This window comes from Coptis chinensis, chromosome 3 (assembly GCF_015680905.1).
Source record: "Coptis chinensis isolate HL-2020 chromosome 3, ASM1568090v1, whole genome shotgun sequence".
In the NCBI taxonomy this organism is placed as follows: Eukaryota; Viridiplantae; Streptophyta; class Magnoliopsida; order Ranunculales; family Ranunculaceae; genus Coptis; species Coptis chinensis.
In genome coordinates this window covers 76905902-76977990 of record NC_141458.1, presented here as the reverse complement: position 1 = coordinate 76977990, position 72089 = coordinate 76905902, and the positions used below count along the sequence as shown (strand labels likewise).

The following is a 72089-nucleotide window of genomic DNA, read 5'->3' as shown; positions in this document are numbered from 1 at the left end:
GATGATTGTGAAAACTATATTTTAAAAATTAAAGAAGCATGCCGATACGATTATTGCTAGTTAGTGATTTAGTATATAGTCACGATATTTTGATTTGTATTATGACAAACCTGCATGTTTTAAATGTTTTGTTATAAGTAGTCTATTTATTGGTTATGTGCGTTTCTACTGGGCATAGTTGTTTGCTCATCCTACTTAACATTTCAGACGAGCCAGTTGCGGATGAGGCTTTTCCTAACCCTAGCGATGATGGTTATGGGGATTTGGGAGGATTCCCTTATGCTTGACGAGGACAGAGTCAAGTTCATATTTTGGGTTGTATAGAGATAGTCTAGTCATTTTGGTTGTATATATAAAGAGCTCCGCTCATTTTGATGTATTTATTTGATGTATTGGAGTGTAGTTCATCTTAAACATTTTGGATATGTATATGGGCATCACAGTTGTGTATAGGGTGAAGATTTTGTATATATATGGTTGTTGGAAGGGTATTATGAAATGTCCAGGTTTATTACAGGTGTTAGGGTTTACGAATGTCAATTAAACAAAGGAAACTTTATCGAAATTTCGGTAGAATTGGGATGGTGTCGGCCTCGAGATTCACTCATCGTCCTCGGGATGTGTGCTGGGGTCTCGGGGCGTGACAAAACTCATCCTTCAGATCAGCATAAAGCGACCTAGACCCCAACTCCTCAGCCATTGTCTCTGCTGAAGAAGACAATGAAGCCCTAACTCCACTATGAGCTATAACCTCATCATCCCTATCACTTACCATTCTCTCTCTCCACTGATCTACCTCCACTTTCCCACTCAAACTATCACTGGTCATAGACATTATGAAATCAAAAGGAAATAAAGATAAAGTTTTTCAAATAAATGCACCTGGAAAACAAAAGGACGAGAAATGTTGGTTTGTTTTTTCGATCCTTTTTTCTCTCTGCTTTTTCTTCGCGTGAATTGGTAGAATGAAAAACTGAAAGGCCTTTCCCACACGGAAAACAAATCTTTTCGTATTCCCACAAATGCAATGATAATTCTCCCACAAACCGCCGCGATTTTGGGCCCACGAATCCAGCCTAACAGTTCCCGCACATTTTTCAAAAGCCAATTAAACCAACCAGTTGTCCGACACGTGTTTTAAAACTTTATTTTACCCTTTCTTTTTTTCACACCACAGCTGTCTAAAGAACGGATAAAATAAAATGGGCTGTGTAAGTACCCTCCGTTCTGCACTACAATACACGTGTCCACACACCATGTTGTACCAATCCATCAACTTGTACTTATCCATCAGAACGTACCAACGACCCAACCCCAGGTCGTCCCTAGCATCAGTTACAACCATTTATGGAAGCAAATCAACTAGCGCAATTTTGGAGCTCAATCAACGCAACAATCAAGGAGACATTTACTTTGTAATATCAGAATAATGACGAATCATCAAGATAGCACATAAGGTGAATCTACACTTCATAACAGCCTGGAGTAAATAAGGAAAGTCAGCTTAAACATCTATAAGTAGAGAGAGATGAACTACGTAAGACTTGATTCAAGTTTACTCCAAGAAACTTGATATGTATGCAACTCTTATCCGAAGAAGAGTGCAGCCATTCCCTATCAAACAGATCATTAGGTCGTTGTCCCCTAGACACCAAACCTCTACTTGGACAAGTCTGTCCACAAATTCGTCATCATCCATATGCTAGAATTATTATAGATAAGCAAACACATTGGGTTGTGATGCATCAACAAATGCTTCAAATGAATATTGGTGTCTAAATGAAGGCGCATGTATGATAACAAAATATAAATCCCAGAGTAGCTAGTAAAAATTGACCGAATAAGAGAAAAAAATGGCAACACATTTCATCCTTAAAAACATTTCTACTTCACTCAAAAACTGTCTGACTATAAAAAGCAACCATTATTTGTATTGTGATAAAAAAAGAACGTTTTCGATCATGGCTGGAGCGAGTAGTAGTAGTAGTAGTGACGAGTTTGTGAAAGGAAGTCTACTTCCTAATGGCGTTGCTGTTATTACTCTTGATCGACCTAAAGCCCTCAACGCAATGAACTTAGGTTCTTTATCTATCGAATAATATAATTTTACCTTTTCATTTCAGTGTTTATTACTTTGTTTGATGATGATGATGCAGATATGGATATTAAATACAAAAGACATCTTGATGAGTGGGAAACTAATCCGAGTGTGAAATGTGTCCTGGTAGAGAGCAGTTCACCTCGGGCGTTTTCAGCAGGTACGATTATTTTTCGTCTCCAATTAATTTTATTTTAATTGTCAAATGAAGCTTTGTTTTCCAAATTTATAGAGTGAGGGATGTCATTTTGAATGGTGTTTTTTGTTGTTTACGGGTGGGTGAGATTGATGATGACTATTCTTGACCTGCAGGAATGGACATCAAGGGGGTTGTTGCTGAAATTCAGAAGGACAAAAATACACCTCTGGTGCCCAAGGTCTTTTCCCAATCCATGGTTATTACTATTTAGTTTTTAGTATGTATGCTTAATGTGCCAGTGGTGGTTGGAAGCAAAGTATGAAATTACTATATATTGGTTATACAACCTTATCCAGCTTTCTAATCTTGTGTGTGTGGATGGTGACGAATCATTTCAAAATCAGTATCTCCAACTGTTTTGTCAGTTGTGTAGTTTTACTCACCTGTATCCTTCAATCTTCATTAATGGAGGCTCTAACTGCTAGATACTCTCTCTGTCTCTAAACTCTCTGCTATTTTATATTATTTTTTTCTTATTTGATGGACTTTGAGACAGCAATACAATCAGCCTCCTTCCCTTCCTATGGAAAAAGTTGAGGGTTAGAATGTGCTAACCTTCAACCTCCCTTGACCACACAATTTTTCCGCAATGACTTCTACAAGCCTAGAGCTAAGGGTGGAATTTGAGCCGTGTGACTCGGACTCATTTAAGCTTGGCTTGAGCTCGTTCATTTAGCTAAATGAGCTGATCTTGAGCCTAAATTATAGCTTGTGTGACAAATGAGCTTGATGAAGCTCGCCTCGATTAGCTCAAATAGCATCTTCGCATTGTAAAATAACCAAGCTACTCAAGCTCGGCTCGCTAAAATCTCGGCTTGAGCTCGTTCATATATTAACCGAGCCGAGCTTGAGCATAGTAAAGCTCGGCTCGATTAGCTCGAATTCCACCCTTACCTAGAGCTTGTTCATTTGAGTTCGGGACCCAAAACGTATCGTTTTTTATTCAGAGCCCAAACTGCTTGAATTATATTGCCTTTTGAACTTTTTGTAATTCAACAGTCCTTTCATCAACTATTTTATTTTAAAACTTGATCCAGTGATCATTGTTAATTGGCCTTCTAAATCTTGGTATTCATATGTATTTTGCTATGTCAATGGCTAGTGTGGAGTTTCTTAGGATGATTGTATTGGTGCATATAGCATAATGAACAAGTTTTAAAGTATTTCTCTGGTGGTTTGATAAGGCCTTATTACACTCACTCTCTTTTTAGTTTGTTTGTTTTTGTTTGGGTTTTTCTTGTTTCCTCTTGTTTTTAGGTGTTTTTCTTTTTGGATTTTCTCATTGACAGATTCGTCCAAGGTTTAAAAATGGCCTATTTACTTTATGTGGTCTCTCAAGCAATAATTGAATAAGGATTATTGTCCATAGCTACTTCTTTATCATATTCATATTCTTTTCTTGTGGTCTATATTAGCTACTTACGATTGAGAAAAACCCAGTGCAGATGTTCATCAACAGATTATATATCATTATTTCTAATGTAGATTTAAAATTTTAAACTGGCGGAAGCAAACAATTTTATAAAAATCTACACGTTGAGTTGAATAAATTATCGAAGAATCCTAAAAGTCTCTCTTTTATTTCTTCTCAAAATTCAATGACATCAATTAAAGCTCCAAATACTGAAACCTAATTTTGCAAGCCCATTATTTATAACTAGGGTTTTCTTTGCTAACCAAAGAAACTTACTAAGATGCCCTTAGCAGCAAACAGCTAATATAAATCAAAGAAATACTATAAAGGGGATGCATATTGCTTGCACCCATGTGCTTGACCAAGACTTGACTACGATGTCTACATCACTAGGGGTTTCTGTGCTAACCCAAGAATTTCTGAATTTTACTATGATGCCCTTAGCAGCAAGCAACTAAAATAAATCAAACAATAAAATAAAGGGGATGCATATTGCATGCACCCGTGGGCTTGACCAAGACTTGACTATCTACATCAATTTCTTTTCCAGGTAGCTCAATGTGGTAGTCACTGGTTACATGTGTGTTATAATAGGTTTAGAAACATTTGTTATTCAATTCTGATCAGTCTCTTCAGTTTGTTTTACACTTGGATGCCTAGCGAATTAAGTTTGCTCTGTGGTTTCTAAGCTTACATGCGTGTCTTCTCATTTCGCCCCCTTTCTTAGCATTGAGAGGTTGAATTTGATCTTACTGTAGCATATCAAACACTGCAAATTGTTTTCTTATTTGTTGGCTGTGTGCATGTCTCATCACTAACAAGATGCAGAATTGCAGACCTTGTCCTGTCCAGTCCAGTTGTTTTGCATCTGCCTCTGTTTTAGTATGTGAACATTGGCTGTTATTGTACTCATATTGGTTGTTTTTGTACTCACTTACATATAAGATATATCTTTATTTGTAAGCTACCTACTAAGCTTGGGGTGACGAAGTTCCTAGTTGATATGTGGTGAACAGTGGTATATGCTGGCTTTCTATGAAAGTTTTAGTATTATTTGCTTAATTTTTTTTTGTTTTATATTTAGTTAGTTTGTTTGTTTGGTGGCTGTCGTATTTTTTTGTTTTTATAATTAAAAAAATGATAACACTTAAACTTCTTATGGATACATAGATCATATTATCCCCCTCCCCAAGCCGAAAGAAGGACAAAGAAACATTGCTGTATTAGTTGTTTGCATATGTTGTTACTGATGTTAATTGAAGTTAATGTTGTGAGTGCCCATATTTTCTGCAGGTGTTTGGTGCAGAATATAGTCTGATATGCAAGATTTTTGAGTACAAGAAGCCATATATTTGCTTCATGGATGGTATTACAATGGGTTTTGGAATTGGTCTATCTGGTCACGGTCGCTACCGTATCATTACAGAGGTCTTATTGCATTTGGTTTTAATATTTATAGAGATGCATCTTATGATGGTTATTTAAGTATTTTGACTTGTGTCCTAGATTCCTTCTAACTATTTATCTTATGTGGGCTTTGTTTTAGAGGACGGTTCTCGCCATGCCAGAAAATGGAATTGGCTTGTTCCCTGATGTTGGGTTTTCTTACATCGCTGCACAGAGTCCAGGAAAAGGTTCAGTTGGTATGCCCTTTCAACCTCTTAATATGCTCACATCATTTTCAGATACCTTGCACAGTTGTATTGGTGTCGGCGGCAATTTTCATGCCCAAGCCCGTATAATGTAGGTTTCCACTAGAATTTGTTTCTTGGTTTTGGGGCCACTAGGAATTTTAGTGCACCATATGGTTTTATTTGAGCTTTTATTCTTCTAAGAATGCATGCAACCAGAGATCTTTTCTTATTTACCAGTACGAAAATCCGCTAAGTTCGTGATTCGCAATATTTGCTGGCTTATTTAGAGTACCAAAATACAGCATGTTTGGGGCATGTCGCAAAATATCGCTTTTCAGGTTCTTCCTTTAGAAACTTTTGAAAAATATTGTTTTAAAGGTACAGGAATTTTTACCCCCGAACGACATTTTGTGCTGTGTTACTTTATCACTCCACATGCTTATTGGGTCTTCTGTAGTCCTTTTATGATCTTTAGCATGACCAGTGAAAACATCTTGGTAAAAACTTAAATTGTCAGTACTGCCATTGAGCCCTTTTCTTTAGTTTGGTGCTAGTTAACTGATTCTCTTCATCAGTCTGTCTCCAGGAATTCATCTCATGTTGTTTCCATTCCTTGATTATTCTTCTATCACTTGAATGATCCCCTTAGGTTCAAGAGAAAGATTAGATATACTTGGATATCTACACATTAAGATTACCATATTATCTAAATGTCCTTTTTTTTGGTGGTTCAATATTCTGCTCCATCAAAGAGTGCCACTCTTTTGCTTAGTTTACGTTGACTAAATCTACATTTGTTTGGACAGCTTTTATGCTTTCTACATCAGTTCCTGCTTTTATCTGTTTATACTATTATTTGGCTTAAATTACTAAGTTTGCTTAAGGTGCCTATCTTGGAATGACTGGGAAAAGGATTTCTTCACCTGCTGATGCTCTTTATATTGGTCTCGGGTCTCATTATGTGCCATCTGGGAAGCTGGCTTCGCTGAGGGAAGCCCTTCAATCTCTTACCTTGTACGTATTGAATCAACTTTCAGTTCATGACCTGATATTGGTTTTTGTAAGTTATACTTTAATTGGTAAAGAAACTAAGTTTTGTATTTATGTACGAGCCCTGTATACCTAAACTATTCATTATCTGTGACTTTTGCAAAGTATAGTTGATATGCATGCCAATTTTTTTCTGCCATGATGCTTGACTGATTCTTAATGTGTTTGTGAAATTGAACATGAAAATATTGGATTTTGGTCCTCTCCCTTCCCATGGGATTATGCAAATCTTTGCTAAATAAAAGTTTTTATGTTCCGACGAGTTTACTCAGTTGCATTAGTTTGGTCCTGTTGGGGGAGTTTTAATGGATTGCCTTCTAGGTCCTGATATTAGTTACATGTTCTGTCAATTGATACATGTGAAAGTTTACTTCACAATTTAAACATTTGAGAGTCTTTTCCTCTTCAAGCTTTTCAGTAAAATTATTGCCAGCCTCTTGAATGTGATTTTGGTTTATATATCCATTGTCGAAATAGTTCTGATGACCCGCACAACGACGTCGAGACACTACTCGGAGACCACAGCATCACGCCTGAATCAGAGTCCCAACTGAAGTTGTTATTGCCTCAGATAGTTTCATCATTCAGCCCGGATAAGTCTGTCGCTGAGATAATAGAAGAATTAAAGAAGCGTCAGCTGAGCACTGACAGTACAGGTATTTATTAATTTTTTTCTTGCCAATCCAACAAGCATCCATTGTTGCAAATAAATTTGGACATTTGACCTTGAAGTGATCAATAAGATCGTCTAGTTCAAGTAAATGCAGTCTTTTTTCTTTTCTTTTTTAATTCTGTCCTCTTGCCTCCATCCGTAGAGTCGTAGACTGGGCACTATTGTGAACCATTAGTGTTGATCAATTTGTAGGTAGCAGATAGCACTAGATATAAAAGTACAATTCATTTATACCATCAGTTCATAAGAGCTGATAAATAGAAAAGAATTGAGCTGACGAGGTAGAGACAAGAACAGTAATTGTTTCTTTTTTGGAGGTTGATAGTTACCTATAGGTGGGCCAAACATTCATGTATAAGTGGGCCTATGTAGAAAGTTGAGGACCGTAAGGTAGTCGGCGTGTACTGTTGAGGGCTTCCGCGTTAGCTTATTGTTATAATTTTTTTTAAGGAGAATCAGTTCCACTCCTTAAAAGAAACAGGCAAGACAAATCAAAAGGCTAAATGATATATTCATACTACAATCATAACAAAATAGAACTCCATACTTGATATTATTACTCTAAAATAAACAAAGAGACTCAAAAATAAACAAAGGACGGTTATGTGTTTGTTTCAGTACAAATTCATGTTTCAGGAGCAATTTTGTCAAGGGAGGCGGAGGCTCTAACCTGCCATGATTTATCATGTTACTGGTTGATTTTCATACATGATTACATGATCATCTTTTGTGCAGAGGCAGAATGGGCTAAAGATGCAGTTTCAGGTTTGGGAAAAGGCGCTCCTTTTTCCCTATGCTTAACACACAATCTATTCTCCAGAGTTGCATCTGCACGACAAAAAAGTGATGATAATTTAGGCAAAGTGAGTTTTTTTTTTATTTTGTTTTTTATTGCTCTTGTGCTTTTCATTAAAAGTTGATTCTAATGACTCAAACCCGCATATTGGACCTGTAATTGGCTGAATACAGTTGAGCGCTGTCATGAAAGCTGAGTATCGCATTGCAATAAGGTCGTCTCGTCGAAATGATTTTGCTGAAGGTGTCCGGGCAGTTTTGATTGACAAGGATCAGGTAATTCACTTGATCCAGTTTGATCTCTTTCTCACTCAATTTCAAAATCTGAACATGGAAACCTGTACTGATTCATATTTCACTGAGTAAGCACACATCGGTACCACTTGGCATATCCTTGACTAAAATTGAGATTTAATCTAGTAGGTCATAATCTTCTTTTCTACCATGTAGACTGGATGATCTACCTTTTTCCTTAGAACTTTTTACCTTATCTATTTTGTGCAAAGATTGTTTACTTGGTTCCTGCTCTACTATTTTGGTAGCATCATCGCCTTACATTTTGTGCAACAGTTAGTTTCAGAAACTACAACGAAAGGAATTTTCAAACTCCTTGAGCAGTTGTCTATGTTCAATAGCTTGAAATATCATTCTTCCACAGGTTTGACATGAAGGATGATAGAAACTAGTAAATGATTGACCGAACATTCATTTGTGGATATGCTGATGTGATCTATAGTCCCACTCATTAATTGAGTCTTTATACAGCGACCTTGCGTCTGTGTCTAAATATAGGTATATAGGTCTCAGTGGAAATCTTTGTGCTACATCTTTGATACGCTGAATGGATAACCTCAGCCCTCAATTGTAATTTTGCTCCCTAAACAAAGTAGTAAGGAGTCAAAGGCCATGAGCAATTGTGTCATGTTTGAAAAATAAAAGCAATAAGGATTGGTAACAACTCCTAATTATTGATCCAAATGTTTGGGTTGATATACAGAAATTAATAGATGCTGTCAAACAACGCTCAGTTCTTTGAAAGTTGATACGGACTTGGAACAAATTGGAGGCTATACTTCCATATGATTAAATCTCCATCTCCATCTACTTCTAGGCTGTGCAGTTTAAGTGTTAATAGGCAGCAAATCGCTCCAAGAGCTTATAACGATTAATCCTATTAATTGGAATTAATTGGGGATTAATTCTTAATTAGAATTAATCGCGAATTAGTTTTAATTTAAATTTAATTTATTTACTATAGTATTTGATTACCACTTGATTAAATAGTAAATTCAACAAACAATTTTTTGATATATATTAAATTTATAAACATGAATAATGAAAAATAAGAAGAAAAAAAGTAATGAACTTAAAAAAGATTACAAAGCGTGGAGAGGTGGTTTAACGCAATAATGCCTTAACGGTTTAACAGACTTGCTTTTGCACTGTTTATAAAAAGGTTATTGCGCACACACCATTTTAATAATTATTTCCTTTTTGCAAGAAAATTTAAAGGTATTTGACTTCGACAGTTTGACCCATCTTCCTCAACCTCTAGAATAGTAGAATCAGTACAGATCCGATTTTACTTGTCTCTATATTTGCTTTGATTTGTCTTCACCTCACGATTAGAAAGTTTTTCTACCAATCATACCAATCAAATGCATTGAAAAACCAAAACCAATAAGAAAAAAAGGATTCAACCAAAGAAGAAGAAGAAGCAGATGACTTAACAACATTTGAAGCTTGGTTCTATTGAGTATGCAGTTAATTGGACTAAATCAGTGCCTTTTCAAAGCCGATTTATCGGAAATCGGCCGATTAATCGGTCCAAATCGCCCAATTTAAACTTATAAATCTTTTGCTGATCGGATCAATCAAGTACCGCATAGCGATTACTCGCCGACTAATCACCGATTAATAGCTGCTTAAACTGCACAGCTTCTAGGACTGCATACCTGTACACTGTCAAGAAGTCAATATGCTACTGTCTTTAACCTGTTTGACCTATATTGTTTTGAAGATTCTAACAGTTTGCCTCAAACGTGTTGCAGAAACCAGTGTGGAATCCGTTGAGAGTAGAGGATACTGATGCAGGTGAAGTGGATGCTCTCTTTGAGCCATTGCAGTCAGAAGCCGAGGAATTAAGTGTCTAATCATATGTGCTTGTGTTGGTAATATCTTGAGTTGAAGTACTGGAGGAAGATTATGCATCAGTTGAAACTTGAAAGAAAATAGTATTGACATGAACTAGTCAGCACCATGTTGGTGCAACCTTTAGTTTTTTTAGTTTGAGACTTCTACCTCGAAACTAAACTTTCATCACCTCATAATGTCATCTAACATATTAGGTGGAAAAGGTTAGGTTTTCAACTAATCAGCTTTCCGGTCAGCCTCTAAACCTCCTACCTGCACATGCCATTGATGACACGTTGTATAGCCTTCTGACTAGTTTGCCTAGTATAATTTTCTGGTTAAAGAATAATAAAGTAGCTATCTTGAAGACAGTAACTAATCTCATCTCCCAATATTGAATATCATTGAGGCCAGGACTACAATTCCATGCCATTTCGTTCTAAACAACAGTACAGCTTTTAAGGATGATAAATTCTGATCGTATGAGGGGCATTGATTGTTTGGCAGATAAAAGTCCCTGTGCAGAAAGTCAGAAACCAGATGAAGTGATACTGTCCGAATTCTATTCAGCAAGGGAAATGGAATGAAATAAATGAGGTTACTCAAATTACTCTCTGTTTATATCTTGCAATTTGGTGCACAAATTACAAATGGCAAAAGAGATTCTGTAAGATGTAACTCTAGTTCTGTTTACTCTCTTTTGTTCTGTAGATAAACAGTTACATCTAACATTTTTGTCTGCAAGTATGTAACTAAAGAAAGCCATAAAGACATAATAATAATATCAATTCTCAATTGATAAGTTCCACTAAACTTTGGGTATTGGAAGAAATTGAAAATATATAGTCGAACTGAAACAAACAAAGTAACTTTTTGAATCTTTGTTTTGTTATAAATAACCAATGGTTGAATGGTTGGATATTTAGTTTTGTTCTGGAGGAAAATATAATTATGTTATGTGTTATCGAAGATGATGATTACACGGAAAATTGTTTATGGCTAATAACGACGGATATTTTGAAAAATTATTTGAAAAGTTGGAAACAACCAACTTCAATTTGGTCACCAAAAATCCCCCACAACTTCACTTTTTGTATGTTTGAACTCATCTTCTTCCAGGTAATTTTTACTGTCTCAAATGTTTATAACTTTATTCATTTCAGTAGTTAAGCGTTCATCTTTTTAAACTGTCATATCTAAATCCCCATCACTGATATACTGCTATCATATAATTCAACATCAGTAATTACAAGTGTTAGCTCATATATAACAACCCCATGTCGATTTCATCACGTTTCTTCAAATGCCCATTCGAATTATAGAGTACCCTTCATTTCATCTAAATCAGCCCCTTACTTTTCTTTGACCTCATTTTGCTTGGAAACGTTGAAACTATTATGGACAATTGTAGGCCTGAACAATGTATGGATAGGGCTCTTGACTTGGTTGGTCGACGAGGTTTCAAGGAAAAGATTGCGTTTAGATTTTTTACCATCAAGAAAACTCAGACATTTAATGAGATGATTGATATATTGTCCAGCACAAAGTATAAGGTAAAACAGTTTAGAATAGTTTGTGATTACTTGATTATATGAAGAGAAATGGCAAGAATACGGTGCCCGTTGATGTGCTTCTTGATATATTGAGGAAATATACGGAAAAACATTTGACCCATCTTCAGAAATTTACGCATAAGAAGTGAATAAGGGTAAAGACTCAGCCGGAGATCAATGCGTTTAATTTATTGTTAGATTCTTTGTGCAAATGTAGTTTAGTTGAAGAAGCAGGGTGAAGCCAGATGCAAATACATATAATATCTTATTCTTTGGGTGGTGTAGGGTTAGAAATCCTTCGAGAGGAATGCAAGTATTGGAAGAAATGATCAAATTAGGTTATACCCCTGAGAATTTTACATATACTACTGCCATAGACACATTCTGCAGTTGCTCTCTTTGAGTTCATGAGGACTCGAGGTTCAACAATGTCATCACCCGCTGCTAAGCCTTATGCAATCATAATTGTTGCTCTTGCTCAGTGTGATAGAATGGAGGAGTCCTTCAAACTTATAGCAGATACGAGCAGTAGCAGTTACCTTCCTGATGTTTCAACCTACAAAGAACTCATTGAAGGATTGTGTTTAGCAGGAAAGATTGAAGAGGCTTACAAATTTTTGGAAGATATGGGGAGCAACTGATATTGTCACTTATAACTGTTTCCTTAAGTTTCTTTGTGACCTCGAGAAGGCAGACGAAGCGCTTAAGCTTATCTGAGAATCTTTGAAATGGGTTGTGTGCCTAGTGGGCATACATTCAATATGCTGCTCACAATGTCTTTTGAGGTCGGCCAACCAGATGGGGCATTTGAAACTTGGGATGAGATGGATAGGAGGGGCTGTGCACGAGATACTCTAAATTAGACAAAGATACTCTAAAATAAACAAAGGGCAGTTATGTGTTTGTTTCAGTACAAATTCACGTTTCAGTAGCAATCTTGTCAAGGGAGACAGAGGCTCTAACCTGACATGCTTTATCATGTTACTGGTTGATTTTCATGCATGGTCATCTTTTGTGCAGAGGCAGAATGGGCTAAAGATGCAGTTTCAGGTTTGGGAAAAGGTGCTCCTTTTTCCTTATGCTTAACACACAATCTATTCTCCAGAGTTGCATCTGCACGACAAAAAGATGATAATAATTTAGGCAAAGTGAGTTTGTTTTGTTTTTGTTTTTGTTCTCGTGCTTTTCATTAAAAGTTTATTCCAAAGACTCAAAGCCACATATTGGACCTGTAATTGACTGAATACAGTTGAGCGCTGCCATGAAAGCTGAATATCGTATTGCAATAAGGTTGTCTCATCGAAATGATTTTGCTGAAGGTGTCCGTGCAGTTTTAATTGACAAGGATCAGGTAATTCACTTGATCCAGTTTGAACTCTTTCTCACTCTATTTTATCATCTGAACGTGGAAACCTGTACGAACCCTATTTATTGAGTAAGCACACACATTATAGTACCACTTGACATATCATTTTAGATTATCCAGTTGGTCATAATTTTCTTTTCTACCGTGTATATTGGATGATCTTTCTTTTTCCTAAGAACTTTCTACTTTATCTAGTTTGTGCAAAGGTTGTTTAAATGGTTCCTGCTCTACTATTCGGTAATATCATTGCCTTACATTTTGTGCAACAGTTAGTTACGGAAATTACATAAGAAATGAATTTTCAACCTTCTTGAGCAGTTGTTCATGTTGAATAGCTTGAAATATCATTCTTCCACAGTTATGACTTGAAGGACGATGGAAACTAGTAAATAATTCAACGAACATTCATTTGTGGATATGCTTATTAGAGGGAAATAGGAATGTTTAGTTCAGTCGACACAGTCTGAAGGAGAAATTCAGAATTAGTTAGTATATTAGAGGGACGGAGTCCAAGGGATATTTCTTCTCAAATGCAGAAAAATCTGAGTAGTTTTTCTGGGGTGGAATTTTAGAAAGGGGTTAAACTTAGAATGGAAAGAAGAAGACTTAGTGGGAGGATAGACGATTGAGTAGTTTCGTGAATAATTCTCAAGAGTCCTCCCTGTGGTCGGTGGTTCATTTCAGTTCAGAATTGAGAGGAACTCTAATGTAGAGTGTTTGTTGTTGCAAGAGTATATGTTTAGTTGGTTTATTGTGGATGTCTGTGGAGAAAGATTGTGATCTTCTTTGCAAAAGGTCTCTTCTCTTGTGATGGTCTGTTTTCAAGTGTCCAGTTTAAGCGTTGTTAGAGTGAATATTATTACATGTCCGTGAAAATTGTTGCAGAACTCTAGGGTGAAGTTAAAGTGGTGTATAATTTAATAGCTTTAAAAGGGAGACCGTGGTGTTAAGTAAGTAATTTTGATGTAATCAAACTCACATCTAAAAACAATGGAAGTAGGCTAGTTTACTTCCTTTCAGAGCTTTTTAGACATCAGATCAAGGTGTCATGAGCTGATTGATTGGTGTACCTTTTAAAAGCTGTGAAGAATACATGCACAAATATGTATATGATGCGTTTAAGAACATTTCTAAATTTTAGTAAAAAAATTCTTGTAGATTAATAGGAGGAACAACATCAGTATCTGGCTACCTAATATGTACTGTCTTTTTTCGCCACAAACGCATACTCTTCCCCCTGCAGTGTCCGTTCGTTTTGTCTTTTTCATTTCTTTTGTCGATATTGCATTTAGAGGATCACCAACCTTAAAGAAGGTTAAATGTATTCTTTCACTTAGTTTCTGTTTATACAGTGACTTTGCTTCTGTTTCTAAGTATAAGGTCGATTAATTAACAATCCAAATGTTTGGGTTGGCATACAGAAATTAGTGGATGTAATCAGACAACACTGAGTTCTTTGAAAGTTGCTGAGGATTGGGAACAAATTGGAGGCTATACTTCCATGATTAAATCTCTATCTCCAGCTACTTCTAGGGCTGCTATACCTGTACACTGTCAAGAAGTCAATATGCTATTGTCTTTTCTCCGCTCTGCTGCTCTAAGTTTACTGATAAGACTTGCCTAAGTTTAACCAGTTTGACCTATATTGTTTTAAAGATTCTCACTTTTTACATCGAACTTTTCGCAGAAACCAGTGTGGAATCCGTTGAGAGAGGGATATTGATTCAGATGTAGTGGATGCTCTCTTTGAACCATTGCAGTCAGAAGCTGAGGAATTAAGTGTCTAGTCGTACGTGCTTGTGTCGGTAACATCACATGGAGTTGAAATACTGCTGGAGCAAGATTATGCATCAGTTGAAAGTAATTAGTATTGACAAGAACTTATTCATCACCATGTTGGTGCAACCTTCAATTATTTTAGTTTGAGACTTCTGCCTCGAGACTCCTTTCGTTATCTCATAATCTCTCTACCTTAGTAGGTGCAAAAAGTTAGGTTTTCAACTAATCAGCTTTCCGGTCAGCCTCTAAGCTTCCTACCTTCACATGCTGTTGATGACACGTTGTATAGCCTTCTGACTAGCTTGCCTAGTCCTAATTTTATGATAAAAGAATAATAAGTTGCAATATTTATTTTGAGCACAGTATATAATCTCGCCTCCGTATATTAAATATTTATTTTCTTTTCTGATGAATATAGTAATATCTCGGTCACTGAATGCTCTGGACTCTGGTGTGCGAAGCACCATGCCATTTCTAAAGAACAATACAGCTTTAAAAGAATAATAAATTCTGATGAGATGAGGGACATTCATTGTTTGGCGAAAGCCAGATAAAAAAAGAGCAGAAACAAATATCCTTATATGTGTAGCTCTTTGATAATTTCTTGAACGGTGTAGAAGATTTCTGGTGTTTTTGTCTCGAGATTAAAGATACCTATACAGAAACCACATGAAGCTAAGGCATACTGTCCGAACTATGTTCATCTAAGCCGAACGGAACTAGGCTTACCAGGGTAGTCAGAAACTAGTAAGGAAAGTGCAGTACTACGACCTACAAAGTTTGTAAATCCGTAGTAACACGTACACTTTTCATATCTTATTACCATCTCGGTGCACAAATCCAATTTAAAGACATTCGGTCATCTTCATAGTGCCTAAAACTCGGTTCTACGTGATGAGTTTCAATTGGATCATCATCCTCTCGAGACAGTTTCGTGGTTGGAATATGTGGCTTGTGTGAGTCTTGGATGATGAAGAGTGGCGGGAGAGGAAAATGTGCATGGAAGATGTTGGATGCAACATGCAACAAGGGATTGATTATATATTATTGTTATTGGCCGGGATTTATGATCACCAACTGTAACGAACACCGTACCCTTCAACAAAGAGCTCCATCTGTAATGAAAACTTTATCCTATAACAAAGAGTTCCTGGAAAGTTAAGGACTTAAGATTGCAAATTTTTTCATTTACAATACGATCTGCCATGAAAGTGTTGTTGGCGACATTTACTATCAACTGATCAAACAATATACTGTAATAGCTCCACGCCTTCACCAAATCTTACATAGTCATCTATGGAAGTATTGTATATGCTATCACTCCAAGAATTGCTTCCATAGCTTTGGACGATTCCGCGAACGTAACATCTTCTAAAACAACTTGTTCTCTGAAACTAATATACCATGTAGCTACTCTCTGTAGGTTGTAAACCTGAACATATTTAAGGGCAAATCAATTTCAAATTTCCTTTTGTTTTTTTATGCAAGGATTCCGTTGCGCTCTTTTCTTTATACAAAAGGTTACATACATGATAATATGATACATAACGTGCCTCGTAACATTCCGATATAATTTTGTATTCTCATGTAACTACAAAATCCATAAGACATAAATCTAACTCAAATGAGATTATTCTTTTTGGATAATCATACATCAACATTTATTTTGTGCTTTGTTAGTCTGTCACGTATCACATACATGTTTTATTTATAGGTGTTTAAGTAAGATTTGTCAAAACACACCTGTTTGGTCGGATGAGATTGTGAAAAAGATGGTTGTTGGAGAGAGTTGAGATTGGATTTCAGTGTGAAGTTGCCTACGTACCCAAAAATGTATTATTTGGGATCAAGTCTGGATGCGTAGTTTATAAGTAGGATTGGTGATCAGTTACTTCCCTCGGTTCCAATATTCCAATCTGAAATGGACTTCAAGAAATGCCACAATGGAGGTTATTCTTGAATGTGGACTGGAAATTGTTTAACTTGCATAATTGATATAGATTTTACAAGTTGATAGGTATGTAGGTCATAAATTTGGGCAGTATGGACTTTACTGTAGGTAGGCTATAAATTGGGTTATGAGCATAGGTTTTATTGTAGTAGGCATTTATTGTGTTGTATTTGTAGGGGCCAGAAACTAGAAACATCGCCTCCTCTTTGTTATATGGACAAAGCCTGTGTGGCAAAGAAAGTGGATATATAAAAATGTATTATTTGGTAAAATTTGCAAAGCATGGGAATAGTGTTGCAGTGAGTGGGTCATTGAAAAAGAGTTTAAGCTAATGATTGGTAAAGAAGAGAGGATGATATCAACAGATAGTTAAGTGGCAAGTATGGTAATGAGACCATCTTGTTATCGAAGACACAACAAAGGGACCGAGCATGTATCCGTCCACTCTCTAGTCTTTGCCAATGCTTCTTGTTACTTTGCAGGGTCGTCGAGCAATATCATTTATTGTTTTGCGAAATGTTTATGCTTCTTAAACACAAGTCAAGAGAATTGAGAGACAAAATCATGACCAGCAATTTGTCAGATTCAATTCTCTAAAATATTTTTATTCTATAAACAATAATTCAAATCAACTCTTCTCTTACATGTAAACAGGTAAACCAACTGAAAAATAAATTGTTTCCCTGTATCAAAGAAAGGAAAGAGGTGAACAAGGTAAATGAAGCATCCAAATAGAGCTACTTGCCCTTGTTATTCAGAATGTAATAGGACCTAAAGCCGTCCTCAACACCTCAGTTCAAAATTTTCTGAGTAGTCTCAGCCATAGTACAAAATATCAGGATATGAGTATTTATCGATATTCAATTTCTGGATATGTATCGTAGATCTCTCTCTTTTTGGGGATATTTGATATTGTTTCACATGCAAATATCGTGGATATATCCAAAATATTGACAAATATCGTGGATATTGTGGATATTTGTTGATATATCATGATACATTATTAATATTTATTTGAAATATAATGGTAAATATTAAATAAAATTGTTATATACACAAAATATCTCCAAATATCCCCAAATATCACAAATATCGGCGATATCGCAAATATCGTCGAAATATCATTGATATTTGTAGTCGTATTTACTATCTATATACTAAAACAGAGACCTTTAAAGGAGGATTTTCTCTCTCCTATGTGTCACCTCTAATATGAGAGTTAGATTTTTCTCTATCCTATGTGGCACTATAATATGAAAGATAGTATTTTCTAATAGCCTACAATCCTACCTACATTGAACCTCTTTGGAGAGTTTGAGTGTATTTCTAATTCTTATATTTGGAGCTCTTTGGAGAGTTTGAGTGTATTTCTAATTCTTATATTTGAAGAGTTTGAATGTATTGTCAATTCTTATATATTTGATAAAATTAAAAAAAAAAAAAAAAAAAAAAAAAAGGTGATTTGTAGAATGTAATTTCATATTACTTAATCAAACACTTTTATTGTTCTAATTTTTATATATTTGATCAAATAAAAAATTGCTAAAAAATAAGTGATTTGTAGAAACTAATTCCATATTACAAATCATACAATTTTAGTGTCTATGAGACTATGATAAAACACCGACTTATTTTTCAATATATCTTTAACGCGAACAATTATACTAAAAATAACATCACAAAATATATAATATAAAATGAAAAAAAAAATAATAACGACAAAAAGCAATAATGACAAATATTTTAAAATATGTATAATATTGAATGAAACTAACGAAAAAAAAATTTAATGGGGAACCAAAAACTGGATGCAAATGTATCGAACTAACCTCAAATAATATTTAACGGAAAATCGAAACCGGATGCAAATACAAGCATTAAACTAATCTTAAAAATTAATTAATAGAAAATCGGAATATGGATACAACTACATTAAACTAACATCAAAGAATAATTAACAGAAAATCAAAACTTGGATGCAAATACATCAAACTAACATTAAAAAATAATTGTCATAAAATCGGAAACTGGATGCAAATACATTGAGCTAACCATCAAAGATTAAATTAACAGAAATCGGAAATTGAATACAACTGCATTGAACTAACCTCAAAGAAAAATTAATTATAAATTAGAAACATAATGCAAATGCGTGGAACTAATCTTAAAAAAATAATTAACGGAAATCGGAAACTATATGCAAATACAACTTTATCAAATAATAAACGAAAATCGAAACCGGATGCAAATACATTAAATTAATCTCACAGAATAATTAACGAGAAATCAAAAACTGGATGCAAATGCATCGAACTGACCTTGAAGAACAATTAACAGGAAATTGGAAATTGGATGCAAATGTATTAAACTAACAAAAAAAAATAATTAACGATAAATCAAAAACTGGATGCAACGGCATTGAATTGATCTCAAAAAATAAATAACGAGAATTGGAAATTGGATGCAACTGCATTAAACTAACCTCAAAATATAAATAACGGAAAATCATAAACTGGATGCAAATGCATTGAACTAACCTCAAAACATAGTTGGGTTATATGTTGTGGGAATGTCTCGATAAATATAGTTTTGTATTTAAAATGGTGTTTATCTTATCTCTTTTCATATTCAAGTAGCTTCAATATATATGAACTTCGCTTTATTAGGCAATCTCACAAAACATCAATCAAACTTCTATTATTAAACAACAAAATGAAGTTGAAGGATTTTATCAAATGCAAGTTTTTTTTTTAATGGAGAGTGAGGTTTTCACGTTATAAGAAATTTGGTTTAATGATAAATATAATATTAATATATAATAGTTCTCAGCATATTTGCAAATATTTTTCGAATAATTAATATAACAACAACACCGTTCAGAGATAATCTTTGAAGATCGATTCCATATAGTGAGTCATGCATAATTTAAAGAATAATTAACTGGAAATCGAAAACTGAATAATCTTCGATGATCCCACATAGTAAATTAAGCATAATTTACTTTTTATGTCATGTTTGCAATGACACTACATATGGATCGATGAGAACTTGGTATTACACACCACATTAGATAATTATAAGGAAATCGAAAACTGGATTCAAATACATAACTGAGCTCAAAGAGTAATTAACGGGAAATTAGAAACTTTATACAAATTGCATTAAACTAACGACAGAGAATAATTAATGGGAAATTAGAAATTGGATGCAAATCTTTGAAAAATATTTAACGAAAAAATCGAAATAGTATGCAAATACATCAAACAAATCTCAAATAATAATTAATGGGAAACCAAAAACTTGATGCAAATGCATTGAACTTAACTCAAAAAATAATAAACAAAAAATAAAAAACTAAATGCAACTGCATTGAACTAACCTCATAGAATAATTGGTGGGAAATTGGAAACTAAATGCAAATGCATTGAAATAACCTCAAAGAATAGTTAACGGGAAATCAGAAACCGGATATAATTGTATCGAACTAACCTCAAAGCATAAATAATCATAAACTAGATGCAGATGCATTGAACTAACCTTAAAGAGTTATTAACGGGAAATTGAAAACTGGATCCAAATGCAATGAAGTAATCTCAAAGACTAATTAACGAAACATTGAAAAATGGATGAAACCGCACTGAACTAACCTTAATGAATAATTAACGGGAAATTATAAATTTGATGTAACTGCATTGAACTAACCTCAAAAAATAATTAATGGGAAATCGAAAACTTGATGCAAATGCATTGAACTAATCTCAAAAAACAATTAACATAAAATCGGAAATCGGATGCAACTGCATTGAACTAACCTCAAAGAATAATTAACGGAAAACCAAAAACTGGATGCAATTGCATTAAACTAAAATCAAAGATTAACTAATGGAAAATAAAAAATTGGATGCAAATGCATTGAAATAACCTCAAAAAATAGTTAACTAGAAATCGAAGTCGGATGTAATCAGATCGCGACCTCAAAAGCATAAATGTCCACTTTTTAGCCTTCTCACATGAATAATTACGACGAGTAATTAGGAACCCAAAATGAAAGTGAATTTATAAAAACAGAGACTCTTACATATATGTAAATTGTATAGAAATTGTAAACTATCGAATTAACCTAGAAAAAAATAATTAATAGGAAATCAAACCGGATACGATATATTAAACTAACCTCAAAGAGTAATTAACGGAGATTGGAACATGGATGCAAATACAATGAACTAATCTCAAAGACTAATTAACTAAACATCGAAAATTGGATGCAACTGTCTTGAATTAACCTTAATGAATAACTAACTGAAATCATAAAGTGAATACAATTGCACCGAAACTAACCTCAAATAATAATTAATGAAAATTGGAAACTTGATGCAACCGCATTGAACTAGCCTTAAAGAATAATTAATGAAAAATTAGAAACCGGATGCAACGTGCTACATTAAACTAATCTCAAAGAATATATAATTAATGGAAAATCAAAAACTTGATGCAAATGCATTGAACTAATAACCCTAAAACATATTTATATTATATGTAGAGAGAATAAATGTCTCTACAAATATAGTTTTGCATTTTAAATAGTATTTATTATAATTTTTTTTTATTGTGATTGGGAATGTCTTGCTATTCAAGCAAACTTCAATATTATTTTGGCCACATTGGACATTCTCACAAAACTTTAATCAAACTTATATTATTAAACCTAACAATAAAAAGAAGTCGATGAGTTTTATCAAGGTTTGGTGCTTCCTTTTTATAGAGAATGGTGCAAGAAATTTAAATGAGTAATTAATATAATTTTTATTTTTTCATAGTTATGCATAGTTGCTAATATTTTTTAGAATAATTTAATATAATGACACCCGTTCATAGGACACGTTCATGTGATAAATCTTTTCAAATGAGAGTAGTGTATTTTTTGATGATATGAAAATAATCAATCTGTTTTAGTGATTTGTACACATTAGTACATAAGCTGAATGGTGATGATTTACAGCTAAATCACCATAAATCTAATAAAACTATTATACAAGCTAGATTAAGTTTAAGATAATTCTATTTGAAAATTATGGATTAATATTCTAAACCATAAAGTGAAAAGGTTATCTCAATTTAATTCCTTAGTTTCCAACTACTTATACACCATAATCGCTGCTCATTAACATATTTCGGTTTATTTTCAATAAAAATATATTCTGATTCGAAAATTTGCCGCTAAATCACTATAAATCTAAGAAAACTATTATACAAGCTAGACCGAGTTTAAGATAATTCTATTTAAAAATTACGGATTAATATCCTAAACCACAAAGTGAATATGCTATCTCAATTTGATCCCTTAGTTTCCAAGTACTTATGCACCATAATCGCTACTCATTAACGTATTTTGATTTATTTTTAATAAAAATATATTCTGATTCGAAAATTTGTGTGAGACATTTTGTAAAGCTTTTTCAGCACACAAAATATTTAATAGATCCCGGGCGTATGCCCGGGTCCAAAATCTAGTATATCTCTAAACATAATATTTATATATCTTTCTCTGAAATCTGGATAGATATCCCCAAATATCGCGATATATCGGGATATTTTGTACTATGGTCTCAGCAGCTGTGAGTTTATCTTCTACCAACTGCTTGTACTGTTCAAATTTCATTTCAAGGCTATGCCTTTGAGGCTTCCTGTTACAAAAACAAGTCAAAACTATCAATTATTGCTGAATTTAGCAAGTAAGTGGAAACATCTCCAAAATTCAGAAAACAACTACAGTGATTGTATCTAGTTTTACGAACAATATCCAAAAAAACATGTAAAAACAAAAATGAAATAATGGGTACACATCTCTTAATCATCAAAGTAAAATAGGGAAACACTTGGGAGATAATTCATCAACTTCGTTTCATAATTTCTGCTATCCTTTTCTTGGCTAAGTAATTAAGAGATTGTTTTGGATTTCACGTCGGAAATTTTCATCAATACACTATGGTTGTGTTTGGTTTGCAGAATTCTGTTTCAAGTAGTGGAAATCAAAAACCCTGAAATTGAATTCAAAGAATTTATCTAACAAAAATCTGTTTTCCGGTTGTTTGGTTGTTATTTGAAAAGTGGGGAAAGTCTATTTTAATTAAGTTATACTTAGACCATTGGATGAAGGCCTGCAAAACACCGGATCAAACCTTTGACAAAAACCCCAATCTCGTAAAAGTATCTCTCTCCTCAAAGTTGAAAACAACTTCCTCTTTTCGCGAAAAAGGATATTGAATTCCGTCGTCTTGACCTCTTTGAAGAATTCATTTTCCATTTTTCTATTTTCCGGAGTTAGCCAAACAGCAAGAGGATTGTACTTTCCATGAAAATGTTTTATTTTCACTCATTTTCCACGAACCAGATGTAGCCTATATGATGTAGAACATTAGTTGTTGTTGTCATGGGCACACCATGGGTCCTTAGTTGAGTCCAAACCCATGGTTTGAGTCTATTAGTTAGTTGTGACACATGTCGTGTTCCTATTGGTTTATCCTTTCTAAGATTAGTATAAATAAGGACTTATAGTTAGGGTTTCAGGGAGTTGTTTTAGTTGTGTTTATGTGTGTTATGAATTATTGAGTGATTTTTAGGGTTTTACAAAATATAGATTTTGATTAAGTATTGCTTTCACCATTTCAATTTACATTATTTGGTATCGGAGCGTGTTGATTTTTGAGGAGATTGGTGCAAAAACACTGTTCACGGTGCTGTTCACCCGGTTTCTGTTCATTGTGAATCCAATTTTATTATTGTAAATCAAGATATGTCTACAACGTTAGAGATGAAGAATTCATGGAGAAATCATGGATTCATATTAACCCCTAGAGTTCGGGTTGCTCGATTAGAAGAGTTGAAAGAAACGTTAATGCAAAACAGGTTTGATCGATTAGAAGAAGCGACTAGTCGAACCGAACGTTAATGCAAAACGTTAATGGTGGATAGGGTTGTTTATAAAAACCGAAGAACCGAAAAATCGAACCGAACCGCACCAAACCGGCCACTTTTTTCGGTTTTCAAATGTCTCGGTCCGGTTCTCAGTTCATAAAAGCAAAATCGAATCCAATCGGTTCGGCTCACGATTTGACCCTTCGGTTAACCAAGATAAACCGAACCGGACCGTTTATAAATATTTAAATGTACTAAATTTGCTGGGCACAGAAACAATTATTACCAAACGTCCAACACTTCTGTGATGAGACATAGGGGCTCCGACCACGTATAAGCACAAGGTAGCAAACAAGCCAACTTATAAAGACTTTGGTCTAATGATTTTTCATTTTCCTTGATGTGGGACTAAATTCTTGACTTTGCAATGAAAGATGAGTAACCCATTTTCTTTCGTGCAACCAATTCTTCCAGCAAGTCATCAGTTTTAAGTTTCTAACTCCTATACCCATAAACTTTACTACTTATCACCAAATTCAAAAGAACCCCATTATTTAACAAAACAAATTTAACACAATCGTTGCAATCAATCCAAAAAAAACCCATAAGTTTTACTAGTTATCATAACAATTTTGAGAGATACACATACATATGCACATTGAAACAACTAATAAGGATCCTTAACATGGATTTCTTTCTCCACATAGATCCCTACCTCTTGATTTTGATCGAATTAATTGAGAAGTAGTGTTTCCTTGATGTAGAAACAACTTAAAATGTTTCAATTGCAAACATAAAAATCATACATATTCACTTTTTTCAAAGTGATATCATAGAAAGTCTATTTTTATTCAGTATGTTTAGTCCCATATCATCTATGAGCAAGCCAAATTTCTTACAACAAAGTTATAGATAGTTTGAGCCAAAAGATTCCCTAGTAGTAAGCATGAGCCTGGGCGGCAGGGCCCGATCCAAAGTTGTTGGAATGGGCCTCTATTAAATGAGCCTGTGGTGAAGTGAAAATTGTTATTAGTTGGGCTTTAAGTCAATAAATTCGGTTTTAAATCGAACCGAACCAATTTTACAGTTCGGTTACAATTTGGTTTTCTTTTGATGCGGTTTGGTTACGGTTTGGGAAGTTAGGAACCGACCCTTATGATTCGGTCCATATATTTGGACTAAATTGACCCGAACCGAACCGTGGACAACCTTAATGGTGGAGCTTTTGCAGCCCAAACTCCCCATTGTTGGTGGAGCTTCTGTAGCCCAACGTAAAGCACCAGTTGTTGTCGATGACAACAAAGAGAAGGAAGGAATTTATGAAGTCGTCGTGTTGTGTCTAGCCCGTGATCATAAACGCATACTGCAGATTCATCACCTTCCTCTGCAACAAGTTCCTGCAGCCAGCAGTAACCATGCAACGCAGAGTGATTACAAATGCCATCAGCAATAGTGCTCACCACTATGGGCTTGTGACAAACAAGTCAAAGGAAGTCCACCCACAAATTATTTTGGGACGACTTTTAGTGAACATCAATTAGTTGTTGGAACGCCAATGAGACATTCTGGATTTGGGCCTCCTATATTGCATACGTCAGTACTCTTCGACATTGGTTATGTGGATCTTTTTCTGCCCGACTTTGAGACATTTTCTCTAAGGCAAAGTAGTGAAATACAACGCATATTTGTGGTATTGTGGTGCCACGTTATTCGTTTGAGCCGATATTTGGGCAAAATTCGAGGTCGAATTCCTCAGAACCTCGGGAGGGTGACATATACAAGTTTGAAGTTTGAAGAACTTTTGCATATTAGTGGGTTTTCATATCAACAAGCTTGTGGACAAACTTCTTCAACATGGGGAGAGTGATGTAGAACATTAGTTATTGTTGTCAGTGTCATGGGCATGCGCCCTTAGTTGAGTCCAAGCCCATGGTTTGAGTCCATTAGTTAGTTGTGACACATGTCGTGTTCCTATTGGTTTATGCTTTCTAGAATTAGTATAAATAAGGGTTTATAGTTAGGATTTCGGGGAGTTGTTTTAATTGTGTTTATGTGTGTTATGAATTATTGAGTGATTATCAATAAAGTTGAGACTTTTAGGGTTTTACAAAGTGTAGATTTTGATTAAGTATTGTTTTCGCCACTTCAATCTATATTACTATATCTCGTTTTCCTCCTTTTTTTTTATTCTTTTTTTGTGGATAAAGAATAATCTGATATCTCTGATATCACAAGTCTGTGGTCAGCTGAATAAATCTTGTTCCTTCATTATTTATCACAAAGCCAAAGCTTTTTAATGCCCCTACATTGACCACCACACCATGAGTGTTGTTCGGTCTTCCTATCACTCTTTGTACTCTTGGAGGATTAAAGGATATCCCAAAAAGAAAGTGACTAGACACGTACAGTTAAGACCATTAACTGCACCACTGAGGAGTGAGGACTACTTCAGTTCTAATCAAAGACGTAGAAAGGGAAATTGATGCATGAGCATGGATTAATTAATTAGTAGTTTCTATTTTCATTGGTTTCGTAATTCAATTGGGAATAATATTTAGGATTGTTTCATATTTAAGATCCAATTAAATTTAGTAGTTGGTTTCTTATATAAAGACATCTAGGCCTTCTTCATTGTTAGATGGTTGTTATTGAACATTAATTATTTGAAAATTGTTTTTCTTGTTGAAGGTTTAAACCCTAGCTTTAGGTGTTTCTTTCATTAATCATACTCAATGTTCATCCATTGTTTAACCTTCTGTCAACAAAATACATCAAATTTGGTATCGAAGCCAATCAAGTTTAAAAAACATTGTTCATCGTGGTACTGTTCACTGCGAAATTTTTTTATCCAATTTTCTTGATAAATTATTATAGAGTATTGTAGGAGAAGTAGAAGAGAGTAACCGCCACCCTCATCGAAGTTTTCATGGATTGATGTATTATGCAAATCACAATTATGAGAAAGCTTATGATTTGAATCACAGCCGCCGCGAGAGTTTACTCCTTCGAGAAAGTATGAACCTCCTTCACCTCCTCCATCACTAGTTGTTAGTTTGAGAAGAAAATTCAAGTAAGAAAAAATATGTGAATTTTCCTCCCACAAATCGATGTATTATACCGATTCCAACCATACAAGGGATGGTGTTTCCCCTCTTAAAAATTGTCACTGCCATCACCATAATAATCCACCTTTGTTGGTCAAGCGAACTCCCCAACCTTCTTTTCCTGATCAACTTGGTAGATCAAAACAGAAAAAGTAGAAATCGTGAACCTGCATGGGAAATTCCTCCGCCAGATAATTATGAATATGAGCAAAGGCGACAACACCTTTTGTTTCGCCAAACCATAATCAGTGATGGTTGTCAACAACAATATCAACAGGTTCATGCCAATGATCAAGGCCTATTGCACGAGATTAATGCTGGAGTTTGTAGAAAGAGAGACAGTAAAAGTTAGGTCTCAAAGTGATACCCATTCTCTATATATAATAACAGTTGAGCCCAAATATATAACTAAACAGAAATATATAACTAATATTACAATAGAGTTCAAAGCAATAAACTGATCTTAACTACTCAAAGAAGCTCCTGCTAACACAAAGCAGCAAGGTTCACCTTTTCCACCCAACCATAAGAACAAAGCTTTGGCTGAAGTGATACACTCGACGACAACTATAGAATTTCACACTAACGAAAATGAGTATGAATTTCCTTTGATCAGATTGGGTGCAAACTGTAAGGATGGTGCTTTACAAAGTGGAACATCTACTGGTTCCTTAAATTTGCAGTTGAATGTTCAAGTTCCTGCAGCAACTCGTAATGAGCCTGAGGAACCCGAAAAGAAATGCAATTCTTCAATAATTAAGGTAACAATTTCTGACCTCTCTTCAATTTTCGATAATTGAACTTTTGAGAAGACAAGTCTCAATCAGATTTGGATTACGCATCGGCTTCGGCATATCAAATGTCATGTATGAGACAACATGAAGGGAAACGTGTTCTCTTATGTTATGGAAGTTATTTAAAAGAAGAGGGAGACTAAAGGGAGAATCTAGTTTGATGGGATTATGTGAGCCTAAGCATAAGGTTGATAAGAATATAGTTACCTAGCAAAAAAAAAAAAAAAAAAAAAAAAAGATAAGAATATAGTTGCTGAACGACAACATCAAACACAAGAAAACCTTGAAGCCAAAAAAATTCAGATGGACAATGTGCAATCATCCACTACTGATGCAACTAATACTTTCAAGATTACCTTGGCTACTACTGATATTGCTAAGTCGGAAGATTATTAGCTCATTATCACCTCTCGAGATGGTTTTGAACTTCTCTCTCGTGCCCATCTTTCTAGTTTGGGATTGTCAAGTTGAGCAAATTTTACTAGTGACTCAAATTTCAGTTCTTCTAATGATGCCAATGCATTCATGCGACGTGAAAGTATTTCAGATGATATGCAGCAAGCGAAAAGTGAGTATGTAGATCCCTTCCTTTCCAATTTCGAAGAGGATTTCGGTCGCCACAACATAAAAATTGAAGTGCATATTACGCGACTTGCAGCCACCAAATTATTTTTTGAACCAAGTGTTGGTGACATTGTGGTGCATTTTGATTTTTGCAATTTGGTATAAAGCCAAAATTAGAGGTTGAATTTTCTACAACGGGGAGGGTGGCGTATATTCCTAATATGACTATGAAGAGCTTTTGTGTGTTGATGGATTTTCACGACTCTAACTCTTTCAAGCCGGGAAGTATGATGCATGAACATGGATTAATTAATTAGTTATAATTAATTAGTAGTTTCTATTTTCATTGGTTTTCTAATTCAATTAGGAATAGGATTTAGGATTGTTTCATATTTGGGATCCAATTAGATTTAGTAATTGTTTTCTTATTTTCTATTTGGAATCCAATTAAATTTAGTAGTTGTTTTCTTATATAAAGACATTTAGGTTTTCATTGTTATTGAATATTAGTTCTTTGATAATTGTTTTTCTTGTTGAAGATTTAAATCTTAGTTTTAAGTGTTTTTTTCATTAATCATAATTGATATTCATCCATTATTGAAGACTCTAGCGGATGGAGTCGAATGATAAAATGCAAAAACTCTAGCAGATGGAGTCGAATGATAAAAATATTATTCATCTCACCAACCCCATATCAATGACACAATCTGAACGAGGGTGAACAAAAGCTAACACCTAGTATGATCCATCCATGATAGGGACAATCAATGACACAATACGATTAAAAGGGAACGAAAAATAACACATGCTACGATCCAGATATGACAGGGATGAGTACCTACTGGCCCCACTCGCAAGATGAAAGTCAAATACTTGTTGGGCCCATACTTGTTACTGACTGAACCAAACTTTACTCTTCTGATAGATAGAAGATCAATAGTTACGACAAGTTCACTCAAGCTTTTAAATATAATCGAAAATCAAGAGTTAGACTCACCAGTGGAGTCCAGTAAGTTGAATATCACTGGACAATTTCCAATGATTCTGACCATGGTGACTGCAGCCCACACGTTTTGGAATGTTTCTCTTGAGACTCTCATGACGCAAAGCTTAGTTATGGGATTCACGTACGTAACTACACACAAGATACAAGTTGTAGAACAATGAAGTAATAGTAGAAGCAGTTTGTAATATAGGTTTACCTGAGAATGACCCCATCGTTGTGGCTAAACCACACTCCCCAAAGTTTAAAAGGATGCTGTCTTTAACCGCTTTCGTAACATTATAAGTGGTGACTGTTACAACCTCCCTACCGCGAATCTCGCGGATCTCTCTTTTTACTCAAATTCACTCTAGATTTTGGATCGGCTGCACCAATTCGGTTGCCTATGTACCCATCTCGGGATCAAGCCGCCGTAGTTCTCCTCTCTCTCCTCACCTTCTATGGCCCCTTTTCTCCTCCCTTTTTCTCTCTCTCTCCCCCCTCCTTTTTCCCTCCTTCTCTTAGGGTTACTCATGGGACAATAGTTTGGTCCTGGGCCCATATTTTGGGCCCTATACACACTATGGTCTGGGCCTTATCTCTTGGCCCAATACTTATGTGATACATCCCTGAATATGGCTACTACAATTGCCCCCTTCTCGGGTTCGGCGGCAATGACGACGGCGGACCCGAGAAGTCCTCAAACTTCCTTGTCTCTTTCTTTGAACTCTAGATATCCACCTTGTCCCGCGGATCAGACGTGAGTATTCTTCTCTCGTGACATTTCACATCCATGTACTCACATCGGACCGTATGCCTGTGAAGTGTCTCACTCTATCGGTTCTCATTCATATAACTCATTAGCGTATCCACAAAGGCTCTCATCCCCTTCGCTCTCACTCTTCAAACTCATCCTCATGCCAGCGAAGTGTCTCAACCCAGCTATTCACTCTCATCTACAAAATTCACTACCGTACCCGCAGAGTGTCTTGTCTCGGCCATAAGCTCCCCTCCACATAACTTACTACTATGTGCACGGAGTGTCTCATCCTTTCGCAGAACTCAACATTGTATCCGCCAAAGGGCTCATCTCCTTTGCCCTTACTCATGGACCTCAATATCCTGTCCGCAAAGTGTCTCGTCCCCTTCCAATTGCAGTTTGGAACTCTGGCTCGCGGAAGGTTCATCACCCCTACTGTCTCTATTCTGGAATGAAGCCTGATGAGGGGCAACTTCGGCTTGCCCCCATGTTTGACTTCGGATCTCATGTCCGCGATATCTCTTGTATCTTCGACTGCGGCTCGGCCCAGCTCAAGTCATACTCTTTTGACCTTTTGTCTCTTTGCCTTTCGTCTCCGCGTGAAGGCTCATCCCCCCCTCACTGGCTTGCTTCGGCTCTCGCTGTTGGGGCTCTTATTGCCCCATGTATCTCTAGCATCTCGATCTGCGAGGGCTCATCCCACTCCGCGGGCTTGACCGGGTTGTTACCGGTTGGGGATCTCTCATTGCCCCATGTATCTCTAGCACCTTTGATCAGGGAGGCTCATCCCACTCCGCTGGCTCGACCGGTTGTCGCCCGGTTGGGGCTCTCGTTGCCCCATGTATCTCTAACATCTCGATCTGCGGGCAGGGGCTCATCCCACTCCGGCTGGCTCGACCGGGTTGTCGCCGGTTGGGGCTCTCTCATCGCCTCTATGTATCTCTAGCACCTTTGATCCGCGGAGGGGCTCATCCCACTCCGCTGGGCTCGACCGGGTTGTTTGTAGGTTGGGGCTCTCTCATTGCCCCATGTATCTCTAACATCTCGATCCACGGGGCTCATCCCACTCGAGCTCGCCGACCGTTGTCGCTGGTTGGGGCTCTCTCATTGCCCCATGTATCTCTAACATCTCGATCCACGGAGGCTCATCCCACTCCGGGCTCGACCGGTTATCGCGGTTGGGGCTCTCTCATTGCCCCATGTATCTCTAACATCTCTCGATCCGGAGGCTCACTCCCACTCCACGGAACCGACCAGGGTTATCGCCGGTTGGGGCTCTCTCATTGCCCCATGTATCTCTAGCATCTCTCGATCCGGAGGGGCTCATCCCACTCCGCGGGCTCGACCGGGTTGTCGCCGGTTGGGGCTCTCTCTCGGGTCCGCGGAGGGCTCATCCCACCCCGCACTCATTTGGATAGCCCCACGACATATCCGCTGAAGGTCTTCTCGAACCCTCCGGCTCTCATTCGAATGCACATCCGGAACGGCCAACCTCGCCCCATGTTTGATTCAGATCACGAGGGTCCGCGGAGGGCTCATCCCCCACACTCGTTCGATAGCCCCATCGACATATCCGCGAAAGGGTCTTCTCGAACCCTCCGCTCTCGCCGAATGCTTATCCGGGAACAGCTCGGCTGCCCCATGTTTGATTCGGACACGAGTCCGCGGATGGCTCATCCCTCCTCGCTTTCATTCGGATAGCCCCCACGACATATCCGCCCAAAAGGGTCTTCTCGAACCCTCCGCTTTCCTTCGAAATGCACCACCAGAACAAACTCTCGGCTGCCCCATGTTTGATTCGGACACGAGGGTCCATGAAGGGCTCATCCCCCGCTCTCCGGCTTAGAGGCACTCGCCTCTATCTTTTCCCACATAAGATCAAACCCAACATCCTCTAGTAAATATATATGTGCGACAAATTCTCAAGGCATTAGAGATAATAGTGTACATGTATGTAACTCGGTCTGCAAAGATACCACGCCCTTAATGTGAAATGTAACTCACCACTACATAGAGATACCAGCAGACTCCGAGATTCCCCGTATAGCTAGTACAAGGATCGACCCCGGTCTTACTTAAGGTTCTATCATGCAATAAACCTTTAATGCATAACGTACACTCTTTGATGACAATATAGTATGTGCATATAAGGTAGTAAATGAGGTGAGATGGATACATCTCTCAATACCAACTCAATCTCAACTCTGTTGCACGGTTCCGCGGATCTTTCTCTTTCTCTCTAACCTCAACCTTTCATATTTGAGTTTTGCACAAATAACACGTAAGTTTTAACGAGGAACATTAATTCTGCTAAGTATTTGCATATAAATAAAATGGCGATCATGTGCTCCAAACAAAGTTGTACCCTCCGCTTTTATCCCGAGGTGTATAACCACGCTTTTCATTCATGGTACGCGACCTCCCAGGCGAATAGGTTCGCGGACTACCACGCAGGTCTGGGACAATCCCAATCTGTCCCCACATACATCTCGCTATGACGGGCCAAGGCTTGCTTGCCCCCATCAGACTATGGTTGACGGCCGAGTCACTACTCGTCCACAATTATGTACATAACGGTAAAAGAAACGAAGTTACTCGGCCATGTGTATGTCCCCTCCCACCATCCTTTTTCAGAATCATCTTACCATCCATATTCGCCGCCCAAGTCGTTGATCTCACCCCAATCTCCGTATATGTAACCATTTGAGGAACCACTCCACGGTTTATATAAAAAGTCTAGTAATCGAGCTACAAGAATGTGAGCTATGACTTCAATATAATGTAACATTGAATAACAACACAACTTTCTAGCATCTAACAAACCAAAATCATCAAGTTATTCCTCGCATTGAAACCAACGACACAATTTACCACCGCAATCTCATATTGCCACTAATCAATTTCAATCGCCACCAACAAATCTTTCCACAAACCCAATGTCTCCCACAAACAAATCCACCGCCACCAATTTAACCACACCTCCCTTAATCATCAAACCCACTACACCACCGATTTTCCAGCCCCATGTCATACAACCCTCTTCTCTTAGCTTTGAGACCAATAACAGCTTTTGACTTTGTAGCCTCATTCTTAATCACATGTGCCTCATCCAAAATAACTCTAAAGTCTAAACCACTCCATCTTCTTAATAGGACTTTCGATTCTGTTTCAAAGAACGAGTACTATATGTTGTCAAACCAAATCATACTTTTGAAGCTCTCTAACAATTTGTGTTCGCTCTCCTCCTCCGAATACAGGTACAACTTGAAGCTACCACGCCTAGTATGCTTTCGCTTAATTGTGTTATCCATGTAGACATTACGGATGGAGGGCATACAACTAACGTCCCTTTCGTTCTAACTCCTTCCTCCTCTTTATCTTCATTAGCACTAACTAACGTAAATATATCATCTATACTCTTGAAGTCTTTAGCCTTTTTCTTCTCTTCCGCAACCGCCGACACAGACAATTGAAACACAGGCTACTCAGCTGGAATAAGCAAAAGCCCACCTCCCTCAATAGCATTTTCAACAATAGAGAAAGCATCAATTCTACTAAAAATATGAACTTGACGAGGAAGTCTATACCTCTACTTAACACCAAGTGCTTGGAACAATACCTTTAAGAGTCGTAATTAAACCAGCATCCATTAAAGGAGCAAATACAAAGAAAGACAATCACGCTCAACATAACCCACTTGGGCACTCCTCATATTCAAAACTTTTATAGCATTTGAGTCATATGGATTAAGTGTCTCTATAACTAAACCAATCATTTCTCTTCCAGTTATCCTTCCACTGTAATGTTGTAAACCAACAATACGACCAACCACAAAACCCACCAAGAAAAACTCTAAAGAAGAAGTAGATGATTTCGAGTTGTTGGGGCCTTCTTTTTCTCCACTCTATTTTTGCCCAATTGTTTCGATCCCCACAGACGGTGCCATTTTGTTACACCTCCTCCCCTAATCTCATGGATCTCTCTTTTTACTCAAATTCACTCTAGATTTTGGATCGGCTGCACCAATTCGGTTGCCTATGTACCCATCTCGATCAAGCCAGAAGTTCTCCTCCTCTCCTCACCTTCTATGGCCCCTTTTCTCCTCCTCCCTTTTCTCTCTCTCCCCCCTCTTTTCCCTCCTTCTCTTAGGGTTACTCATGGGACAATAGTTTGGTCCTGGGCCCATATTTTGGGCCCTATACACACTATGGTCTGGGCCTTATCTCTTGGCCCAATACTTATGTGATACATCCCTGAATATGGCTACTACAGTGACGATAATTGGGTCCTCTTTGCATATGTCTTTGTTTGGATCCAAGAAGATCTCCATTACCATATACCTGTTTCTAAACTTCATAATAACAATCCTGCAAATATCCAACCATCTGTCAAATTAGATTTTTCAAGATGGTTCCAAACTCTAAAGATTACTACTTTTATCACACCCACTTATGAAGATAACTCTGATCAAAGGATGAGAAGAAGAACACAAACTCTAAATACTAATCGCTACTATTATGTGGCCCACCCCAATTTCTAATGCCTACTCAAACTCAAATGGCATTACCATCTCTACAAAGACATACCTCAAAATCACTGCAGTTTTGAGCCTTTGATTGAAGCCCGTCAATCTTGTCGAACAAACTTGTAAAAATCCTACTTGTAATTGTGTGAATTGTTCTACTTGTTCTATTATAATTGTGTGAATTGTTCACTGAGGCCGACCTCAATAAAGTGTGCCTCCCACATAATGATGTTCTGGTTGTCCATGTCAAAATCAGCGATTGGACAGTAAAACGCGTTCTGATCAACCCAGACAGCTCGTGCGATATTCTGTTCTACAAGACTATCAAGGAGATGAACATGCCCAAGTCGGTAATGATAAATCCCATAGCCCCCCTATATGGCTTCAACGGATCTCGCGCTGACCCAATTGGTGACATTATCTTTCCTGTCTCAGTTGGGTCACATGAGTACAACGTCAACATCAACACGCGCTTTAGCGTTCTGGATGTCAACTCGTCCTATAATGCTATTTTAGGATGCCGTTGGATCCACAAGATACAAGCAATGCCGTCAACGTAACACTCCATCAGGTTTTACGCTTCCTTGGCGCCAGAGGCATGATGGAGTTCAAAAGCAACCAGTTCGATACTCACAATTGCAACCAAATCCTCTCAGTTAACAAACCCATTGGGGCTTTACTCAAAAACAAGGGAGAGGTCGCCAAAACCAAACTGGCAGAAGACTTCATCTCTAAGGTCAAAACACTGACCAAGACCCCTCGAAGCGAACTGACAAATGAGAACACTGGGGGCTCGGTAAAAAAACGTCTCTCCAGAAGCCAAGACCCCAGAGGTCGCCCCACCTCTTCAGGTCAAGGAGGCACCTCAAGAGACCAAGACCCCAGAGGTCGCTCAGCCCACTTAGGCGGCTGCTCAGCCCAAATTGAAGGAAAATGTCAACCTAGGAACTGAGGATGACCTTAAGTTCGTTTATATAGGAGCTAACCTTGATCCTACTCTCAAGGCACAACTTATAAGCTTTTTCTCATTGAATAAAGATGTTTTTGTTTGGTTGTACATTGATATGTTCGAATTGATCCCAATATTGCATGTCATAAGTTAAATGTTAACCTAAATGCTAAACCAGTTCGCCAACAACCTTGAAAGTTGTCTCTTAGATTTCAAAAAACAATCAATGAAGAGGTCAAAAATCTCAAAAAAGTTGGCTTCAATAGGAAGGTCGCTGAATGGGTCGCTAATATAGTAGTAGTCCCAAAAAAGAATGACACTGCATAATTCGCCTTTGCGTGGACTTTACCAACCTAAATCAGGAAACTCCTAAGGATAATTTCCCCTTACCAAGAATCGACCGACTTGTAAACCAGACCTGTGCCCACAAATTCATGTCATTTATGGATGCGTACAATGGCTACAATCAAATCCCACTGGCAAAAGAAGACCAAAAGAAAACCTCATTCGTAATGCAAGGAATTTACTATTACAATGTCCTCCCATTCGGCCTCAAGAACGCTGGAGCAACCTACCAACGACTTGTCACCGATATGTTCCAAGACATGTTAGGTGACACCATGGAAGTCTACATAGACGACATGGTCATCAAAAGTAAGAAAGTTGGAGATCACTTAGATCATCTCACATAAGCGTTCTCCAGACTGCGGCGAACTCAGATGAAACTTAACCCCGAGAAATGCCTCTTTGGAGCGTCCTCTGGGAAATTTCTGGGGTATCAAGTCTTACAACGTGGGATAGAAGCTAACCCAGATCAGATTCGAGCGTTCTTGGACATGCCCGACCCAAAAACAAAGAAGCAGATACAGAAACTGTCAGGAATGGTGGCAACTCTAAAACCGATTCATATCAAGAGCATCAGACAAATGCCGACTTTTCTTGCAAATTCTCAAGATGGGTGAACAGTTCTCATGGAACAAACTAACAATGTCACCAAGCGTTCTCTACTCTCAAGGACTATTTGTCAACACCACCTGTGCTGGCAAAACCGATTGATGGTGACACGTTGGGGCTATACTTAGCTATGTTTGACTTCGCTATCAGTTCAGTTCTCTTCAAAGAGGAACAGAATGCAGAGAAACCAATCTACTTCACAAGCAAGACATTGTTGCCAGCTGAAAAGAACTACTCCCACATTAAAAAGCAAGACTGGCATTACTTTACTCAGCAAGAAAGTTCTGGCCATTGTGACGCCCCGAGACCCAACACACACATCCCGAGGACGAGGAGTGAATCTCGAGGTTGACACCCATCCCAATTCTACTGAAATTTCAGCAAAATTTCCTTTGTTTAATCGACATTCGTAAACCCTAAAACCTGTCATAACCTGGAAATCCTAAACTACAACCTTCCAACAACCATATATATACAAACCAACCTTCTAAATAACATTATATACATCCACCCACTGTTTAAGTGTAACTGCTACTCAAATACATCAAGTATTACATCAAAATGAGCTTAAGCTCTCTCTATATATATAACAAAATGACTAGACTATCTCTATACAACCCAAAATACTGAACTTGACTCTGTCCTCGCTAAGCATAAGGGAATCCTCCCAAATCCCCATAACCATCATCGCTGGTTAGAAAAAGCCTCCTCCTCCGAAGAATCGCTCGTGCGAAATGTTAAGTAGGATGAGCAACAACTATGCCCAAGAGAAACGACATAACCAATAAATAGTCTACTTATAGAAAACATTTAAAACATGCGGGGTTTCTATAATAGTATTCAAATATTGTGACTATGTATATATACATCACTAACTAGCGTAAATCATCTCAACATGCTTCATTGATATACAAAATAGAGTTTTTCACAATCATCATACAACTATTGTGGGTCACGATCCTATTAGAATGGTGAGGGTACGACCGGTACTCGGCCCGGTCCGCGAGGCAAATCTCGGTTCAAGATTTTTTCGGTGTGAACCATGCACCGTTGTTTTCCGATTTTACCTACAGGAGCTGAAATGCCGTTGTTGGTTTGTACACACAAAATCCCCAAAGCTTTTAGGGCTCGGGTGGGCCCTCGGACCACGACCCCCATACGGGCCGTCACCTAACTTACGGTGGTCAACCGCTCGACGACCGCAGACTTTCAGATCCTCGACACATCCAGAGTGGAGTAAACTCTCACCCAAGGCCTAAACCTCATCAAGGTAACATGTAACCCCACACAAGCTAATCACCATACAAAAAGCGACACGCATAAACATGGTTATCTAGAAAAGGAATTCCCGACTACATCCAAGGATGCATCCCTTTAAAAGGTGGCCCACCACCTCGAAAGGTGTACACCACGCTTGGAATCCTAGAGCTAACCGCCACTCCGAAATTGCGACAACGGTTCCTTCTTTATAGAATTCACCATTTCTTTTCTAAAAATCCCTCGTGATAAGCATAGTAATATCTATATATATACTTTGATTACCATTGTTTTCAAATACTCTAGTTACATATTTAGTTTTTCTTTTAAAACCGTTGATCCCAGATGTGTGAGTTTCGGATTTCCCCGATCATCACATACAACCTATGACTCCCAAACGGGCGGTCATAGTAAATGATAACCAATGATTCCCAAACGGCTAATCATCGTAAATAACAACGAAAACCCTATCCCGAGGACAATCGAAACCTCACATATTTACAAACAACCGGGTAATCCTTACCCGCGTTACAAAATCCATCTCTGCGATCTCATTCTGAGAGACAAGAGACGAGAACCCTTCCCAAAACCAGTTTTTACTCTTTTAACAAAGAAAACAAATCCCCTACCCGATTTTACAAAACCCATTTCACACCTAAAGCTATCTATATATCTAGTTTATAGCGAGGAAATATCAAAAACATGAATATCATATATACATGCATGGTTGATCGCGAACTATCTATTTCCAATTTAAACAATTCAAATCATGCATGAAAATAAGCATGTTATATATTGGTATGTAGGTTCCTACCTTAGCAAGCTCCTTCTCCTCAAGCCGACTTAACCAAATCGAGCCCGCTTAACCGAATCAACTTCGAATTCACTCCTATAAACAAATATATACATATATCGCCGGTTGTTAGAATTGATCGAACAACGAGGAATTCTTAACTAGTGTAAGCCGAGAAGAAATCTCGACGTTAAGAATTGGGTTTCGGATAAATTTTCATATAACTACCGTTAACAGAGCTACAGGCCATTTCTGGCATTGTTACTTTGACGCTCTCTACAGCTATTTCGGGCCATGGCAGGCCCTCATATCGACGCCAATCCTATCACATCCACTACATCAGAAAAGGCCAAAAACGACGGAAATTGCCGTCCTAAATCGAGATTTACGACGAGAAATGGTGTCCCAGAGTTCGTAGCAAATAGCCCTGTCGTTAATATTAACGACGGAAAAATGCGTGGTAAAGCGAATTAGAAATGCGACGGGTGTGCGACACTTAAAGCCGTCGTTAATTAAAGGACATTCAAAACCGTCGCAAATTTCCTTTTTGCTAGAACTACATATTTTCAAATCTAGAACGTACTGAACCGTCGTAAATTTTCGTCCAAATAACGATAGTATTCCCCGTCGTATTTGTTTAAAGTAATTTTTTTTAAATAATTAATTTTTTTGGTAGAACCTATTTTTTCCCGACACTGCTACTAATACTACATGATTCTCATATCATAAAATCAATTACGCAAACATACTAAAACAACACATTTCAAATTTTGATATATTATATATTGGTTTTCCAAAATTTACAATGTTTACAAACTGTTGATTGCCAATAAATAACTAGGCTTTTAAAGTACACACGGCATAATAAGAACATAATGGAGGAAAAAAAATTGTGCTTTGAAATTCCTATCTTCATCACCTTTATGCAATTTGGTCTTTCATTGAGTCACACAACCTTTCATGACTAAACAATCTCAAGAGCATCAGAAGTTCTATTTGATAAAAGAGAAACCTAAGATCCGTCTCCGTCCTCTTTAGAAGTTGGTAATGGAGTTACACTACGGCGGCGAGCACCCATGCAGGACTACAGCGATAGAGATGACGGGGTCCTGACAACACCTGGAAGTACCCAACATATAATCATAATGACAACATGAAAAACAAAGTTCATACTTTAGATCCAAGTTAAACCTAATAATAATAACAAACAAGAAGCCTGCATCAGGCATCAGGCATCAGGACAAGAAAGACATAGCGACTTATATGACGTAGCAAAAAAAAATTGTTTCGCTTAAATAATATCTGAGAAACATTGACACATGTGTGTGTTGGTTTCTGACATAGCGACTTATATGACGTAGGACATAGCTAGGTAAAAAAATATTTCAATTCTCTAGTTACACATATATTTCTTGGGGTTAAAACCTTATAAAGCGCCTCCTTACAAGGAAATCAATGCTAGGAGCATCTCATGGAATTGTGACTATGTTAATAGGGAGTATTCTTAGTCTATCAGGGTAACCACAATTAGAAATTTTATGCATCAATGTGTTTGTATCCACACGGATATGCGGATACTTATCTTATTGGGTACAGATTAGCATTTGTTTTGGACACAACACAAACCTTTCCCTACTAGAAAGATTTTTTTTTTCTGCAAATCAATTCATTACTGAGGCTTTCAAAATATGAAGTGTCCATGTCACATAGCTTAATGTGCTACTAAAGTACCAAAGAGAAAGGCCAAACCACCAAGGCAATGCCTTGCAATTTATCCTCTCTGCAGCCTAATACTTGTTCGGCAAAGACAATATTATTTCCTCAAATTCTAACAGAAGCATATGAAGTTTGTAACATCAATTGTTCGAAAGAATCATTTAGCACAATAAACCACATCCCTAGCTGCTTAAAAGCAGACACAAGTTCTCAAAGTTGCTACAAAATTACCTGAGTACTACTGGAGACATGGATGCTATGAGCTTATTAACAGTTCACAGTAGTCACATCAAATACCAGTCAACTTATTTTATAGAGACATACCAGGAGCAAACGTGAAGCAAGTGGTTGAAGAAAATTCTTTCCGTTCTATAAGTTTATAAGTTAATAGTGCAGCAGTCCCACCCCATTTTGGATCTTCATTAGTATCTTTGTCAGCCTCGACCAATGGCGCTGCAAAGGACAAAAATAAATAAATACCTACATAAATAAATCTATAAAGCTCAATGCATAATAAAACTATTGAGTACATAGGTAGCACATATAATTAAACTACTTGAATGATGTAGAGTTTCAAGATAATCAAATCAGAACAACCACGCTTACGTGTTGTATTGGTTGGAAAAATTCCCCTCAAAACCAAGGAAATCCAATCTGGGATTACTAGTTATTCAATATAGTGTCTCTTTCCATGTGAAGAGACACTACACTAGAGAATCACTTGTAGCATAAGCATTCACAAATCTGCCTCCTACCATCTGCCAAAAACATGTATAACCAAAGCAGCAAAAGCAAAAGAAAAGGAAATCAGCTCAACCAATTGCTTTCCAAATATTAGGGCGGCAAAGAAGCAAAGAGACTTGCTTTCCAGCGTAGCAACAAGGCTTAAATTAATAATATACCGGTAGTACTAGAATTAAAATCTGATAAATAGAGGCAAAATCTCGACATGAGCCTCAAGACGTGCTGCCTGCATTTCCAACCTAGCAGCAACGTTCTCCGCATTTCTCCTAATTAACTGACCAGCCCCACCAATAGCATCTTCACCATTTCCAATATCAGCATTAACCCTATTATTTGCTGCCGCAGCCTTCTCGCAGCAAGTACCCTTCATCTTCTCTCACCATCCCCCCCACCTAGCTCTAAGTAAATGTCTAAAATAATCCCTCAAAGAAGTAGCTACAAGAAAAATAAAAACAATACTAGCGACACAGAAAACCCATGCAAACAATGAGTAAGAATCACAGTAGTAGATATATGTCTCAAAACAACTTATGAGCTTCACCAAAACTCCGCATCGAAAAGCCAAACGCCATATCCAAAATGTAATAAATGGTATAATCAGAAGCCAGACAGATAGCACAAAACCAAGACGCAAGAAGAACTGCAAAACATGACAAGCTTTCATCCCAATTCCAAACACAAATCGCACGGCTTGTTAGAACTTAGAAGTCACCCTTTTTTTATCTCTTCTGTTTCCACTAGGGTTTCTAACTGGGTATAATGAGCGTGAGAATGAAAAACAGTGAGTGCAAGAATGGAAAACTACCCCGCGACGAGTTCTTGAAATGGAAAGATCTAGATTGTTTTAACTTTTCTACTATGATTTTAGCATGTTGAAGTGGTTGAACTCACACTGTTTTCCATGGACGCCACTAGTAGAAAGTTGGAGGCTACGCCCTCGTGTTCTTAACTCTTAGTTCTTGTCTTCTTTTATTATGTTTTAAACTGTTAATCATGATGATGGGTGGGTTTAGTGATTCGATGTAGTGACTGCCTGCCATGTTCTTCAAGCACTTAATTTGATGGTCATAAACTTTGGTAACTAATCACCAATTTCCCTCCAACAATCTCAATACAACAAACATCAAGTCCCCGGCGGCCAGAGGTCATTGCAAGCTGCCAAAGCCTCATATCTCGCACTATCAGCTGGTCCTAGGCCTAGTCCATGGTAGTATGGTACTACTTAGTGCTGAACATGACTAATTATTGTATGTTTTCTACCTATTAATTTCAATCCAAGTAAATTATTATCAATAGAAATTGTGAGTGTTGCCTTGAAACGTGTGTGAAGCCCAAACTATCTAGTCTGAAATTCAGAATACTCTTTACTCTGCATCTAGCCTAACTGCCTTTTTCTACAGAATAAGCCAGTTTTTATTACTTGAGATGTGGCCACATGCAATATCAAAGATTTGACTAATACATATATGGACCTAATTTTTGACCCCTTCATTGCAAATTTTGACTTTGCACATATGGGATTACTTCTCAGTTGCTCCAAATTGTACAGCTCCTATTTTTGCTATTGTTGATTGTCCAACACTCAATAGGGATGATTTTAAGGACAGGTAAGTATTGAAATTGGAACGGAACTATTGACTGTTCCGGTCACGGGTCATTTCGTTCAAAACCAATGGAATCCAGGACAACATGAGAACCAAGTGACCAACCTATGTAGTGTATTACCGTAATCAATGGAAGTGTAAAGAATTTTGCCAAGTAGTCTTTGGCTCTTCATGAGGGTACATTTCATATACTACAAATTTTCGATTTTGAAATGTGTATATTGAACCTATCCTGAATATAAAAAAAAATAATATAAGTTATTATGATAAAATTCCAAGTTATGGTCAATTGTGCACAGTTCATATCCAACTAACAATTACTTTTGCACCATTGTTCGGCCATTTTTTTCCGTGAATAAGATGGATAGCGGGTTAGGTCTGATCAGATCATGCTGCACGTACTGATGAAGTTATTCTCCTCAGGCAGAGCTTTTACTGACCATGATGGGCATTTTTAAGATTTATGCACTTCATTTAAAGTTGGCACACAAAACATTTATTTTACTTAGAAGAAACAGTAACAACTATAGACAACAGATTCACATGGTGACATAGGTGCAACAGTTGGAATTAGTAAGGGAGTTAAAGGGTGATCAGGTGATGGAAACTTACAACCACCAGATGGCTACCCACACTGCAAGTACAAGACTCATTCATGGATGCGTTTCTTATATCACCTCTGCATACTGAACTAAGAAACCAAAGACGTACACATATGGAGAGAAGTGGCGTAAGAGTTCCAACTGAACTGCTAGTACTGTTAAGCATTAAAAAACTTAGGCTGAAACTCAGTTACGGATATCACCCGATTGACCAATCAAGAGTTCGGATAGCAAGAGAATCTAATCTAATTTTATGCCACATTGAGTGTAAGAGATACTAAGAAACCAAATCACGTTTGATGTCTTAAACGATATGTGCAGTGGCTTATCAAAATGGCTTATCAAAAGAAACCGAATCTAATAAGAAATTTTATCAATGTGAAAGAATAAAGCAAAGAACAAGAGTTAAAAAACAGATGGAAGGGTGCACCTAATTAGTATCTTTCAATCCTTCCCCAGCCCCAAAAACTGCATCCTGGTTGTCTTTCCTACTTGAAAAGACTGAAATGCTATCATAAGCAAAGTCCAAGTCATCCCCCTGAAAAGTTTAAAGATGTCACAGGTGTGAATGGAACTAATAGGCTACCTAAACACGACAAAAATAAATCAAAAGGAAAACAAATGCAGTACATAAAATGAGCAAATGTATAACTAAATGAAGAATACAAAGCAGATCATTTAAAGGCAACCACTCACATTAAAAAGTGTATAAGCTAGCATGTCACCTAGATAGAGAATAATACCAGCAGTAACAAGAAGTGCTTCACCTACGATGAAGAACCAAGTGTTATATTAGACACAGGAGAAGAACAATAACCTAGTATGTGTTCTATCTACCATATAACATGTGCCAAGAACAACCCCTACTTTGTCCCTTTCATACATGCTTAATCTTTAAACAAATTCAACGGTAAAGAAAATCTCATTTAGTAATGAAATGTGTTGCTAACTTGCACGTTAACCTTTCTACTCGCACGAGACCCGTTTGGTATCCCATGATACATAACGCCCGTAATATTTTAACTAGCCTCTACCTACTGACGATGAGAGCACCACATATGGCATTATGCAGCATTATGCAGATCCAACATTCTAAGATCACTATTTCGCATGCATAGTATTAGATTATATTTCTCATTCTAGTTTGTATCATATGCTCAGTATGCCACACCCTTTATACCCAACCATTTATATCATCTTAAAACTTATAGCAATCATTCTTAAAACTCAGATTTAACTATATACCTAAGTTTCTAACCTTAGACTCCCAACATAAACAGCTTAAACTTTCAGCAAATTGCAAATGCTGTCTTAGAACTACATGATATTAGATTTTTTCTAACTTTATAGTAGAGAAACTATTCAAAATCAGTCTATATAATGCTTCTCTACAACCCCAATCTTTGGTAACGTACATCTAAACATTGTCTAGCTATGATTCTCGGGCACATCGAATCCGGTGCGCGTACTAAGATCATTTAATCCGGTGCGCGTACTAACATAAAAATCATGTCTTTACCTTCTAGCAGGAAGTAGATCAACAGTAGGAGAATAAGAATTAAACTTCGCAGATTTCAGAGCCTCAACAATGGCATCTTTAGCAACTTCACTAGTTCTAAACCATGCAAACACAGAAGGGTCACCATGACCCAATGATATTGGTTTTTTAGCTTCAACAAAGTTTCAAACTTTGCAACCAGGAAAAAAAAATCTACTTGTAAGTAAGCTTGTTTCATCCATTATTAATTTTAAGGAAAAAATAGGGTTCATTTGCGTAAAGAAGTAGGTAGTACATATACTTACAAAACCACACACAATTCAATCCACCCAGAAAATAAATAATAATCAACTAAATATTATAACAAAGAGATTGGTTTTTGCATTTTAAATAATGAAGAAACATAAGAAATTGAGCAAATTATTTTTAAAAAAAATAATTGTGAAACCCCATATCGGAAATTGGGGGTTCAAAAATTACGACATTAAACAAAATTGAATCTTGTTGAAAGAGAGAGGGAGATGGGGTTACCAAAGCTCCAGAGAGATGGCTCTAGTTATTGCCTATCTTGAGAGAGAGAGAGAGAGATAAAGGGCTCTTATTATTGCATTTTAGGCTTGGGTTTAGTGCAAATATTGGGCAGTCTTGTTAAATAACAAGGGGGAAACCAACTACGACGGTTTGTGAAAAGTTAACAGACGCCTTGTCTCGTCCTTAATCTTGGACAAAAAGCGAAGTCGTTTTGCCAACTCAAGAAACCAATACGACGGGAAAAAAAGGTTTAAGACGGTATTGCTTGTTCTTTATTGGAGACGGGGAAAATAGTCCTAAGAGTGCGTCCTTTTTCACTGATTCTGGTGTAGTGATCCCAATTCCAAGTCCAAATTTCAACTACAACCAATCCCACGCCCCTCGATTCATATTAAATCTAACAATAATATCGGGGGTGTTCCTTATCCCTCACTTATTACTCATTCAAGTCTTAAACAGTTATAAATCAACATGAATTGCTCGAAATTGAAGTGAATAACCAAAATTCTTACCAAGTCAGCAACCAAAATCGCTCCTCTAGCTTTCTTCTCTATCGGTTTCACTCCATTCTAGCTTCTCCAACTGCTACTGCCGAAATACCACACACCCCGTTCAATATTTTCATCAATACATCACAAGTTATCGACATCGAGTTTAAACTATTTAATTGAGGCGAAAATAACTCACCTTTCACTTCGATTTCGCTTGGTACGCTCGAATTTCAAGGAGATTTCGAATTCTCCCACTTCAGTTTAGTGTTTCTAGGTTTGAGTGTGAAGAATTGAGGGTTGAATCGATGGAACTGGGGAGAATTTAGGTTTCTCTCTCCTAGGGTTTAAGAGGTGCGAAATTGGGGAAGAAGAAGAAGTTGGGTGCGATTTTGGTTTGGGCCGATTTTTGGTTTTTCCTGTTTCGCGATTTCGTTCTATTTGGGCCGATATATTTAGGCCCAAACCCAATATATTCCCATTAAGCTTAAGGTCCTAATACTCCTAACCACTAACTCATTTGACGTCGCGTCGTAATTATTTTTCCGGCCCATCCCGCTAAATTTAATCTTCTATATTCTATCTCACCACAGGCTATAACAATAACCCACTCATACGTGTAAGCTGTTAACTCGTGTCAGCTTCGAACGCAGAAAACCACTAACCGACATTTTTGGTCAAATTTTCGTATAAGATTTGCTTATCTAACGTGGCTTAGGAGTCGGAGTTAAGTTTCCTTAAGTTACGTACGTTTGAAATATAAACCCGACGACCAATCTACATAATGACCCTAGATTTGATACAAAATTTACAAAAATACCCTTAATAATAATTCAGGACTTTACAGCCATACTTTCAAGAACATCCAATCAAAGTGCTCACCGACCTCCCGCTAAAGAAGATCCTTCTTAAAGCCAACAAAACAACTCGCATGACAATATGGATAGAAGAACTCGGTGAACACCACATTGAGCAAGTGAGCGTAGATCGAGGGATCCTTAGTGCTTAAGTAATAGCGTTCTGCTCGAGTGAGCGTAGGTCGAGGGACCCTTAGTGCTTAAGTAAGCGTTTTGCTCGAGTAAGCATAGGTCACGGGACCATTTAGCGCTTATGTAAGCGTTCTGCTCCAGTGAGCATAAGTCGAGGGACCCTTAGTGCTTTAAGAAAGCGTTCTGCTCACTCGAGCGTAGGTTTAGGGACTCTTGACCTATGCTCACTCGAGCATAACACTCACTCGACCACTACGGGTCCCTAGACCTATGCACACTAAAGCAACACACTCACTCGAATAACACACTCAATCGAGCTCCAAGGCTCCATCGAGCTACATGTTAGAAGCCTCCAAATTGTACCACTTAGTACACATACAGGTGGAAAGCGCAATGCTTTTGCCAAAAAAGCACGAGGTAGTTTTTGAATTCAAATGAGACATATTTGTGCTGGTCACGTGTTCTCTTCTGTCTATTTTCAAGTCCCTTCAATTCTCTCATAGACTTCAAAATAGGGGGCTGTGTGAGTACCTAATATTCATGTCCAATGAATATCAGACACGTGTCCATCACCAAAGACAATTAACTCCTACTAAACGAACTAGTGTCACCATCTCCAGCACGCTAGAATAAGCGACCTGAGCCATAGCTGACCAGAACATTACATTACACTTAGTTCGTGGTCAACCAGGCAACCCAAGAGACAAGTCACCTTTGGTTACACATGTGCTCTAAAGATCATTAATGAATGGAGCACCAAAAGTGGATCTCATTCAATAGGCAATGAATGGAGCACTAAAGATAGGAAGATATAAAAACAAGGTGGTGACCAAACAAGAGGAGGAGCCATCTTCTCCATTGCCCATCGATCATTCAATCACATAATTCTAACAATGAACTACGTTCGACTTGATTACAGTTCATCATATAACTGAATATGTAGGCAGTTCGATCATTCGAACTCAGTCACAACATCATTCTCCCCAAATTTCATACACACGTAGGTTCGCCCAATTAGAACCTTTACATTACCCTATAACAAAGAGTTCTTGGAAAGTTGAGAACTTGAGATTGTAAAAAAAAATTCTCCATGCTACCAGTGTAAATCTCATTTACATATTTCAAAGTAAGGGAGTATCTATAACACCCCGTGTTTTATTTCTTTTATTTTCCTAATAATATTAATATTTATAATAATAATAATGTAAATAAATAACATAGATAAGATATCCCGTAGTTTTTGGATAAAAGCCCGTAAGTAAGTAGATAGGTTTAAAACCCTTATTTTCGGGGAGGTTTTAAAAACTAGAAAATAGGGGTTTCTCACGTAGAGTTTTTTTGGGAAAAACAAAACGAGAGTTTTAGAAAAAAAAGTGAGAGTTTTACTGAGAGAAAAAAAGGGGGGTTTGAACAAGAAAGATCGGTTTAAGCCACCGGACGAATGACTTCGGGGGTTTTCTGCTTAAGGAAAGCTTTTCGGTTTATAACAGTGAGTAGTATGAAGTTTTTTTTTGTTATATGTGTTTATGCTATTCATCCCAGTAATACTGTTTTCCAGAATTGAAATAGTGTAAACCTCTTTAATGGTGTGGACTGAGTTATACGAATGTCACAGTGCTGTAAAACTCTATTAAGGTGCCGACTCTGTTAATGGTGCAGACTATGATAGATATTTTTTTTTTCAACAATACAGTAAATAAAACTATGACGAGTTTAGCATTGAGATATCGAAGACTCGACACCGGTGGTTAAGGGCGTAAACCTCAGAACCCAAAACGCCCTTTTCTTGTTTTTCATTAGAGTTCGGTCTGTATAGTTTTACTGAACTTTTCTGTTGTTGGGTTGGTATATGTTGTGGAATGGTGAAACTGTGTGTGGTGAAGTATTTAGATTTGTTTGAGAGTGGGAGTGTCGTGAAGCCTTGAAACAGCCATTAATGGCGTTCGACCAAGACCCAAACCATTCCAATTATTTTATGTGTTGTGTGAATGTTTTGTTGTTTGGATTTTGTCGGGTTTGATTGTTTTGTTATGAGGTTTTGTTAATGGTTGTTTGGGTGCTGGAGAGGGGACGATTGGAGCTCTGTAGAGCATCAATGGTGTCGATTTGGATTTATGCAGTATGATGAAATTGTGAATTGTTAGTATAGATAGGTAGGGGTTTGACAAAGGATGCAAACCGCTGGGTTCCTTTTGTTTAGAGGTGGCCGGTGGTGGCTGTTATGGTGGTCGGTGGTGGCTGGAGAAAAGGAGTGAAGAAGATGAATAGTACATCACGATTTGGGCTTGGGCCAAATCGTGATGGGCTTATATGTTTTGTTTGGTTTTAAATTTTTGGACTTCACTTTAGACTATAGGCCTTAGGATTTGGGCTTTTGGGTTTTTGGAGTTTAGGCTAGGTTGACCAATATTGACTGTTGACCAGAGTGGACTTTGACTTTGACTGTTGACTAGAGTGGACTTTGACTTTGACTATGACCAGGGTTGACTTTGACCAGTTGACCCGAAAATTTGACTTTTTCCTAAAATTATGATTTGGTCTATTAAGATAGGTCTAGGGCTATTAACATACTTGACTTTAGGCTAAGACCTCTATATATACGTGTGTATGTGTATTAACTACTATGTGATTTTGTAGTATTTTATGATATGCAACGTTATGACACTTAGAGATTCATGAAATTAATAATGCGTAAATCAAAAATACATTTATCAAGATACTCCTTTGTTCTCTGAAATGATATATACAATAAAGTTCAATAATGCGTAAACAAATTTACCACCTCTTTTAGAACTCTCCACGTCTCAAGTTTTGGAATTGAGTTTTATGACTGTTGATGTCATAGGTTAGGTGGGCATTTATTGAATGTGCCATAAATGGCCCGTTAGCGTTATATAATGGTATTCATTGAATGTGCCATGAATGACCCGGGTATTCATTGAATGTGCCATGAATGACTTGAGTTTTGTGCCCAAAGAGACTGTGAAATATGAGTATGAAAGCCCAGAGATGGCTATGATATTGTGGTATTCGGTGGGAGAGAGGCACACAGGAATGTGTGATTTGGCAATTGTGTGGAGTGCAAATCGTGGAGTAGGTACTAAAGGGTGGGTGTATAAGAAAAGTAATTGATTAATTGATAAGAGAAATGGATTTGTTTATACGAGTGTGCTTGGGTTTACCTTTGAATACATATAGAATATCTACATATGTTATATATACAAGTTCTAACTTTCTTTTGCAGGAGGGTAGGACTTAATAATATTTTGTGCAGGGACGCGGTCCTACCCTTATACAGCGGCGGACATCGGTAAGTGTAATTCAATTATTTAGATATTAAAAGGAGTTATTAGAATGAGTTAATAAAATGGAAGTTAATAAAATGGAAGTTTTGCTTGGGAAGAAACTATGCCGGTTGAGATGACGGAACTACATGTCTTCCAAGCTGAGAATGATTAGGTTATGATAGATTTAAAATGTTAGTTGGATAAGTAAAGTTTGAAATGTTTATATGTATTTAGTCTACTCATACCAAAGAAATTCAATTTGTCAACCCATGTTTGCTTTGTTTTGGCAACGTGGGTGTGTTCTTGGGAACATAGGTGGAAGGCAAATGGAACCGCGGCATGTGATTGGGATTTGTGCCGAGGAGGTCCGTTAGTTTTCTTTTAGGTCCGATTCTTTGTTGGAAGAATGTAATAACGTAGGTTACATTTTTATATGACATGAGAATAATGATGTTGGAAATTGTTATTCTTAAAGTTTGTTTATGTTTGTATTGGGATGGAAGAAAGTTTTTAATAAAGTGATAGTTGAGGAATTTGGAGTTTATTTGTGGTTAAGTTGATCCTGTTGTGATGTGGGTTTTAGGTTTTGACATGTGTTGTATCCCCCCGTCATAGCCTGGGTTTTTAGACAATTGAATATAGTGATGTTTGAGATATTTATATTTCAAATATTCATTATTTTAATTGTTTAGAAATTCGAGCTGTGACAGTATCAATCTCCCATGAAAGTGTTATTGGCGACATTTACTATCAGCTGATCAAATAATATATATATCGTAATAGCTCCACGCCTCCACCAAATCTTACATAGTTATCTATGGAAGTATTGTGTATATGTTATCACTCCAAGTATTGGACAATTATGTGAACGTAACATCTTCTATAACAACTTGTTCTCTGAAACTAATATACCATGTAGCTACACTGTGTAGGTTTTTTTTTGGTAATTGCAATTTATTTATCTTATGTCTCTAAATGTACATATCGCAGTTTTGTCATTAAACAGTAAAGCAGACACAAAAATAGGTGTTGTATTGTGTTTCGACCAAATATGATCAAAACATCAAGTGTTGATAAAATAGACGAAGAACGTAGACAAGTAATTTAGAAAAATGATGGTGATCGGGAGAATGATGAGACTGTACCTTGTGGTTGCCTACGTACCCAAATTATCAATGGGATCAAGTCTCAAGAACGTAGTTCTGAATGAAAAATAGTTTGGTATTTATATAGGTAGAGTAGAGAGTCCTTGTAGCTCAAGTAATCTTGTAGCTTGAGTAATTGTGATAGACTATAACTTTTAACTGATAATTATCTCTTTGATAAGAAATGAATCTGGACATAAATCAATGTACATTAGTGGCAAGCCATGTGGCTAAGGTTCAGCCTTCAACACATGAGTTAATGGGCATGTACATTGATCCATGATATTGCAGATTGAGCTTTAGCCCTGTCGATTAAATGAATAAAATAGAAATCCCTACCAATAGACGTTTGCCACGTAGGTGGGGGTCGAAACACCGCCCCCTCTTTGGCATGTGAACAAAGTTTATATGGCAAAGAAGATAAAAGAAAATCAATGAGCAAAAGTAATGAGAAAAGAATAAATGGAATGAATAACCAGGGAGTGTGTGAAGTTAAACGATATGAAAATGGACTGTCGGAAAAAATTCATGAATTATTGTTAACAAAAAAATGTCAAACTAACTTATATGAGATGCAATGTAGTTAAATGAAAGAAGGCTGAAGTGAGAAGTGAAATGGGCGGCACAGAAAAAATTTCAAAAGAAATTTATGGCAAAAATTGTATCGAAATAATTACGTAATAATAAAATTAATTTATATTAGGATTAGACAGTGGGAGATTTATATTAAGATTAGACAGTTTAAAATTAAAAGTAGCGGCAGTTTAGTAATAATAGGAAGAAAAAGACATTAAAGACGAATTGGATTCGAAAGTGAAGACTTTAGCGACTAAACTTGATACCAACTTCGATTTAGATAAGCGTTCGGATTAGATAAGAGTTCGGAATAGATAAGAGTTTGGATTAGATAAGAATCCAACCAGCAATGTAAAACTAGATCTAAGAAATATTATATAAGTGCTTTATCCTAAACTCCATAATGCAAAAACAAGAGACGGAAAAAAAAAAACTAAGTAGAGAAAGATATACAAGGGTGAGCGATATGGCGGGCAAGGCAAAGATCGCGATGAGGAATCAAGTTTCGAATCGGTGGTTTATGCACAGACAACGAAAAGGAAAATGTTAGTAGAACAATCAGATCGATTGATATTGCCCCAATTGGACTCTTTTCAATCTATTAATACTTTTTGGACTGATTTGAGAAAGTCAGTCACAAAGTCGTATCCTTCCTTGAACTATCAGTGAGTTTGAGTAAAGCTTTAGTGCAAGTTCATTTGAATTTCTTCTCCTTCACCGGCCCTCTTGGGATTTTGTTAAGAACCCTTGAATCCAATTTCTTGTAGAGTTTTCGAATATCCTGAGTTCTTGTTCCAGCAAGATAACCGACTTCGCGCTCATACCTCTTATACAAAGCGGGCAGAGTTCCAATACAGAGGAAGCCAAGACATAGAAGATTCATCATGGTGAAATAGATCCAATTACTGACAACGTCCATAGGAAAACAATTGCCAAGAGGAAAATCTTGAAGTCTGGTCCACATGCTACGTCGTATAGTGTGAAAAAGAATTGATTGAATCTAGTATGGAATTTTCTGATTGAGTTTTGTTCTTAGAACGGATAAACTTCCACTTGACTTGAATGTTTTCGAAAACGTCAATGATCTCTTCACCTTCATCAACCCAAACTGTGAGTCCTTTTTCTCTAGATGATTTGCTTACTATAAGTTTCTCAATAGAAGGGGTGATTTTCGTGCTAAAAAATAATTCTGCAGCTTCGTAAAGTTCGTTACGATTGAGTCCATTGTAGTCCTTGATCGTGATAGTGTGTTCGAAAGAGAATCGAGGGAGTAGCAGGTGTTGAACCTTGGTACGGTACGGAGCCAGACGGGTATGATATCAGTGGGAATCGATCTAACTAATATTAATGTAGTGGCCATTGTGGAAAAAGGCTAGCATAATACAATTCGGTCTGTGAAGGGAATTGTGTGAAAGAAAACATGTTTTATGATGGCTTCTGTTCTGATCTAGTGTCTAGCTTGCTTTTAGTTAATATGATTGTTTACTTGTTGACTTTGGTAGGAAGAACTGATCTGATGAAAAGTTAGTTTTTTTTTTTTTAAATTTGCCGCAGGTAGAAATGACTATTATACGGGGGTAAGATATTGATGAAAAGTCTACGAAGAAAAGTGTCGAGCGGAGAAAATTTTCGCTTAGAAAGACCGTCATGAAGCTGTTGAAATTTGTTGCTTTCGGAAAATTTCTCGTAGAAAGATCGGAACAATGCCTTGGAAAAAATAATGAAGCTGACAAAAAATTTCGCTCAGAAATTTTTTTGGAGAAAGGTTGGCATAATGCCATAGAAAAAATAATGAAGCTGACAAAAAATTTTGCTCGGAAAATTTTTCGGAGAAAGATCGGCACAATGCCTTAGAAAAAATAACAAAGCTGTCGAAAATTTTCGCTCGAAAAATTTCTCGTAGAAAAATTAGCAGAATGCCTTAGAAAAAATAACGAAGCTGACTAAAATTATTGCTAGGAAAATTTATCATAGAAAGATTAGCACAATGCCTTAGAAAAAAATAATGAAACTGACGAAAATTTTCGCTCGGAAATTTTTTCGTAGAAAGATCGACACAATACCTTAGAAAAAATAATGAAGCTAACGGAAAGATTAACTCGGAAAGTTACGCTCAGAAAGTTCGAATTAATGCCTTAGAAAAAATAATGAAGCTGGATAAAGTTTTCGCGAAAACAGTTGACGTAATGTGAATTCTCGCCGCACGGAGAAACGGCAGTATTACGAGCAAATTATATTCATAAAGAGTCGACGGAGAAAAGTTTAGCACAGAAAAATATCAATAAATATCGTAGAAGAATTAAAGAAGCTAACAGAAGTTTCGTTGAGAAAGAGTGGCACAATGCCTTAGAAAAAAGAATGAGTGCAGAAAATAGTTAACCGAAAGCGCTAAGCGAAGCGAATGCAGATTTCGAAGAAGAAAATAAAGATTTAATCGAACAACCGTAAGACAATTGACATAGACAATTGATTAGGTAATTGTGTGAATGTAATATCATAGAGCTAAAACTTCTTTTGATGAAAAATAAAAATAAAAATGGGTTTGCTATTGAATATTGTTGTTGTGTCAGATAACATACCTGCGGAAAACTGACAATGTTGTAGATTTATGTAGTTGAAATGAAATAGAACGAGACGCCCCCAATGCTAACTTTAAGCTTGCAAAATTAGATTGAGTGAAAAAATGCTCAACGCCAGAATCCGACAAAATGAAACGGGTAACTTCATCGATGTTGACATAAGCCGAAAAGTAACCGATTAAGCGCGGCGTAAAAATCGTTCAATTTAGACCGACAAAATTAAATGTGGTAAGTTCGCCGATTTTGTCGTGAATGATAATATGACTAAGCGAAAACGCCGCAATAAATATAACTTAGGATCCGAAAATTAAACGTGGTAATTTCATCGGATTTTGTCGAGCGATAAGTATGCGACTAAAGCGTAATTTGCTTTTGCGTTCAACTTAGTTTGTCGAAATTAAACGTGGTAATTTCATCGGATTTTGTCGGAGCGATAGTACGACTAAGCGGCGAAATTAAACAACGTTCAACTTAGAATCTAACCGAAAATTAAACGTGGTAATTTCGCCGCCGATTTTGTTATGCGATAATAACGCGACTAAGCGGCGTAAAAGCGTTCAACTAATCCATCGAAATTAAACGCGTGGTAATTTCGCCCGATTTTGTTGTAGCGATAGTAACGACTAAGCGGAAAAAAGCGTTCAACTTAGACTGACGAAATTAAACGTGGTAATTTCGCCAGATTTTGTTGTAGTGATAGTAACGACTAAGTGAGCGTAAAAACGTTTAGCTTAGACTAACGAAATTAAACGTGGTAATTTAAGCCGATTTTGTTGTAGCGATAATAACGACTTAAGCGAGCATAAAAGCGTTTTCAACTTAGAATTTTGCCGATTTGAAATTAAACATGGTAACCGTCGTCGCCGATTTTGTTGTAGCGATAATAAAAACGAACTAAACGAAGCGTAAAAAAGCTTCAAACTTAGGATCGATGATCGACGAAGAAACTAAACGCCGTAACCGTCGATTTTATCGTTTAAAGATAGTAACGAACTAGCGTAAAATGTCACGTTCAAACTTAGATGACGCAATTACAAAGCTAAACGTGATAACGTCGTCCGATTTTGTCGTAGCGATAGTAATGACTAAGCCTAGTAAATTGTTATCGCTCCTACGTAAAAGCGTTCAACTTTTAGTCAATTAAATTAAACGCGGTAATTTCGGCCGATTTTTTGTAATAGCGATAGTAACGACTAAGAGAGCAATCAAATAGCTGTTTTAGGCCAATCGAAATTAAACGCGGGTAATTTCGTCGATTTTATTAATAGCGATAATAACGACTAAGCGGCGTAAAAGCGTTCAACTTAGACAATTCTATCAATTTAAACGTGGTAATTTCGTCAAATTTTTGTCGGAGCGATAGTAACGTTGGAGGATGGAAACAAAATTATAACATTAGAACTTCGTGGTTTTCGTTCAACTTGTTAATTTTGTCCGCTCATTTAGTAAAATAATTTGTTGTGACGAGCGAAACGAACACCGCCGGGGGTTGTCGGAAATAAACCAACAATGTCAATGCCCCATTTCGCAAAATGACCAAGGTTTATGGATTGGATGACGCCATTACGGGAAGTTGATCCATATCATATATCATGTGTTTGACAAGGCACACACTTCTGACAAACGCTTTAACATCCTTTGGCATGTACGACCACCAATACCATTGGGTCATTGCTATGTGAGACTTCAGCCCGGGAGTGGTGTTCAACATAGTCTGAATGAATTCCTTCGAGGCCTAGTAAATTGTTCGCTCGCCTAAACAACAAAGGATAGATTGAGACTTGTCTTTTTGTGATAGAGTTTTTAGTCATCGAATTTCCCGCAATTATCGTCACCGCATGATCGTGATGGTCGGTAGATAATCGGAGACATTATCGATTAATCAAGCTGTTGGAATCATCTTACAAAATGATAAGTGGTTAATCCAAAGTGTTATCATAACAACGATGGCGACTTGATTTTCCACGGATAAGTATGTGATAGAATCGATGCCTTACATCATAACGCGGATAATCGCATGATGCCTATGATAGATGTAAAATTTCATGCAATTCATTGAACGAAGTCTAAATAAACGTCCATTCTATCATTGCGAGCCAGCGATATTATCATTCAAATTGGCTAACGACTAACTTAGAATAATTATTCAGAACTTAGTCGCCTCAAATGAAGAGTTGTTGCGTTATACCACAAATGACAGGGACTCGACCATATTATTTGACGCGTCAAATCCCCAATGTAGAGACCTCTCAATTATGTCTTCATTCAGCTTCAAGATGACACAAACAAGACCGGAGGCGGACTTATTATGTGAACTATCGGTGTAAATCTAGCAATTAGCTGATATATCCGATAAATATTTCAAGTCATCACCCGAGGTAATGACAATTAGAGATTGATGTTTTCCTTTATCGAAAATGCTTCGACATAGGAATATTATCAATAAGAAAATCGAAACCATTAGCGAAAACCAAAGTTTGTCTCGTTTAATTGTATGAGTGTTAGAGACAATGTTGTAAATGTTAAGATAACTTTTCCATTATGCGACTCGATCGATTCAAGCGTTCTAATTAAAAAACTTTCAAAATGTTTAATGGATATTCGACAAATATAAACTTCGACTACTCCTTCTTTGAAATAAGCTTAAGACGCCCGACAAAGATGAAACAAGGCCCGTAATATTTTTTCAATACAAGAATGCCTCGAGACATATGATGGACATTATCCGCAAATAGATGACGAAGAATCGCCGAGGTAATAACTTCGTCTTTGAATAATTTGGAACAAATCGGTGGAATGGTAGTCGGGTACAATTTATGCAATCGGATGTTGAAAAAGGAATAGGAGGAGTAGTCGCGATACTGCCGTTGACTGGAACCGCATATTCGCGATGATCGTTAGTAAATGCATCGAGAACTTAGGGCTCGTCGAAGACTATTTCGCCATAACTTTTGTAGAACGTGATCGTTTATTTTTTTTGCATAAGAACCATAGGCGGCGCCAATTATGTTTTTTAGGCCAAATATGATCAAAACATCAAAGTGTTGATAAAAGAGGCGAAAGAACGTAGACAAGTAATTTAGAAAAATAATGGTGATCGGGGAATGATGAGATCGTACCTTGTGGTTGCCCTACGCACCCAAATTATCAATGGGATCAAGTCTCAAGAACGTAGTTCTTTTAATGAAAAATAGTTTGGTATTTATATAGGTATAGTAGAGAGTCCTTGTAGCTCGCTATAATCTTGTAGCTTGCTTTGAATAATTGTGATAGACTATAACTTTCAACCGATAATTATCTCTTTAATAAGAAATGAATCGGACATAAATCAATGTACATTAGTGGCAAACCATGTGGCTAAGGTTCAAAATATGTTTAGACACATGAGTTAATGGGCCTCATTACATTGATCCATGGTATTGCAAATTGGGCTTTAGCCCTGTCGATTAAATGAATAAAATAGAAATCCCTACCAATGGATGCCACGTAGGTGGGGGTCGAAACATATTGCACCATAATGAGGTATATCCCAAATTGTAAGTGTGAGACAACTCTTTGGTAGTTCCTGTTTAATGGGAATATGATTTATCCACCAATTATGATCGAAAGAAGCCGATTGATCAACCAAATTTTGCAAACTTGTCTAGACCACAAAATTGCTCTCTCTATAGCTCCAACTAAATTCAAAACTTGTGTTTTATTTGCTAGTAGCTCCTTGATGTCCGGTGATAAATGATCCGATTGAATCTCCCAAGGAATGTGGTGAGAAATCCTCAATGCAGTTATACAGATATTGTGAGTCAGTCTCGAAGATCACATTTGCCATGTTTAGCTTATGAGCTAAATATAAACTGGTTCTCAAAGCGGTTGTTTCAGCTAGTAGAGTTGATCCTCTAGAGATTGGTGTGGCGAATCCCTAGAAAATCTTTCACCATCATTATTCCAAAACAGTACAGGCAACTAACCGCTCCAGAGGGGCCTAGATTACCATAAGACGATCTATCCACATTGAATTTTAGGTACGGCGGAGGGGGTGATTGCCAAGAAATAGCAATAGTTGATACGGCTGGTGCATATATGGTGGTAGTTGAATGCACCCGGATGAGCTCATTTGTAAAATTTCTTGCTCTTTGGATCAGTTCAAAAGGGTTGGGTGGTCCCGCCGTTGGCTGGAAACGATATTTGTTTCTCTCTAATCAGATGAACTACATAATCAAAGTGAAAAGTGTAGGTTGTAAACCTGAACACACGTTTAAGGGCAAATCAATTTCAATTTTTTTTTTTGATGACACATAGTGTGCCTCGTAACATTCTACTATAATTCGGTATTCTCATCATCTCATGTAACTAAAAATATCCATAAAGACATATAATCTAACTCAAAATGAGATTATTGTTTTTTGGATAATCATTCATCAACATCAAAATTTGTATTTTGTTGTCTGTCACGTATCACATGCATGCTTTATTTCATAGTTTCATGCACATATCATTTCAGAGTGCACAATTTGGGTGCCAAACTAACTATATCTTGCTAAGCGATTCAATTCAAGTTTTATGGAGAATGACAATCCAGATTGAGAGTGCGTTTGGGAGAGGAAGAGGACCGAAAGTGCAATAGAAGAGATGATGACAAACAAACCAAAACCAACCAAACACTTTTTGTCCATATGATACCTCCCCTTCGCTTAACGTTTGAGATGTAACGATGCCAAAAGCAAACTAGTATTCTACTAAAATAGATTGGGGAATTATGTAAAGAACGACTCAAATTAAATTAAACTAATAACTATATATATATATATATATATATATATATATATATATATATATATATATATATATATATATATATATATATATATATATATATATATATATATATATATAATATATATATATATCAAATACCGCTCCTAAAGGGACCTTAATAAAGATTAAATCTAAAACAAACAATTTTTACCTACAAATGATTTAAAATCTAATTTTTGTGCATGTGATCTACTAACCATAACGAACATCTCTACAAAAATTCAACTCGTTTGATATCCTCTAACTTAGATAAAATTGTTTTTCACTTTTGAAAAAATATATAAAGGTCCAAAATATCTAGTTTTTGCAATTATCTTTTGCCAATATTAAAAATTGTCAAATGAATTGAATTTTTGTAGAGATGTTTGTTATGATTTGTAGATCATATGCACAAAAAATTAGGCTTTAAATCATATTTTGTAGGTGAAGTTGTGGGTGTTTTAAATTTAGTTCTTATTTAAGATCCTTTTAACAGCCGGACTATATATATGATTCTTCGTAGTACACATGTATAAGAACTAGTCAATCATATGAGATTTCTCAGTTAAGTTAGCCAGATTACGAAACTTAAATTATGAAACATTTGGTTAAACGTACAATTTCTTTATCGTGTATTCGTGTTTGATAAGGTTCCACCGAAAACTCGGGATATTGGAGGGAATTGAAATTATTTATCTGTAATCAATGAGTGAACCCAAACTCACGCAAATATCAACACATGTAACCGTCCAACCCATTTTTTTTTATTGTTTAGAATCATTATTTTCACTATCTGTTGAACCAATTATCTTTTTCACAATCAAACATATGACCAATAATTGAATTTTAGTTCTCCAAAAAAAAAAAGATTGACCAAGTTGAGATCAGAGTGTTTTAAATCCGAACCATAACGTGGGTTCAATTTAATTTTTCATTATTCTACTACCTTTTTTTTCCGTATATATATATAGCCCAAATATAAAGAATAGAAGAGACAATACTTTAACTAATCTTCTTCACTCATTGCCAGGTAATTTTTGTTATCTCAATGTTTAAATCTCTATTCATTTCAGTAGTTAAGCGTTCATGTATCATATGCTGTTCTACATCATTTAGAAATATAGGCTCATTTATAACAACCCCCGTTTCGTCGACAAGAGTCTTTTCTTCAAATGCCCATTTGGAACTATTAATATCATCTTATTACCGAATGCCCTTTGTTCCAAATCTCATCATTTCATCTAAATCAGATTCTTTTCAACATTTAAAGACTGCCCCTTATTGTTCTTCAACCTCATTTTGCTTAGAAACTTCGACAGAGGAGAATTGCGTTGGTTTGGATAAGGTTTATGAAACTATTATGGACAATTGTAAGCGGATGGGGCTCTTGATTTGGTTGGTGTAAAATTAACTACGGAATTGGTCAACGAGGTGCTTCGGAAACTTCATTTCGAGGAAAAGATTGCGTTTAGATTTTTTACCATCAAGAAAACTATGCACATCAACCTCAGACATTTAATGAGATGATTGATATATTGTCCAGCACAAAGTATAAGGTAAAACAGTTTTGAATAGTTTGTGATTTACTTGATTATATGAAGAGAAATGACAAGAATACGGTGCCTGTTGATGTGCTTCTTGTTATATTGAGGAAATATACGGAAAAACATCTGGTACATCTTCAGAAATTTACACACAAGAAGAAAATAAGGGTAAAGACTCAGCCGGAGATCAATGCGTTTAATTTGTTGTTAGATTCTATGTGCAAATGTTGTTTAGTTGAAGAATCCCAAGGCATGTTTCAAAAGGTTAAGACCAGGGTGAAGCCAGACGCAAACACATATAATATCTTGTTCTTTGGGTGGTGTAGGGTAAGAAATCCTACGAGAGGAATGCAAGTATTGGAAGAAATGATCAAATTGGGTCATACCCCTGATAATTTTACTTATACTACTGCCATAGACACATTCTGCAACGCTGGGATGGTGTCCGAGGCAGTTGCTCTCTTTGAGTTCATGAGGACTCGAGGTTCAACAATGTCATCACCCACAGCTAAGACTTACGCAATCATGATTGTTGCTCTTGCTCAATGTGATAGAATGGAGGAGTGTTTCAAACTTATAGCAGATATGAGCAGTAGCGGTTGCCTTCCTGATGTTTCGACCTACAAAGAACTCATTGAAGGATTGTGTTTAGCAGGAAAGATTGAAGAGGCTTACAAATTTTTGGAAGATATGGGGAGCAAAGGATACCCAGCTGATATTGTCACTTATAACTGTTTCCTTAAGGTTCTTTGTGACCTCAAGAAGGCAGATGAAGCGCTTAAGCTTTATCTGAGAATCATTGAAGTGGGTTGTGTGCCTAGTGTACACACATTTAATATGCTGATCACAATGTATTTTGAGGTCGGCCAGCCAGATGGGGCATTTGAGACTTGGGATGAGATGGAGAGGAGGGGCTGTGCACGAGACATCGAAACTTACTGTGTAATGATTGAGGGGTTGTTTGCTTGTAATAATGTAAAGGATGCTTGCTTTCTTTTGCAAGATGTGGCGAATAAGGGGATGCAATTGCCGTACCGGAAGTTTGACTCATTTCTTATGAAGCTTTCTGCGGTTGGTGATCTCCAAGCTATCCATAGACTTTCAGAACATATGAGGAGCTTTTACAACACTGCCATGGCTAGACGCTTTGCTCTTACCCAGAAGCATAGGAGTATGAGTATAAGAAGAAACTAAACCAACATTTATGGATATAACTCCCCTTGTTTCCAAATTTTTGAGGAATGAAGAAAGCGGTTGTGCCACCAATATGCAAACTTTCACCGCTATTTTACTGGTTGAGTATCTGTTTACTGGTAAGAACTTACATACTATACTAAAGTAATGTGTCTAAATATATTACTTGAAATGCACAGTAGTGTCTTTTGTAGAATAGCATCCATGTCTAAACATATTACTTGAAACACACATTGTAGTGTCTTAGGGACAATTCAGGGCTACAACTCTTGGGTGAATTGTTTGAGTAGTTCAAACAGATTCTTTTAAGTCTCCACTTCATTTTCAGCTGTGAGCTTCTAGGTAATATAGTAGCTCTAAATTTCAGGGGAAGTGAATAATTTTAGTGTAGTATTTCTCCTCTATTGTAACTTGAAATGGCTTTGATGATGTCTTTTTTAGTAGGAAAATCTATGACCTCTCATGATAGTTAGATAAACTGGCTATCATGCGAGGCATTAATGGGGGGTGATATAGCCACGTTCTCTTATGCCCACATTGTGTACACATTCAAAGAAAATGTGGACTTAAAAGATGAATTAAAAGCTGATTTTTTGTGGACATTATCTCCTCACCATGGAGAACATGCTCCCCCAAAATCAGCTCATTCAAAGAAGTCTAACTTTGTCAAAACTTGTTATGAAATCATAACATTGTGGACCATTAGATAAAACTTCAAATTTGGGCACGATGTTTAGCATGGTTAGACACATTAAAATGAGATGAATTTGTATGAGGATGATCTTCATCTTGGGGAGATTATATCCACAAAAAATTGGCCCTTAATTCATTTTGGAATTCATAGATGTGCGCGGAATGTGGTGAATTGGTGTCTGTATTTGGCTCCAAAGTGCAATGTTGTCTCCGTTTTCCCTTCGTTCCACTGATGGTCCCTTAACATATAATTATAGGTATCTCTTAATAAGTTCAAGATTTTAGAGTGAAATGGTTTCAACATCTCGTGTTTCCTTGAAGCTACTCCTCTACAACAACTTGTATAGTAAATGACTCCAGTTATGCATTTTGTGTTAGGTACATCTATTGATATTGTATCCTGATTAAATCTGTCATTTGGAGTCTGGTTGTAAAACATTTTGGGCTGTCCTGGGGCTTGAGGGTGCATTCTCCCGAGGAAGGCAAACCCTGGAAATAGAGTACTTCTGGGGATTATGTGGGGGTTGTGGTTGGAGAGGAATAGCAGGCATTTCGAGGACAGAAATATGTGTCGAGGAGGTTGTTGTTTTAATTAAGGGGCTGGTGGCTTCCTAGGTGTTGATTTGGGCAGAGTGAAGGGACATTCCTTTTGGTAGTTTTCTTTCTTGAGCTTGTTTAGTGCGGATCACTCTGCGCTCTTGCTTTCCTTCTTTTTATTTTATTTTTTTGTTGGTTTATCTATTTCTCTCTTGTATGTGGGATATCTCATCCTCCAGTTGTTGACATAATAATTTGAAATACATACTTTTATCTATAAAAGAAAAGGATATACTGCGGCTATCCCAATGTCTGCAATATCCATTGCTCTAATGCTTAATTGGAAGTCATGCGTCCAAATGTAGCATATATTGTATGTGGTTCCACTTTCAGTTACTGGAATAGAAATGTTTATTTTGTTGTTGTTGTTGCGTGTCTTTTACAGTTTGTTTTAAGTTGGATCTTCGAGGGCAGTAAAACTGCGGTTGTTGTTGTACTAAAGAATGATTGTAGCTGAAACCGAGTTTTTTTTTGAAGCAAGTCAATTCTTATTAAAATATCATCTGTGCAGCCACTGATAAAGCAGTTAAGAAAATGAAATTAGAATGGCCTCTTGGTGTAATTGTACAAGAATCGTGAAGAATCACGGGGCCACATGCTCTTGCACTGCAGCTTCTCACAGCACTTTTAGGGGGCTGGAGCATGGCTAAGTTCAAACACGTTCTGTTTCTGGTAGGACATCTAATGCTATTAAACTCTTCAAGACTTGGAGCCAGTTGATTCACCTTTGAAATGCAGCAATTGCGTGGCATGAATGCTATTAGGAAGTTCGACACCCTACTTGCGGTTCTGCGCTATGGGATGAGACAGATTCTTTTTACTGCTTAGCTTTCTGACCATTCTTCAAAGTCTAATCATTACAAAGACGTTTTTAACTCTGTAGGCATTCATCTCAGACCTATTCCTGCACCAAAGATCAAGATCTGTGCCAGAGGCAACCCTGGGATTGCAGGCATTGGAGTCAGTTTTAGAGATCATGAAGGTACATTTTCAAAGTGGTTCTTAGATGAAATATTGGCATTCAAACAAGATACAGTGATGAACTGCATGTATATAAAGTAGTTATTAGAAGATGCGGCTATCACTGGTTAGAATCTGATTTAACAGCTAAAGTGCTACATCTTGGGAGTGGCCATATGGCTTGGACCTTGCAGTCAAGATTGAACAAATTCAAAAATAAGGTACACAACTGAGCATTACATCGGTTTGTAGAGCATGTAATCTGACTGCTGACACTTCTTATAAGTTTATAAGAGAGGCTCCAGGAGCTTGATCATATCTTCTGGAATACATGAACGCAGGCCAGTTGGCTGCACAGGTGGGAGAGCCCTATGTCAGTACACCGGAGATTTTCTTAACTAGTATAGCTGTTGTACTGATGCTTTGTTTAAAGCTTTGAAAAATTGGGGCAGGAGTATACTTGTTACCCTCCCTAATATTCTTATCCTTACCCTTTTATATAGGTTAAGCTAACAGTCAGCCTTCCATGAGCCGCTTGGTGGACTGACCAATTGGGTCAGAGTTACAGGGGAATTTGTGTAGACCATTAATGAATAGCTTTGCGATTGTTCCAATACTTGCAATTGATTTCATGTAACAAACATTATGCTTCCTTGATTTAGTCTTTTTTTTTCATCAGTATTTCTTCTCTTATTCACTGCCCATCTCGCATGAAACTCGTGACGGTCTTAAGCCAGTCGGGCCATAATTGCTGCTTACCTTTTTTATTTGAATCCCTAGGCTATACTATAGTTACATGCAGTGTGTGCAATCTGGGACTTGTTTCCTCATGGAAAACTTTAATATGGGGACATGCATGATTCCAAATTATGTAGAGATAACGGCTACTCTGCTAGTATATGCATGGCTTTAGTGTTTTAATTACAGGTACAAAGCATAAAAAGCAAACTACAGAGACCAAAAAGAAAGAAAAGAAAGACGGACTCATCAGGTACGCTCCACCAGCTCAATGGGGATCATGATTTCGTTAGTCCTCAATGGAGGTAATGTCCAAGGTGGATTATACCTTGCTAGCAGATAGTCTCCAATCACCTTGTACCCATTTTTCTCCAAGCTCTTCTTTAGTTTCCCAACCTTCTCTTCTACTACAGCATCTGTTGCCACTCCTGAAAATTTAATCACACCATAAGTCCTCCCTCCCTCCTTTATAACCACCCTCTCGTCAGTCGGTTTCGGCGCTTCTTCAGCCATGCTAAACTTGGATGGTAGCACTAACTGCATTGTCACCAACTTCTTCTGATTAGATTATCCACTACTTGTGCTCTTCGTGACCACAGGTGCTGTCATGGCTATTGTTTCTGATTCTGTAGAGGTTATAACAGGTGCAGTCATTGCTATCTTTTCAGGTTTGGTATTCTGGGGTTGTCCAATGACACTGATGTAACTGGCCAGAATACTGAAACCACCGTCTAGGTTTCCTTTAGTCTGGGAAGGATCATAGGTGACTTGGGCTACAACACAAGGGGAATATTTTCGGATCTCATATTCAGTGGTAGATTTCAGAAGCTGAAATTTTGGAGTTTGGACTGTGATCTTTCCAAGTACTGATCCGATCTTTCTGTGTCTCTTTGGGCTGAAAGTCTGAAACGAAGATAAAGGTTCGAATCTTTGTGTAGCAACTAAAATTTTATTATTTCTAACGTTATTTGTGACCCGGCAGTTCGGACTAAATCGTCCGGGTTGAAGCGGTTTTCACCTAATTTGGTGACTGGGTTGCCAGTTCATCGGGTCAAACTGCCAGACTGGGCCGGGTCTGATAATACTGGTTTGCCGTTTCAATCCGTCTTATTTTCATAACGGATAAGAGTTTTTAACTATTTTGTACACGGATTTTTTTTTCTCGCCTATCAATACCATGAACTTCAATTATTTAAGATTTGATACATTTAGATATTTATCTGACCAAAATGTCTATTCTTATTTTATTTTATTTTTCTAATATGCAACTAAGTGTATCTTTTTCATCCACTACTACTACTACCAAATTTTTTTTAACTAAAAGGTCGGATGGTGGATGAAAAAGATATATAATTACCGTCAGACTCACTCTATTAGGACGTGTTAGATGACTTAATAATTTAAGTGAAGGAGTGTCAATTTCAAAATTAAAGACAACAATATTTTAGTCATATAAATGTATTAAGGTACCAAATCGTAAGCAAATTAAGAGTACGTGGTACTAATAGCCGAGAGAAAAAAAGTCTATGTACCATTCAGGGACAAATGAGAAAGTTCATGTACAAAATGGTTAAATTCTTAATCATGTGATGAGCTCACGGTTATGGAAATCAGACGGATTGAGATCGCAAACAAGTTGAGATATTAAATTAAAGCAAATTGAGAGCATGTAATACTAATAAGCGAGAAAAGAAAAATACATATATCATTTAGGAAAAAAAATAAAAGTTGGTAATACTAAATAGGTATAAACTCATTTCATGTGCATAACACTGGTGACAAATAACACCCACCCACGACCCACCCCCAAAAAAAAATAATAACCACCACTTCATCTTCTTCATCACCAGTAACCAAAAACAAAATATATAGCTTTCCACCGTCTTTGATTTTATACATATTCGCTACCCATGTCAAATAAATGAAAGATAAGCTTGTGGGACAAGTTGCTTGACTTTTAATCAATTTGCTCTCAATAGTCAAGCTCTCCGTTTTAATTTATATACGATCGAAACCAAGTTTCCCTTTGCTCATATTATTTGGGTACTTAATACTCAACTTGATAAGTGTAAAAACATGATATATTCTTCCACCTCATTTACTTGATATGTTTGAAGTATCATTTCTATCTATTATAATAAAACAAAATAGATAGACAAAAAATGGTGGAGATTGCTTAGGGATATGTGTTAGATGGAAAAAAAATCGTTTTGAGACACCTTTGAGTAGTCTTTTAAAGCACATTAATATGTGAAAATGCCAAAATTAAAAATTAGAATAAAAGCATACAATAAGTTGTAACTGTTGGGTTTAATTCGTTAAATGTAATGGTTGTATAGTTTTTAATGCGTCATTTAATCAAGGTTTGTAATAGAGTGCGAGAAATGTGACTAAGGCCTTGGCCTTAGCCTTAAGCCTTAAGAACTTCAAATATTCGAAAGATTAGTAATAAAACACCTGAAATGGAAATGTTCACCCAACCTTTAATCCCTCTTAAATAACTCCAATATATACCTTAAAACTCACCCTCGATCTCCTCCTTCCTCAAATCTCTTCCCAATCAGAAAACAAAATTTCGTAACTATGGTTATCTTTTCTCAAGTAAGCTATCTTCATTGAAAATTTAGGTTGTGTACGTAGTGTGTATTATCCTCTAAGAAATTCTTTTGATTTGAAAGTAACCACTTATTTAGATTTCATTATTATGATTTTAGCTTCAAGCCTTATGGTTTACAAGTTTTTTTTTTTTCTCAACTGTAGTTGTGGTCTTTGATACTCAAATTTTATATTGATATCATAATTTTGGTATCGATAGAAATAGAGACATGGGAAAAATAGAGATCTCATGCCAATAAGGTATCTTCTTTTACTTGGGCTCTCTCTCTCTCAAAAATTAATTCAATGTAATGCTTTTTAATTTGAAGATTTTATATGTGAATTTGTGTACGGTGAATTAAAGCAGTTTCCATTCATGGTGCAGGGCCTGGATTTCGGATATTGAAAAAAATGAAAAGTACGTTTTGTCCTATGTACAATACATTATGGATTTTTCCTTTGTGTTTCTTCATGTAGGAATTACGTACACTTCTCAAATGTACATATTATCATCTCTTCCAACACCCCTCCTCTCTCATTATTTGCCTGCTCCTTTAATTCTTCTTTAATTGATTTACTGCCTCAAAACTTCCTTATGCATTTGGTCATCAACTTACTATATGTTTGTCCTGGACTTATTGCTTTGCCAATTTTTAATTTTTAATCTCCCTTGGTTGGGATCATATTGTGTTATTATATTTGGTTAATTGTTTTCTTCTAATTTGTTGGTTCAACATGAGATTGGAGTACATAAGGTTGCCTGCAATGTCTATACTTAAAACTCAACAGTGACTGGATGTGTTAAAGGTGTTGCGAGGTGCTTCCAAATTTTAAGCCCTCTAATTTAAGGCTTAATATATGGTTGAACTTAAGATCCTATCGGTTAGCTAAATTTTGTATTAAGCTCCTCGGTATAGTTGTACTTAAGAACCTTTTAGTAAGCTATATCATGTATCTATTTTAGTATATCTTTCCAGGAAGAAATTAATTGTGTTATGTGTATAATAGTGATGTCAATGTCTGTGTACTTAAAAACATTGGAAGTTGGGATTTGAAGGTTTAAATTTATTCTAACCATATTATTGTAACTTACATCAAGTAACTTATGCTCATGAATGTCTAATTGAACTAAATTATTTTCTACCAAGGCCATAACATTTGAGTAAGTTGGAACAAAAGAGATGGATAGCTTATATAGAAATGATAGTAGTCGAATAACTTCTATGCCTAATCCCCTATATTAGAAAACTGATTGCTAACTTAGGTAGTTCATCATTAAAAGTGTTGTATTCTTTACAGTGTGTTCTTTCACTGTGTTTCAGTCATTCTTCAGGTCTTCAATATAATTAAAGATAAATATATCACAATTTAGTATAATCTCTCTATGTCTGATCACTAACAGACAATGCTTGCATATTTTGATGAACCATCCTTGGTTTTAAGTGACCAAAACACAATTTGCGAGTTAGTACATTAAAACATTATTAAAGGGTTTGTGGGCTATGCTCACTTATGTTTAAAATAAAATTTCACATTTATGAGTTACGTTATAAAATAAATCTCCTACCATTACGCGTCTCCTGAAGATATAAAAGACCACCTTTCCGGTCAATCCAGTGTCTCCCCTCCTACAATTTATTTTTTATTATTTTTTAAATAGAACCCTTCAGTTTTTTTTTACAATTTCCATTTGGTTTGGAGTATTTTTCAAGCTTTGGATATGATTACAACTACATATATAGAAAAAAGAGTTACATATTTTGCCTTCTTCTAGGTACAAATTTATCTATGTCTACACATTGATTTTATTTTTATTCCTTTGTGCTTATTCCCCCACTATTTCAGCAAAGATTAAGTTTGCTAAAAGATTAGGAGGTTTGGTTTTCAGATTACCAATTCTCTTGAAATTGTGTTTGGGCATTCGGTTCAACGTATGGCCCAAAGTTGATTCCATGAAGACTAATGTCCTGTGAGTTATTTTGTAAGGCAAATAAAAACACAAGGGAAAAGACAAAGGGTGGTTCGGATCGCATAGGGATTTGCGTTCGGTGAGTTATCTCTAATCTCTATATGTTTGAAAGGCATGTGAAGTGATGGTATCAACTTTATGTTTTTATCCATTGGACATTCTCTCTACAAAAGATACAAAGAGTGAATGCACACAAACCATGCACAGTTTACATTTAGTTACTCTTTTTACATTAGTTACACGCCAATAAATGAATAATAAATTGCTTTTAGCTATTTGTGTCATTGACTCGATTATTTTTCCCAACTAAACTGTGATATATTATAGAAAGACTTCTACATCAAAACGTACATGTGTTAGATCTTTTCTTGCAATGTGATGACTTCTCAATGAGATTCAAGCAATGACCTGATGCTTTGCTTGCAATGATGGCTTGAGCTTTAATTTGCTTGCATCATTTGAGGGCCTTGCACAATTGCAATTTTAAAAGGCTGCTTACGTACATATATCAAGCGTATATGCCTTTACCAATCAGAATACTCTTGATACTTGCCAGTAACAATTGTATAATATAATTAAAATGTATTAGTCACAAGACATCATATTACAACTAAAACCTACTGTCAATCTGTCATTTTTTTTTTAATCTATTATGTATACACCATATTATTTTCTTTTACCAACCTCAGATTCATCATAAATGAGTTTGGATGGGAGTGCTGAAGGAGCAAGCAATACAATACAAAGTGTGAAATGCATAAAAGACTTTGTTCAAGAATCGGAAGGGTGAAAAGCACGGGTATCCCAACTTGTGAAAGCATAATCAAGGTTTCGGTGAAGTGTAAAACCACTTTAGTGGCCGATAATATGTATGTATGTTTATGTATTAATGAAGAAGCAACATGTAAATCTCTAACAGAATAAACATATTTATTTATTTTTTCTATTAATATTTTTAGATGTATCTGATTGGGTAGTTGTTATTTTGACAATAAGATATAAACAATAATTATATATGAAAAAGACTCATCTATCTCAAGTTCTTTTTGGTGATCTTGAGAAGCTTTGATTCACTTGATTTTTGCATGAATTTACTCACTATTAAAGAATGAAGCGTTGAAGGCACGTCCATTGTCAAGGAATATTAAAAAGGGTAGAAATTTTATTTCTTATTTAGGCACCCTTGGCACTTAAGGTCATCAAACAGTCTTAACAAATATACAACTATATTTTTAAAGCTCACCTAAAGATGACTATCATGATTAGAAAAAACAATGAAAAAAAATGTCTCAACAGAACCAGAATGACTTTGTGGTTTTGGCCAACCAAACCAATTTGAGTCTTCTAACAATTCACAGTGCATAGAGAGCATCGATTAAGTGCTCCTTGAAATTCAGAAGATTAGTAAGATAATAATAAAAGGTGTTGTCGACAATTTATGGCTTGATGTTACATAATAATGATTGACAATAATCTTATTGTCTTTATATTATTCGTATAAAAAAAACAAAAAAAATGTGAACAACTATCTATTGCTGAGAGTACATTATATGAAATTGCATTCAGTTCATGACTTCAAATTGGGTTCTATAAATATCTACACAATTTCAAGAATTGCATTCGCTAACACATACTGGTTGGCATCCACAAAACAAACAACAGCAGATGTTGGTTATTTTAAAATACGAAAATCAGTTTTGGTTTGTTCTGAAACAAAAGAAACGTTTTGCTTTGACTATAAATCTGTAACCGAGACATTATTGTTGGAACGTTACTTTTTGACTATAACGTTGAGAGTTGACAATTGAGAGCTAACGTTACACTCTCTCGAGCCTATATATACAAGGCTTTACAGCAGACCAAACACACTAGTTTTTCGCATCTTCCCTCTCTTTAAGAAAAACTTCTCTCCCTTATGGCAGTAGACTATTAGGTCTTGTTCTCTTTTCCGGTTTTAGTTTTTGATGTGCAGTGATCATCAAGACATTTACAGAGGCTGTTGTATCCTGGAGGTTACGTATGCGTGCGCACCGGGAGGAACAGACCATGATACCTTAAAGAGAGCAACCTAGTCCGCGCCTCAGCTTCCAATTTCATTGTTAATCCTGTTTTTTGTAGATTGTTTTCCAACAATTTTAAGGTACTTTGTCTGTTTAACAATGGAACACGAGGAAGGAAGCCAGTTCAGAAACGACAACAACAATAATCGCCCTTTCAAGTTTGCCAGTCCAAAACTTCAAACGGTGGAAAGCAAGATGACATTTTATCTGACCTTGGTGAAGGTTGATAATGTTCTGACAGAGAAACGACCTTCGGCGGAAGATCTGTTGGAACCTTCTCTTACTATTGTTGTCAACAAATGGAATACTGAGGATTTCAAGTGCAAGAACTATATCCTGAATGCAGTTATTGACGACCTGTACTGCTATCTTCCAACTATCTGATGTGTGGGATGCCCTGCAGAAGAAATATGATACTGAGGAGGCTGGCTCGAAAAAGTATGATGTAAGTCGTTACCTTAAATTCCAGATGGAAGATGACAAGTTGGTTGTGACTCAGTGCCACAACCTACAAATAATTGTTCATGAAATACTTTCTGAGGGAATGAAGATTGACGAGCAATTTCAAGTTGCAGTCGTCATTGATAAGCTTCCTCCCTCATGGAAGGATTTCAGAAACATTCTTAGACATAAATCCAAGGAGTTTTTTATGGAGAGTCTCATTATGAGACTTTGGATTGAAGAAGAATCCCGAAAACAAGACCACAATGAGGAAGTGGCTATGTCATCTGCCAAGGCTAAAGTTAATATCATAAATCAACATGCTAATAAAACCAATTCTAATCTGAAACCTAATAAAAAGGCAATGAAGAACAAGCCTAATAACAACAAGAAAGCTCCACATAAGAACCAGAACCAGGTTAATATGAACCAAAGGCCACCAGTAGACATGATAGAAGTTGTTTGTTATACATGCAAAAAGAAAGGGACATTATGCTCGTAACTGC

General features: G+C 36.7%; 2 protein-coding genes, 1 long non-coding RNA gene and 3 pseudogenes across 16 annotated transcripts; 3 read left to right on the top strand and 3 right to left on the bottom strand.

The window, feature by feature from the left end:
• The first annotated feature begins 1690 nt into the window (after positions 1-1690).
• Positions 1691-10367, top strand: LOC147510901 (ATP-dependent caseinolytic (Clp) protease/crotonase family protein). Of its 2 annotated transcripts, none has more exons than XM_086602740.1 (10): positions 1691-2079; positions 2157-2258; positions 2411-2475; positions 5005-5139; positions 5258-5354; positions 6230-6359; positions 6873-7051; positions 7804-7931; positions 8038-8139; positions 9915-10367. In XM_086602740.1, the coding sequence occupies exons 1-10, from the start codon at positions 1854-1856 to the stop codon at positions 10014-10016; spliced, it is 1266 nt and encodes a 421-aa protein (XP_086458866.1). In that variant the 5' UTR covers positions 1691-1853; the 3' UTR covers positions 10017-10367. The 2 variants fall into 2 exon arrangements, with proteins under 2 accessions (XP_086458866.1, XP_086458865.1); XM_086602739.1 differs by having other exon boundaries at positions 1748-2079; positions 2229-2258.
• Positions 10368-10458: 91 nt separating this feature from the next.
• On the top strand, positions 10459-12547 carry LOC147510900 (pentatricopeptide repeat-containing protein At1g73400, mitochondrial-like; annotated as a pseudogene). Its single transcript, XR_015219109.1, has 2 exons — positions 10459-10593; positions 11408-12547. The product of XR_015219109.1 is annotated as a pentatricopeptide repeat-containing protein At1g73400, mitochondrial-like (transcript).
• A 9479-nt stretch (positions 12548-22026) lies between these two features.
• Positions 22027-34448, bottom strand: LOC147510899 (putative ribonuclease P/MRP protein subunit POP5). The gene is made up of 5 exons (XM_086602738.1): positions 34351-34448; positions 34041-34131; positions 29225-29318; positions 29020-29157; positions 22027-22329 (listed from the first exon to the last, which is right to left on the bottom strand). The coding sequence occupies exons 2-5, from the start codon at positions 34119-34121 to the stop codon at positions 22301-22303; spliced, it is 342 nt and encodes a 113-aa protein (XP_086458864.1). The 5' UTR covers positions 34122-34131; positions 34351-34448; the 3' UTR covers positions 22027-22300.
• Positions 34449-39003: 4555 nt separating this feature from the next.
• On the bottom strand, positions 39004-45852 carry LOC147510898 (uncharacterized). Of its 2 annotated transcripts, XR_015219107.1 has the most exons (6): positions 45625-45852; positions 45450-45525; positions 43605-43675; positions 43339-43446; positions 40283-40411; positions 39004-39361 (listed from the first exon to the last, which is right to left on the bottom strand). It is a non-coding gene; the product is annotated as an uncharacterized LOC147510898 (long non-coding RNA). The 2 variants fall into 2 exon arrangements; XR_015219108.1 differs by lacking the exon at positions 43605-43675 and having other exon boundaries at positions 45625-45850.
• A 13509-nt stretch (positions 45853-59361) lies between these two features.
• LOC147510896 (pentatricopeptide repeat-containing protein At1g73400, mitochondrial pseudogene) lies at positions 59362-65714 on the top strand (annotated as a pseudogene). 9 transcript variants are annotated; one of them, XR_015219106.1, is made up of 3 exons: positions 59362-63492; positions 63704-64001; positions 64284-64461. The product of XR_015219106.1 is annotated as a pentatricopeptide repeat-containing protein At1g73400, mitochondrial pseudogene, transcript variant X9 (transcript). The 9 variants fall into 9 exon arrangements; XR_015219101.1 differs by having other exon boundaries at positions 59363-59822; positions 60100-61649; positions 63332-64461; XR_015219104.1 differs by lacking the exon at positions 64284-64461 and adding an exon at positions 64708-65714 and having other exon boundaries at positions 59362-64001.
• On the bottom strand, positions 64648-65532 carry LOC147510897 (heme-binding-like protein At3g10130, chloroplastic; annotated as a pseudogene). The gene has a single exon (XR_015216022.1). The product of XR_015216022.1 is annotated as a heme-binding-like protein At3g10130, chloroplastic (transcript).
• Positions 65715-72089: the final 6375 nt, after the last annotated feature.

Excerpts from the sequence above, each read along its gene's own strand:
- LOC147510899 (XM_086602738.1), bottom strand. The coding sequence starts at position 34,121 with ATGAAGTTTAGAAACAGGTATATGGTAATGGAGATCTTCTTGGATCCA. Across the intron at positions 29,319-34,040 it reads GCAAAGAGGACCCAATTATC|GTCACCACTTATAATGTTAC; the intron begins GTCACTGTAGTA and ends GAGGTTGTAACA. Across the intron at positions 29,158-29,224 it reads AACGATGGGGTCATTCTCAG|TTACGTACGTGAATCCCATA; the intron begins GTAAACCTATAT and ends TCTTGTGTGTAG.
- LOC147510901 (XM_086602740.1), top strand. The coding sequence starts at position 1,854 with ATGGCAACACATTTCATCCTTAAAAACATTTCTACTTCACTCAAAAAC. Across the intron at positions 2,476-5,004 it reads ATACACCTCTGGTGCCCAAG|GTGTTTGGTGCAGAATATAG; the intron begins GTCTTTTCCCAA and ends TATTTTCTGCAG. Across the intron at positions 7,932-8,037 it reads GTGATGATAATTTAGGCAAA|TTGAGCGCTGTCATGAAAGC; the intron begins GTGAGTTTTTTT and ends GGCTGAATACAG.